Genomic DNA, 72,089 nt, shown 5'->3' with positions numbered 1-72,089 from the left:
AGTGTGCTTCTGCTCATGCCCCTGTTCCTGAACAGCATTGTCATCCACCATGACAGCTGCTGCTGGGAGACCACCCAGATTCTGGTCATCATCCAAGTTCCCAAGTTTATTTATATTTGATATACCGACCATCGACAATGTGACAAACCTAGGTCCGTTTCGGGTTTTGGCTAAAACAAACCTGAATCCGTACCGGGTTTTGCCCCAGTGATCAGGAGTATTCACAGTGCACCTAGATGCAGGAGGGCTGATCAGGTGACCTGCCAATGGATTGATGAAGCTGACTTCTGCTCTGATTCTGACATGGAGGTAGAAGAGACAGGGCAGGATAAGATTAAGAGAAAAAGCTCCACTCCATGCAGACCTGCCACTGTCAGAAAGCTTATTCAGTTTGAACAGCCTGTTAAAATTAGGACTAGGGAGAAACCTGCCTGTAATAGCAGGAAGCAAGCCGGTGTGTGGAAAACCCTTCCCCCACCTGCTCAGAGGGGGAGTGGTTATCCACAGGATATAACGAGGCTTCTGCGAACAGAACAGGAAGGGGGCACACAGGAGAAAAGCAGACTGGAGAATGGGAAGCTGAGAAGAGGCAGTCTCTCAAAGACATAAGAACATAAGAAACGCCTTCGCCGGATCAGACCTAGGTCCATCTAGTCCGGCGATCCGCACACGCGGAGGCCCAGTTAGGTGCTCCTTATTGGAGACCCGGATTTCCCGTATCCCCCGATGTGATTTGCAAGAAGGTATGAATCCAACTTGCGCTTGAAACCCAGAATAGTAGTCTCTGCCACAACCTCCTCTGGGAGAGCATACCAAGCACCCACCACTCGTTGTGTGAAACAGAACTTCCCGACATTTGTCCTGAACCTGCTGCCGCTCAGTTTCAGGCTATGACCTCTTGTTCGTGTCACATCTGAAAATGTCAGTAATGCTGTTTCCTGGTCAATTTTATCAAATCCTTTTAATATTTTAAAAGTCTCTAACAAATCTCCTCGCAGTCTTCTATTTTCGAGGGTGAACAGTCCCAGTTTTCTGACATCATTGGGGCCCCTCATATTAGGAGGCAATTGGTGTTATGTGAGCTCACTTATAGTTCCTTGGGCCCTAATGAGCACAAGGTGCCTGTGTCTAAGGCTTAGATAGTGGAGGCTATTGGCTGAAACTCACCTCTAGGGGTGCTCCGGATAATTCGCCAAGTCCTTAGGGAGACACTGCAAGCGGACTCAAATAAGTGCCTCTTATAACAGAGCCCAGGCCTCCAATGGGGAGTAACATAGAAACATGATGGCAGATAAAGGCCAAATGGCCCATCCAGTCTGCCGATCCACAGTAACCATGATCTCTTCCTCTTTCTAAGAGAGCCCAAGTGCCTATCCCAGGCTTTCTTAAAATCAAACAGTCTCTGTCTTCACCACCTCTTCCAGGAGACTGTTCCATGCATCTACCACCCTTGCTGTAAAAAAGTATTTCCTTAGATTACTCCTGAGCCTATCACCTCTTAACTTCATCCTATGCCCTCTCATTCCAGAACTTCCTTTCAAATGAAAAAGACTTAGCTCATGCACATTTACGTCATAGTAGATATTTAAAGATCTCCCACCTTTCCCCATCACACCCTCTTTCACTCACTTCTCTGGGGGTCACTCTCACACACCCTTTTCACTTTCTCTCTCATACTCTTACTAGCTGTCACTATCACACTCTCTCTGTCTCTCACTCTCACAAGTTTCAAGTTTTTTCAAGTTTTATTAGGATTTTATATACCGCCTATCAAGGTTATCTAAGCGGTTTTACAATCAGGTACTCAAGCATTTTCCCTATCTGTCCCGGTGGGCTCACAATCTATCTAACGTACCTGGCACTCTCTCTCTCATTCTCAGTCTCTGACTCTTTTTTCAATGACTCTCCTCTCTCCACCACTAAACTGCTCTCTTCTCTCCACCATACTGCTCACTACACCCACAAAGAATCATCATTCCACATTCAGGGCTATATATTGACGTGCAGGACATCGGGAACGTCCTGTCACTACCACGCTGATGTTTAGATGTCATCAGAGACATTTTCTAGAGCAGCTAGAACGCATTTTAGACAACGATTTTACAGACGATTAGCTACTTCATTTTTGAAATGTCTTGTTCTTCCTGGACATCTTTTTGATTATCGACTCTTTTTTGGGGGGATGTCCAACTCTGGACATCCCCAGTTGGACTTAGATGTTCAATCTAAAATGCCCCTCTATATGTCTGCCTGTGTATAACTCGCCATGTGAAAATGTTCCCATATTGAAGAAAAACAAGACAAAATTGTCTGGTAAACATTCTTCAAGTGATAATCTTGGGTTGGAAAACTTGGAGAATATTAGAACAACAGAAGATATGTAACTAACCATTTTGCTACCAAAATGTTTTCAATGATGCCAAGACAGAAGAAGAAAGTTGTATACTCTTGGCTTAAGCTCTAAGAAGAAGATATTGACTAAAGTACTATCAGTATTTATGTACTTGTGGAGTTAGTTGGCAACCCCTATCTATCTCTTAGTCAGCTGATACTGCAGCTGCACATTTATTCCAATGATCTAACATTTTCAAAAAACCATTCAGCTACTTGATCCATATCTGATGGAGAAAAAATTGCATCTAAAAGGTACACTATAAGAAAACAATGCCCTTTCATTACTGTTTATTATGCTTCACGGCAGTATGTACACAGCTAAACTTTTTCTAATGTGAATTTCAGAAAATCAAAGAGAGTGAAAAATATGCAACTTTATAATATGGGACAATTCAAAAACTAGCCACATAAAAGTGCCTTTTACCCTGGCTTTTCATCAACTTTCAAAGGCACATATTGTCACTTAAAAAACTTGCCATAAGTACTTTTCCACATAAAATATTGCAGATGGATTTCAGAATTTCAATCATATCTCCCCTCAGCCATCTCTTTTCCTACTGAAAAGCCCTAACTTTTCTAGTCAGTCCTCATACGAGAGGAATTCTATCCCCTTTATCATCTTGGTCGCTCTTCTTTGAACTCCAATCAATATCTGACGTTAAAAATCACCTATTAGTTTTACTTCCCTTTTTATAGCTATTATTCTGAATGGCTATTAATAAATCTCTGTCCACTTCTGTCTGTGAAGGAGGCCTGTATATCACACTATATCACACCAATGTAAATATATTTTCCAATTCCTCTTTCCAGATTGACTCATAGTGCCTCTTCCTTACCCTGCAGATCCTGCAATTGTGTGGCTTTAATATGATATTTAACATATAATGCCACTCCCCCCTCCTTTTCTTCCTACTCTGTCTTTCCTGAACAGATTATAGTTTAGTATGACTATATTCCAGGCATGTTCTTCATGAACCACATCTCTGTGATCACCTCTAAATCCAACTCAGCCTCTTCCTTCACAGCCCCTAAATCCAGAACTTTGTTTCCCATACTTTGAGCATTAGTATACTGTATACTGCTTTCCAGACATTGCCCCCTTTTCCTATTTGTGTAGAAGTATTTAGTGATTCACTTACCTGAGAGCTTATACTCACCTGGGGGCTTTGATGACCCTGCCCCAATGATTCTTGTTTAAAGCCCTTTTCAGTAGGTTAGCCAGTCTGCTGCTGAAGACACTTCTTCCCTTCTTTGATAGAGGCACACCATCCCTGCTTAACACTGGAAAGTTCCAAAACAACATCTGTGGTTCGTGATTAGTCAATGGAAAAGATGGAGAAGTGGCTAAATTTGTGGATAATGCAATTGGTAATTGAGAAAAAAAAGCACATTGGACAGCATTGTAGCCAGGATGAAAGTCAGAGACGCATCTTCCAGAGGCAGGAAAATGTGAAACCCTTTTCTGTGAGTTCAGGTTGGCTAGTGCATTTTAAAAAGCAATATGTGCTAAAAAAAAAAACCCCACAAAAAACACACAACCATAAGCCTTTGTTATAGGGCAGGGGTAGGCAATTCCGGTCCTCGAGAGCCCAAGCCAGGTCAGGTTTTCAAGATCTCCACAATAAATATTCATGAGATAGATTTGCATCTCAAGGAGGCAGTGCATGCAAATTCATCTCGTACATATTCATTGTGGAGATCCTGAAAACCTGACCTGGCTCCGACTCTTGAGGACCGGAATTGCCTCCAGGGATTCAAAGCAAGGTTAGACAAGTTCCTGCTGAACCAGAATGTACGCAGGCAAGGCTAGACTCAAATAGGGCACTGGTCTTTGACCTAAGGGCCGCCGCGTGAGCGGACTGCTGGGCGCGATGGACCCTGCAGTGGCAATTCTTATGTTCTTATATTCTTATGTTCTTACCTGCTAAGAGTAATTGAAGAAAAGGGGTATGTGCCAGAGCAAGTGTTCAATGTTGATGAAACTAGCTTGTTTTACAAGCAGACAGAGAAATAGACATACTATATATATAATGAAAATTGGAGCAAAAGCCCCAGGATTCAAGTCATTTAAAGATTGCACATCCCTGCCAATGCTAACGGTGTTTTCAAATGCAATCTTCTTATGGTCTACAGTCCAAAATCCTCACACACTTAAAGGAAAGTACCTGAACTTCATGCTAGTCCACTGGAGACAGCATTGCAAAGCTTTGATGACATCTGGGTTATTCTGGGATTGGTTCAATGACTTTTTATTCCAGAAGTTGAACATTATGTCCACCATAAAAACCTTTCATTTAAAATATTGCTGATTTTGGATAATGCACCAGTTGGCAAGACCTAGAAAACGTGCACCCTGACGATGAAGTTTTCTTCATGTCTCCTAACACAACATCCCTCATCAGCCCCTTGATCAGGGAATAATAAAGGCTTTCAAGAGCCACTATATGTGAGAGCTGTATAGCAAGAACTGTGTAGCTTTAGGTGCTGACCAGGAAATCACCATGTTTGATTAATGGAAGACAGTGACAATTGGCAATGTAATAGACTATGTTGGCATAGCCTGTGATGGCATCACCCAGGCTACTTTGAACAATTGTTGGAAAAATGTTTGGCTAGACTGTGTAACAACTTTTGAGGGATTTGAAGGTATTGCAGAAAACGCAAATAAAAATGTGGAAACCATGTGGTGTGCTCAAATAATCGATGGAGAAGGCTTTGAGGACATGACATGTGAAGAAGTGGAAGAAATTTTAGAAGAGAGTATCATAGAGCCTAGCAATGAAGACCTGAATGAGATGGTGTAACAAGTTGTCAAAGACAGTGATGAAGGAAAGCATTCCAAAAATTGTGCCTCTCAAATCAGCAAAAATAGCAGGGTGGGCATCAACGTTGGAAAAATTGTTCAGTGACATGGAGGAATGTGATTCCATGCTGAAGCGCAGTCTAAAATTCAAGCATCTGACAAGCTCTGTGTTTGCCCCTTGAACTAAGACACTTAAGAACTTGAGAAGAAAAGCCAAGTAGGCAAGGCTGACACAGTTTAAGTCAATAAGTTGTAAGACTCCCATGCCAGTGGTTGATCAGGCTGAAGTCTGCCAGCACTGACATCTCCATCTTGTATAGATACTGTCATTCTTGAGCTGTACGCCTGTCCATTTCCGGAGGTTGTTGTGTCAGAAGTCGACCTATCAGGCTCGACTCATGCACCAGAGGTTGATTGGGCTGAAGTTGACCTCCCAATGCCGACATCTCCATTTTCTATTGCCATTCTCCTTCTCAAGAGGTTGATTTGATAGAAATTCATCTTGAGTGATTCAGTACAGTATAGTATACACCTGTATTGTATTTATGTAAAGATGTTTTTTGTCAAGCAATGTTTTCATAATGGTAATGTACCATCTTTTTATACATGTTCATTTCCCAGTCTGTGCTATAGCATCCGACAGTACCTCTAACCATACTACGTAATTATTTTTCAGCACTAGTGTGTACAATTTCTTAAGAGCATTACTGTACTTCTAATGGTGAGAAAACCATGGTACATTGCTTGGGTTAATGAGCAGACTAATTGCTTACTTTGGTTGTGCAATACCATACATTTATTTATTTTCTAGCACTGTTCTATGCAATTATTTTATTTCTATAAGTAATACTGTAAATTAAAAATTGCCACATGTCTTCAACGTTATAAATGGGTTTTGTCAAATGCTGTCCCATGCAGAAACCTAACCCTATTTTTCCTATAGGATCCATTATTCACTTTAGCAGTTTTGAGGTGCAAAATGTACTGCTGGAATCTAACCTATATTTTCCCATAGGTGCAGCATTTCATCATTTGCAATTTCGTGGTTTGCAGATTTTTCTGGGAACCAATATTACCTTGAATAACAAGAACGGACTGTACTTATTTTGTACCTGGGGCAATGAAGCGTTAAGTGACTTACCCAGAGCAGGAGATGTGATCAGGGACCTAATTTCTGGAGCAGCAGGGCAGGGCAGCAGCAGGCCTGCTGACTGGAGATAATACCATGGTGAAACAACCTGCTGGAAATAATATATGATATAATGCCTGGGAGTGTGGAGTGTGAGGGAATAATTGCTGAAGAGCTAAGCCAGGAACCATTTTTAACAGTTGCAATGATCCTGCTTGCCCTTGCCAGAGTTAGGAACTGCCTCCGCTTCAGGCAACGCCCATTTTTGGCCTGAAGAGACATTTTACTCTTTCATTTTTCCTTTTTTTAACTATTAATGGCCATGCCCTAATTTCCTTATTAGTGCGTGGCCATTAGCACAAGAACCCTTACCACTACCTATTTTATAGACGGTAAGAGCTTGTGTGGCATAAGGGAAATATACTGTAAGGGGCTCATAATCGAAAGAGAAAAACATCCAAAAACCAGCCTAAGTTGGCACTTGGACGAACATTTCTCAAAAACGTCCAAGTGCCGATAATAAAAATGGGTTTTGGATGTATTTCTAAACGACCTAGGCCTTCATAGTGTCACTGAATGACCAATGCTAAACAGGGTATTTCAGGAGCCATGTCTAGGGCGGGAGTTGGGCGGGACATGGGCCAGCTTAGACTTAGTCGTACAGCATGTATAACCGAAAGTTTTACAACAGAGCCTAGACGGAACTTGGACGTTGTGACTTAGACCATGTAAAGCATGGTCTAAGTCACAAAAATCCACCTAAAGTCACCATATAAGCACTGCAAACACATAAAACAGACCCCCACACACTACCCCAGTGATCATCCCCCCCACCCCCATAAAAATTTTAATCATAACTTTAAAATTCTGCCTCCAGACCATCATCACCGGGCTGCCTGGCATAGGAAAGCCTAGTCGTGCTGCACAGAGGTGTCTTAAACCATCTTGGGGGTGGGTTAGGGACCCATAGAGAGATGGACCCATGCCCATAAGCCCCTGTAATCACTGCATTGATATTGAAACATGTGTACTCCCTTATACACCCCAAAACCCTTTTGTACTGGCATATAAGTAGCTCCTGCAGCCATAAGGGTTATTGGGGTGGTAGATAAGTGGGTTTTAGGGATTCTGGAGGTGGTTGGGGGGCTCATCATGACTTATAAGGGAGCTGTAGGGAGGAGAAGACATGGCACCCTTTTTGTGAAGTTCACAGTAGTGCCCTGTAAGGTACCCCACTGTTTAGGTGGCATGTCTGGGTGTGCAGTCCATCACTTTGCAGACCCTCCCACATCCAACAGGGCATGTTCTAGGCGTTTTGGACTTTGATGGAAAGTTGGATGAAAATGTGGTATAAAGATGGACAATTTAGTGGCTTGGACGATCAGGACGTATAATTAGCCGATTTTCAAAACAAAAAAAAAGTTGGACATATCTTTCAAAAATGTGTCTTAAGGCTCTTTTTAACTTTGGACGACTTGCGAGATGGACGTAAATGGATTTAGACGTCCCTTTCGATTATGCCCCTCTAAGTGTTTAGGAGTGCCCACAGAAGCTCCCCCTCCTATTGGAAAACAGTGCAAAAGGAACAAAAAGTATGCAATGGAATTTATAAGTAACACTGAATTATTATGTATTTTCATTTATTTGATTTTATATGTTTATTTATGTTACCCTATAATTGGATCTAAGTCCTTAGCTCCCAAACAATACTGACAATCAATAAAATAAGCCAAACATGATAAAAAAATAAATGCAATTTGTTTAAGTAGGTGGCAGCAATAAGTGGTCATAACTGTATAATGAAAATATGAGTCTTATGCCCTGAACAAACTAGGTGCTCCTAATCAATACAATAAACTCTTTTGTACTATTGCATAAATACTTTACCTCAGAGTATGTATACAATTCTCTAAAGGCCAAAAAATGTGCTTCTAAGATTCCCCACTAAGTTATATACAACCTTCCAGTGAAGAGACAGGCTTCATAGGGACTCTGAAGATGCAGTGCAGAGTAGAATCAGGTTGAGGGCGCCAGGCAGTGAGGTACAAGCTCCAGAGGGCAGGAACTGGAACACTGGAGTTCTTCACAGCTCAGATCAGATATCTAGGGATCAGACAGACCGACCCTTATGCTCTCTGGAGATGCTTTCTTTATACCTCTTGTCCTTGATAACTCCAGGAAAATCCTCATTGCATCACCTAAGCTTGCAGTCTCATGACCTTTTGTTCCTTTCCCATGGAACTTGAAGGTTACCTGCCTCATTAGTGGTTGAAGTTATCTTGCTTCTTAGTAGCTGGAGGAATTTAAAGATCCTCTGGCTCATTAGTGGCTGGAGATCATCCTGCCCTCATTACTTTCCCAGGCAAGGGGTTCATGATACAACACCAGTCTGGTGATGCATCTTACTAAGGCATAGGTAGGCTAAAGGTTACCTTGCTTTAAGGCACAACCTGTTGAATCATTGTAGGAGGTCGTTAGGCTCTATATGGAAGCTATATGCAGGGGTTTTGCCCCTACAAACTCCTGCGTTAACCACTCATTAGTTAGTTAGCGTGCATAGATGTACCTGTGCTAACCAATTAATGTAGAACATGCCTACTCTCCGCCCCCAGTACAGAAATAATAAATTCTATTTTTTAGCAGTTGGGTAGCACATACCTATCCCAAAATTACCGCAGGATGCTTGAGCACTCCCTGTGGTAGTGCTTTTTAACCTGCAGTAAGCACCCCCTTGTTTGTAATGCTTGTTTTTTTATTCTATAAGCCGCATTAGGATTTTTATCACATGCCACAGAATTCCTATGAGCGTCGGGGGCCTATATCTTATTTACACTTAAGGAACATTTAAAATTTTATATATTTTTCCTCTCCTATTGAGAATGGTGTGTGGGGGAGGGGGTAGATGCATTATTGGTGGGGGGGGGGGTAAGAGGGATTATTAGTATCAACTGGTGTGAAAGAGTCAGGGATTCTCCCTCACAAGTGATGTTGTTATGTTGGTGGGCAGTAGAGGGCGCTGGCCAATTAGTGGGTAAACTACAGGGACCAGAATGCATTGAGCTCTGTAGTTCAGAGTTCAATCTAATCTAATCTTCTATTTGTGTGTCGCTCATACCTATACAGGCTCAAGGCGACTGTAAAGAGAGGGGAGAGGAAGGGGAGGGAGAGAGGGGAGGTGGGTAGGTAGGAGAGAGGAAAGGATAAAGGAGATTAGATCCATGGTAAGACCGCACCTGGAGTACTGTGTGCAATTCTGGAGGCCGCATTACCGTAAGGATGTGCTGAGACTGGAATCAGTCCAGAGAATGGCCACCAGGATGGTCTCAGGACTCAAGGAGCTCCCATACGAGGAGCGGTTAGGGAAGTTGCAGCTCTACTCACTCGAGGAACGTAGAGAGAGGGGAGATATGATCGAGACATTCAAGTATCTCACGGGCCGCATTGAGGTGGAGGAAGATATCATCTTTTTCAAGGGTCCCGCGACAACAAGGGGGCATCCATGGAAATCAGGGGCGGGAAACTGCACGGTGACACTAGGAAGTTCTTCACTGAAAGGGTAGTTGATCGCTGGAATAGTCTTCCACTCCAGGTTATTGAGGCTAGCAGCGTGCCAGATTTTAAGGCCAGATGGGATAGACATGTGGGATCTATCTGCAAAGATAAATAGGGAGGGTCATTAGTGTGGGCAGACTTGATGGGCCGTGGCCCTTATCTGCCGTCTATTTCTATGTTTCTATGTTTCTATGAACAGATAGATTTTCAGTTTTCTTCGGAAGATGATGTTGCAAGGTTCAGTTCTGGTCCTTTCTGTAAGGCCATTCCAAGTTTTTATTCCTAGAAAGGTAAGCATGGAGTGGAAAACTAGTTTGTAGTGAAGATCTTTTGTGGATGGGAGATTTAGCAGCATTCGGTTTAGGGTTCTGCGAGAAGTAGACCACGCTATTGAGAAGAACTGGATGAGTGGGGCCACAGAGTTTCCATAAAGTATGCGGTGAATGATGCAAGATATTTTGAATGTTATTCGTAATGGGATGGATAGCCAGTGCAGTTGTTTGAAGGTTGTGACTGAGTTGTATTTTCTCAGGTTAAAGATGAGTCTTATGGCAGTATTTTGGATGAGTTGCATTTTGTGAATTAGAGTAGTGTTGATTCCCATATAAATGGAGTTGCAGTAGTCCAGTTGTGGTAGGATCATCTGCTGTACGATTAAGGCAAAGTGGTGTTGGTGAAAGTACGGTCTGATTAGCCTTAGTTGTCTCAGGGTGTAAAGGGACTTCTTTCGGAGACTAGATATTTGAGGTTCCATGGTAAGAGTGCAGTCCAATATGCAACCTAGGATTTTAGAGGATTCGTTGATGGAGAGGGTTTCATCTGATCGAAGGGTGATGCTTGTTGGTGCCATTTTCTGGGTCGTGTGGAAGTATAGAACTTTGGTTTTATTTGTGTTTAGTTTCAGTTTGTTGATTGTTGCTCAATTTTGGATTTTTTCTATATTGTATGAGATTTTGTTGGATAAGTCCGATTGATTTTTGGTTGTGGGAATAAGGAGAAAAATGTCATCTGCTTAGGACATTATGCTTTCTTCTTTGAATTTGATGTTACCTAGAGAGCTCATGAAGAGATTGACTAGAATGGGAGAGAGTGGGGAGTCTTGTGGCTCACCACAGAATGCTTTCCAGGGGTTGGAGATCTCTCTATTCTTATTGACGATATATTCTCTGATTTGTAGGAACTCTGAGAACCATTTTAGCACTGTGCCTGTTATGCCTATTTCTGATAGTTTTATTAGTAGTAGATGGTGGTCAACTGAATCAAAGGCTGCTGAAATATCAAATTGGAGGAGTATTGCTTGGCGTCCTGTGCTGAGCAGTTGTTTGTTTTTTGTGATTAAGGTGAGGAGGAAAAGCTCTGTGCCTTGTTGTTGGCAGAATCCGAATTGGGACGGGTGGAGGCATGAGTTTTGCTCCATGTAAGTTGTGAGTTGTTTACTCACATAGATCTCAATGATTTTTTGAAAATGGGTATTGTCAGTTTCGGTTAGTTCTTCCCCCCCAATGTATGGTAGTAGGGGTTAAGTGAAATGCGCACTGACCAACGTCAGGTCTCAGGTTCAGTTCCCTCACAGATGACTCACCAGGGAGTAGAATAAACGAGCACAGCCAGAGGTGATTATATAAAGAATATATTATAGAAATAGGCTTACAGAAAAGTAATATTTATAAGCATTACAATTAAGCAGAGAGTATTACACTTAAGCAGAGAGCAAAACAGTCTTGCTGCCTTACAGAGTCCAGAAGGAAGTGTAAAGTTTCAGGGAAAGGCAGAGAGAGAGAGAAAGGGGGATGGGGTGATGTTTTGTGTTCCATAGATAAAGAGAAGGATAGACAGAGAGATAGAGAGAGCTCAAGAGAGAACCAGAGTGCCAAGCCAAGAGATAGCTAGATAGAAAGAGAGATAGCTGTGTGTTGCAGAGAGGAGGCTTTTATACCTTGGAATCCCATTCTGAATAGAGAAAATATTGTATGTCCCAGTATCTTTCTGTTTAGAATTTGTAAACTGTTTGAAACAATGGTTAATTTAATTGCTAAGGAGGGTGTGATACCTGCAAGCATGGTGATGGGATTAGCCTCTGGCTTCTTTGTCCCATTCAAGCAGGCCATTGTCCTAAGCACCCTCTTAATCAGACATTAACACCTTTTAGCTAGTCATGATTCAATCAGGGCTACTTAAAACCATACTTAACACAGTCTCCCTGCCTTACAGAGTCTATCTGCATTCCCATGCCAGAGTCAGATTGATATAATTTCCCATAGACCTTTGCTGACATAAGTAATGCCAACTAAAAATGCTGAATGGTAGCGATAGCTAGGCTGACAGGTATGCCAGCGATAGGCCTATAATTTGAAGCCGAAAAGAGATCTGCCTTTGGTGATTTTGGTATCAGGGTGAGGGCAATATTTACCATTATCTTTGGCAAGTGGCCTTGGTTTAGGGAGCTATTGAGTAGGTTGGTGATCCAGGTGGTGATTTGTTCAGGAGCAGCAGTGAGAAGTTAAGAGAGTGGTGGAGAACTGGAATGCTCTTCAGGAGTCTGCTATAAGTGAAAACATGCTCCAGGGATTCAAGACAAGGTTGGACAAGTTTCTGCTGAACCAGAACGAACGCAGGTAGGGCTGGTCTCAGTTAGGGCACAGGTCTTTGACTTGAAGGCTGCCGCGTGAGCGGACTGCTGGGCGCGATGGACTACTGGTCTGACCCAGCAGCGACAATTCTTATGTTCTTATGACAGTTGTCTAGGGAGCTGCAATATGCAGATAGTTTGGATAGTAGTTTTTTTGTGTCAGGGATGGACAGGTTGGAGAATGAGGTCCAGATTTGGTCTGCTTTGGTGGGTTCAGGGGTGTGTTGAAATGCACTGAGAATGTGTGTCTCGGTGGGGATTGATTTGATTACCTCTGATTGTACAGTTTTGATTTTGTTGAGAAAGAAGTCTGCTAGATCCTGAGCGCTGATTTTGTTGGGGTTGTCCTTTGGGTTCTTAAGCCGTTGGGGTTGTGAGCTGTCACATCAGGTGAAATAGTTTTTTGTTATCCAGCATTTTGGTGCCTAATTTGCTGTCGTAGTAATTCTTTTTGGCCTCCAATATGTTGGATTTGTATACCTCTCGCCATAGTGTTCTGTGTTCTAGTGTTCTGCTTTTTCACCATTTTGTTTCCATATGCCTGCATAGTTGTTTATCCGATCTTAGAGATTCAGTGAACCAGGGGGAATTATGGTTTTGTTTTGTGAGGGTGGAGGGGGGTGAGTATGTCCAATGCGTTGGTAATGGCTTGGCCCCAGCTCATTAGCATAGTCGTAGTGCAGTCTGAAGGGGGGGTTAGGGTATTCTCAACTAAGTTCCAGAAAAGGTCTGGTCTGGTCTTTCTTCGCATGAGTTTCACTTCCTTTGTGGCCTTGTTGTTCTGGTTCCCAGTTATGAAGTTTAAACAGAAGTTTAGTAGGTAGTGGTCTGTCCATCCTGTTAATCCTCATCCAGCAGGTGACACTGAACTACAGGGTCCAAAATGCATTGAGCTTTGTAGCTCAGAGCTCAACCCTCATGCAGCAGGTGGTGTTGAACTGCATGAACAGGCTACCCTGCTGAGTCATGGGGTGGAACCGAGGCATGAAGAGCTTCATATGCCTAGGCTGGTTAGTCCCCATGAGAGGCCTTAGGAAAGGGTCACCTGTGGGAAAATGAGAGTCTCCACAAATAGACTTCCCTGAGCAGAGAAGGCTCAGAAGCGGGGGAAGCTGGGAAGACTGGAAAGGATTGCATGAAAGAGCAGGCATGGTGAATTGTGGTGTTCTTGGCTGGATGAGAAGCCTGCTGAATGTATTGGAAGCTTGGATAGTAAAGGTGCTGGCTAAGGTAAGCCAATTATTATTTGTTGAGGATGTGTGCTGAAGAGCCTATCACTGCTGGGAAAGGAACAGCTAATATCACGCAGGTTTTGAAATTGCTGAGAGCTGATTAACTGACTAAACACTGAATGGGAATTGATACTGTCTATAGAACAAATTGTTACACTGGACTAAGAGACTGAACTTAAAGTATAGAGTTTTGGTTTCTCTGAGCTTGTGAAGGAACAGACTCGGGTCCTGTATACCAATAAAAGTGTTCATTATATCTTCAAGAGTGTTTAGAAGTGTATATGTATGTGAATAGTTTCAAGTTTCTTTATTTTTGATATACCGTCTATCAAAATACATGTCTAGATGGTATACATTATAAAAGATTATAGGAAGCAATTAAAATATAAAAACAATATTTTATCAAATATTAAAAACTACTGGACAAATTCAGATTAACATACAAGAAATGGAAGGAAAGTAGGGGAGGGAGAGGTTGTTTAAAATACATCGAAGTAAAATTACTAAAAAAGGACAGTAAATGAGGAGTGGTAAAGACATTAGGAAGGGAATCACTTCAAAAGAAGTATTAGATGTTTCAAAGTTACACATGAATCAGGGAACTAAAAGGCGGATGCTAAAAAGTAAAAGCATCTTTAAAGAAAAAAGTTTTAAGTTTGCTTTTAAATTTTCCGAGTGAGTTATTTAATCGAACGTCTAGTGGAAGGGGATTCCACAGAGAGGGGGCGGTAACTGAAAAGATGGATTTGCTAGTAGTATCATGTAACAATTCCGGTATTGACAGTATAGAGAGGGTTGTTAGAAAACCTGGCCCAGAACACTGCAGGTCCTGGCAATGTGATGGGAAAATGACCACTCTGCCCGTCACAACTGGGAAGGACCTTCAAAAAGTTTCCACATTATTATTTTATTTTTAAACACTATTTATTAAATATCCCAAAAGCAAATTATATCACTTTTCCACATAATTATCCTGTTTTGTGATACATTTTACTCAGCATCCTATTAACTTCTTAATGCCATCAGAAATTCATGTTTTTGGTTGCGCGTGAAAATATGAAAGTGCAGAAACATTTTGAAGGGCCCTAGTATTACTGTGGAGAAACCTGGAATGTTATAGTGTGGCCTGGAAAGGAATGTTATAGTAGGAAGCAAACAACATATTTAAGCTTTAGAATGTGTAAATTTCCATCAAAACATTTCTTTTAAAATGTAAAAGTCCTTAGACAGGGTTTTAAATATGAAATGTTTTTAAATGGAATATGATCTTGTCTGTCTCAGGTGAGAGGCTTCTCTTCTGTACAGTTAAGAGCTCCTTTTACAAAGCCGCACTAGAGGTTTCTACTAGAGAATGACACGGTGGCGGTTACCCGCATTTAGCCGTGGGTAACCCGCCAAAATGGGGAAGAAAAAATAGAGGCCTCTGCGGGATGGGGACAAGGCCCCATGGAGCGGTGAATGGACTTGTCCCCGCAGTGAGGCAATCAAGATCGCGCGGTCCCCACCATCTCCCTCCCTCCACCTCACCTTTGAATTGGAAGAGCACCCCCGGTTGAATTTCTGCCGGTCCGCGCGAAGAAAAAAAAAAAAGCCTCTCCTTTTTTCCTGCTCTTATCGCCATGCTGCAGCTACTAAAGCTGGCTGGCTGGCTGGCCCAGAACGTCCTCTCCGACTTCAGAATTGAGTCGGAAAGAAGACTTCTGGCTTTAGCAGCTGCAGCATGGCGGTAAGAGAAGGGGAAAAGGACGGAGGCTTTTTTTTTTTTTTTGAGTGGCAGGGAGGCAGCAGGCTGGCTTTGGTTAGGTAGGGAGAAAGGTAGACAGGCACAGGCAGGCAGGCAGGCTTCAGGGGTGGGGGTGGGACAAAGTGTGGAAGGCAGTGAGAGGGACATGGGAAGGAGGCACTGGGGGCACTAAAGACAGGAAGGGGCACTAAGGACATGGGAAGGAGGCACTAGGGCACTAAAGACATGGGAAGGAGGCACTGGGGGCACTAAAGACAGGAAGGGGCACTAAGGACATGGGAAGGAAGCACTGGGGCACTAAGGACGTAGGAAGGAAAGAGGGAGGGAATAGAAAGGGACAATTTTTGGGCCTGAGTGCAGAAAGAAAGAAATGAAAGAAAGGATACACAGACAGAAGGAAACGCAACCAGAAACTCATGAAATCAATCACCAGACAGCAAAGGTAGGAAAATGATTTTATTTTCAATTTAGTGATCAAAATGTGTCAGTTTTGAGAATTTATATCTGCTGTCTATATTTTGCACTATATTTGTCTATTTTTCTATAGTTACTGAGGTGACTGAGCTTGCGGAGATGGGGCGGAAACAGGGTTTTTAAATTTTAGTCCTAATAGTTTGCCAGTCCACAAAATAATTCTTTTATTTCTGCCAGTCCACGGGTGTAAAAAGGTTGAAAACCACTGATGTAGAGTATGCCGGCTTTCTTTTTCGCCAAGCCGCGCTCGCGTTGATCAATCTTCTCCTCTCTTGCAACTTCCTGTTTCCGGTTGTGTCAGAGGAGAATATTGAACAAATGAGCACCCGCACATGCGGCTGGGCGAAAAAGAAAGCCGACATACTCTACATCTAAGGTGAGATGGGAGGGAGATGGCGGAACACTGCAGTCGGTCGGGTGTCTGCTGTTTTTGTATCACTGCCTGCCTGCGCTCATGTTCCAGATCCTCCTGCATTTTTAGTGACCTGATTTGAGCTATAGGTGAACATGGGGGACACGTCATTGAAAGGGCGGACAAGTTAATTGATTTATTTTATGTTCGGTTTTTACTACAGGGCAGAGGCACTGAAACAGATTCTCAGTGCAGTAGTAGTAGTGGCAGAACTCTCTTCTGTCTTCATGGTGTTTCGCAGTACTGAGGCTTATATGGATGCTGCGGGGACGGTGACGGGGCAGTGAATGGGATGGCAGTGGTGGTGACGGTGATGGGGCGGTGAAGGGAAAGGCGGTGATGGGGCGGTGCAGAGGATGGTGGGCTGGGGACGGTGCAGTGACGGGGACAGATTTTTTCCCCATGTCATTCTCTAGTTTCTACCACAGAGTGGCGAGGTAAATGCTCTGACACTCAAAGGAATTCTATGAACACTGGAGCAATTATCTCGCCGGCTCGCAATAGAAACCTCTACCACGGCTATGTAAAAGCCAATATTAGTCATTTATCTAAATTTGGATGAGAAAAGTGAGTATTGAATGGATGTACAAACCATTCTACCAGTCATGTTTACAATTGGGAACTATAAAAAAATAAGTATTTTTTTCCAAGAAGGCGACTTATGTAAAAAACCTCAAATCTGGATAAACCCTAGGATGTGTAAATGATCGTAAGTTTGGAAGTATTTGTCAGTTCTTTTTTTTTTTTTTTTCATACTGTAGGCTGCAAAATGAATCTTCTGGCTGGCTCTTGAGACTTAGGGCTCCTTTTACTAAGCCGTGTTAGGGCTTTAACGCGCAGAATAGCTGGCGTTAGTTCTAGAAGCGTAGCGCACGGTGTAGTGCGCGGTAATTTTCTGCATGCGCTAAAAACACTAGCGCACCTTAGTAAAAGGAGCCCTTAATGGTTCTTATACTAAAGTGTGATAAAATGTTGAAATCATGGGGTGGTTAAGTGCAAACTCTGTGCAGTAACTGTCAGGTGTGTCCACTATCTTCTCGTGCAGTTACTGCACACACAAAAAGAATGTACACAGTAAGTTGCCATATGCTAATCACAAGATACGGTCAGTGTCCATTTTCCACTCAAATTCTATCACATTTCTTGTTCTGTTCCAGAATATGGAGTTTGCCTAAAAATGTCTGTGCACTACACCAGTGGTTCCCAACCCTGTCCTGGAGGAACACCAGGCCAATTGGGTTTTCAGGCTAGCCCTAATGAATATGCATGAAGCAAATTTGCATGCCTATCACTTCCATCATATGCAAATCTCTCTCATGCATATTCATTAGGGCTAGCCTGAAAACCCGATTGGCCTGGTGGTCCTCCAGGACAGGGTTGGGAATCACTGCACTACACAACCACAATAGGGAAGTGAAGGGAATGGGACTTGATATAATATTACCACCTTAATATGGTTCCAATGAAAGCAGTTTGCATATTATATACAGGTAGTTATTTTTTACCTGGAACGATGGAGGTTAAATGACTTGTCCAGAGTCAGAAGGAGCTGTAGTGGGAATCAAATTCACTGCACTAACTACTAGGTTAATCCATGCATTAACTGTTCACTGTACTTTAGTGAAAGATCCCTTAGTGAAAGGTACATTAATCCCTGTGAATGATTTGAGCACATCTTCAAATTTCAAGCAATAAAAATCAATATACTCATTTTTATATATGTCTTTGACTCTTCTGCAGATTATGGAGACTGATGACTTTGTCTCCAAGAAAAATAACCTAAAGAAAAGTGATTTTGAAACTCCTTGTAAAGTATATAAAATCACAGAATGTGAGTAAAGGGATTCTAGTCTGTAAAAGTTGTGATTTATATCTTGTTTTTTAGTTGATTATTGGCATAATTCAAGATAAGAATAGGCAATATTTGGAGAAGACAGCAGTTTTCTAGTTTGGTGCTAACAATTATAATTGCATGTATCTTCAGCATACTGTATATTACTTTGGAAATAAGTATTAGTAAAGTGCTATCCTTTTTTGTTTTGTTTTTTTCTTAAAACTGATAGAAAAATTATGCTTTGCCTGATAATTTTTTTTCCTTTATTCACAGCTGAGGAATTCAGAGATAGAGTAATAAACTGTCACACAGGATGTCATGCTCCTTGGTTTTTTTCTCATAACAAACCAGAAGGAGAATTAGAGGGGCATAATCAACAGAGCGCCTAAGTCTGACTTTGGACATGGAGAACTAGATGACCAATGTCGGCAAGGGAAAAATAGCCATTTTCGAAAGATGATCTGCTAGACATCCAAAAATATCCAAAAAAATCAAGAAAAGGATGCTCAAAATAAATCACAAAAAATTGCACCCTCCAAAATACAGGACAAAAAAGACACCTTTCTTTACAAAAAGGGAGAAAAGACCTCAGTGTCTAATAGGGGCTCTTTAAGCTTCCCATATAGACAGGCTAGTTTTAAACAGAATTTAATCCTAGCAGACACATCCTTGGTCAGAAAAACTCCCAATTAGTAAGTGAACCTCTATTCTAATTTTCTAATAGTTTTATATATTTTCTTATAGTTTTATATATTTTTTTAAACTTTTCTTCAAACAACAATTGTCAAAAATAGAAGTCACTTATCTGAGCACTTCGATATTCAGGTGTAGTCCTGGAGTAAAGCAAGCAGGAAAAACTGCTCTATGGAAAAAAGCTATCAGTCAAAACATTCTTCCAAAATATCCAACCATCATTTTGTTTTTGAAAATCATATATCCGGATATTCTGGCTGCCGGCGTCCATGATGCCCAGGATGTCTAACTTTATACCCCATTTTCAACCAAAATATTGTCCAAGTCCAAAGTGCCTAGAACAAGGCCACTTGGACGTGGGAGGGGCCAGACGTGGCTACAGAGCAGTGGGGCACCTGAAAAGACACTGCTCTGAACTTCACATAAAGAGTGCCACATGTTCATCTCACCACAAACCCCTTATAAGTCATGGTGAGCCCCCAAAATCCACTATGTTCATCTCTCCATCATCCCTATAGACCTTATAACTACAGGTGGCACCAACATTACAGGAGAGAAGGGTTTGGGGGGGGGTTCTGGTGGACTCAGACATTCCACCATGAATGTTGTGGCTAGAATGGCTTATGGGAGTTGCTATTCCTCTCTATGGTTCACTAGCGTACTCACCTGGCTACTTAAGGCACCTGTGTGTAGGTCGTCTAGGTTTTCCAATACAGATTCTGATGTTCTGGAGACAGATATGAACTTTTAAACCTGATCTTTGTGGGGGGGTCAGGGGGCCAGTGAACACTGGGGGAGTGTGTGGGGGGGTCTTTACTTTGTCTCTACAGTGGTTATCTGGTCACTTTCGATAACATTTTGACACTTATACATGTTTTCACATCGTCTAACGCACAACATCTAAATTTCTTCCAGGATGTCTAGTAAAACATTTGATTATCCCTGCAGGATTTCTAAGTCAGCCCACAGCCTGCCCAAATACTGCCCTGACACAGGGCAGGATTAATTCATCGAGGGCCCCTAGGCACACAAATACACTGGGCCCCCTGCCCCGCCCCTCCACCATGCCCCGCCTCATGTATTTACTTCATTTCCACTTTATTTCTTTTATTTTAAAATTCAAAACAAAGATTACCATACCAGTGCCAGTGTACAGTTTTTCTTCTATGCAACCTCCAAACATCTCTGAACAAAACTACCCTTCTTTCCTAGAGGAAGAGATCTTCAGGTGGCAGGGCTTTGGGAAGCCCACCAATTTACATTTTGCATTTGGGTAGGAGGCATGGGGCATAGCGAGAAGAAAATTTAGTGCCCATCATTTTATTGGACTAATACATTTCTTTCTTAGCTTTCAGAGGTTAAAACCTCTTTCTTCAGATCAGTAAACTATACTGCTGTTACAGTATTCCTGTCCTGACCTGAGGAAAGGAGTTATGGTCTCTGAATTTGTAAAAAAAATGTATTAAAATTAGTTCAATAAACAGTATCATCTCATTTCCATTTTTTTTAAATAAACGATTATCAGCACAGCTACAATAATACCTTATCCTAAAGCAAAAATAAATAAATAAAACAAATAGAAATTTTTTTTCTACCTTTGTTGCCTGGTTTCTGCCTTCCTCATCTTCTCATCATTCTCTTCCTTCCATCCACTGTCTGCCCCTTCCAGAAAATGTCTGTCTCCCTCTGCCATCTCTGCTCCTGCCCCCTCCCCCCTTGGTCTGGCATCCATCACCTTCCCTCTGTTCCCCTCATAGCCTAGCATCTCTCTCCTTCCATCTCTCCTTCCCTCCCCCCTGTAGTTTTTAGCATCTCTCTTCTCATTTCCTTCACTCGGATGTGATATCTCTGTGTCCTTCCCCGTTCTTTGGCATCTCTCTCTCCTCTCTTCCTTTTCTTTTTCTTCTTTGGTCTTCTCTATTTTCTGCCTCTGTCTAAATTAAATTCTTTCTTACTATTCAGCCCTCAGTTTCCCTCTTTTTGTTGTGTCTACTCACAGCTTGCTACCCTTTTCCTTCACCCCTCCACTATCTCACTAACTCTATCTTCTTCCCCCCCTCCCCCCATCCAGCATGTAGGAAAGCAGTAGCAGTGGTGAGGAGGTGAGGGCTGGGAACAAGTTCTCCCCACTTCCATCATCTGCCCTGCTCCCTTCTCCCCACTTCCATCATCTGTCCTTCCCTGCCCCGCCCCTTTCTTCCCACATCCATCATCAGCCCTGCTCCCTTCGGTCTCCCTTCTCCCCATTTCCATCATCTGTCCTGCCCTGCTCCTTTCTCCCCACATCCATCATCTGCCCTGCTCTGCCTTGCCCCTTCTCTCTCTCCCTCCACCCCAGGCCCATCTCACCACTCACCTTTCACTCCTATTTTTTTTATCTTAGAACATCTACGCCCTCCCCCAAGCATCAATCAGCAATACGGGTCCCCCCCAATCGGCAACATGGCCCCCCAATCGGCAATGCGGGCCCCCCATTGATGGAAAGTAATACAAATGAACAACGCAGGTAAGAAAGGCAAGGGGAACTGTAATTTTGCAAGTTGTGCTGCTTGCCCAAAGCTTCCCTCTGACACGCCCAGGCGGAAACGGGAAGCTGCGTCAGAGGGAAGCTTTGGGCAAGCAGCACTGCTTGCAAAATTACAATTCCCCTTGCCTTTCTTACCCGCGTTGCTCATTTGTGTTACTTTCCATCGATAGGGGCCCGCGTTGCTGATCGGGGGGCCCATGTTGCTGATCTGGGGGCCTCCTTCATCGGGCCCCCATGACCATTTTGGGCCCTAGGCACATGCCTACTGAGCCTATTGGTTAATCCGACCCTGCCCTGACCACTCCTCTGTGCGCACAGCAGCATTCAGAAGGATAAGAAATCCTGCTAGACATCCAGAAAGTCGGTTTCGATTATCAGCACTTGGACATTCTGTCTATTAGGACGTCCAAGTTCTGACTTAGGCAGGTTTATAATCATTTTAAAGTTTTGATTATGAGCCCCCTTAGTGTCCCAGCCACTAGATATGAATCTGACAGAAATTGATGATGCCAGAAGACTAAACACCTAAGCAAGAAAAGGAAATAAGAAACGGAGGGAGTCTGGATTTGTCTGCTGTGACTAAAGGAAAGAAGATAATCAGGTAAAACATCATTTTTCCTTCCTTATCATCAATAGCATATGAATCCATAGATTTGTGGGATGTAACAAAGCAGTCCTCATTAGGATGGGAAAGCGAAAGTTTTGCGGAGAAGCCAATGTCACAAAGGAGACTAGTGAGCTAGCTGTCACTCAGAGGTTGAGAACCAGTGAAACTAAATGACTGCATGTCCTGAAGGAAGATATCCTTAACCCACAGACATGGGAACCAAAGGTTGGAATATAAAGAAGCCGTTTTCCATCGCTGACCAGAAGAGGATAAGGGCCCACAGTCACCACATAGTTGTGGGTAACTAGTCTAAGAAGAGCAAAGACAAGACTAGCCATTCAGCAGCATGGCAGCTATAGAGAGGGATCAGATAACTGCAACTGAGCAATGAAGCAAACCCCTTGCTCAAGTGAGGAGACATGAACCACCAAATGCTATGAAACCAAATGTCAAATCCAATCTTATTTATTTATTTTAAAATTTTATATTCCGCTCTATCAACAAACATACATAATTTTTAACAAACAAATACATTAAAGCAACAATTACTTAATAAACTTCAAAACACTTTAAAAAAATATTGGTCGTCTTTGAAGTTTAAATCTAAGCTCCATGCTCCGCTTTTCCTTAAGGAAAAGAATCTTAAGATTTGAAGTCAGATGAAGCTCTAGACATTTCCCCTCGTTAACCTGATTGTATTTTCCCATATTTGCTTCTGTTCTATTATTGTAGTTCTTCTCCAGTCCCTTTGTATCAGGTTAGTCCTTGTCTGATTCTGTCCAGATTATTAACCTGTAATTTAATAACCTTTTTTTTTTTTTTACCATGTACATCGTGTAGAAGTTTTATAAGCGATATTATCAAATTTTAAATAAACTTGAAACCTAACTGGTTAACACTGACGTACCACAGGAGCACTTAAGTGTCCCTGCATTAATTTTTTCCAGGTCTCGCATGCTAATGTCAACATTAGTGTACGATCTACAAATAAAAAAATCCCTAAACAGTTTGTGTTAAATCTGGGCTTAGTGTATGAGAAAATCTTGCATTAAGGGGGAATTGATCAAAGTATGTTAATCGTTAGCACGCACTAACACGCTTAGCGCCCTTTGAGTTTCTCCCCCCCCCCCCCCCCCCTAAATGCACTAGGTCCAAATTTTATTGCACTGTGATAAAAGATGCCCTTAATTTCTTAATATGCCAAGGGTTGATAGCAGAGCACTTTGATACATTTTCTAAGGACTACAGGGGCTACAGAATCAAGAGCAGAGGCAAGGGTGAAATTCCATTCATAAGGATCTTCCTTCCTCTATAAGCTCTCTGTAGAGCTTTGGCACTGTTTGAAAAAGTCATTTGTCTCAATCTTCTCACAATGCACATAAGGGCAAAGGCCTCTAAAGGAATTTATTAACAGAAAAAAAAGACATAATTTAAAGGTAATCACAAAATAATCCGACCATGAGACAGGTTTGGTCAGAAGGCCTAATTGGTTTTCATTATATATAAAAGACCTACACAGGAACTTTAGATGTTAGACTTTAGATGGATAAGATAACATTAAATCTGTTGAACATATATCTTTTTATTTAAGTATTCAGGTATAACCGGAATCTTAGGTTGGCCCATGTGCCTAAGGCCCCTCCTATGGGTGGGGCCTTAGGCACATGGGCCAATCTAAGATTCTTCTTTGTTTTGCCATCCTATTATTTTTGGGTTCTTTATGGGGTAATTCGATAGTGGGTTGTCCTAGGGGAATAATTTTTAGTAAAGCATCAGCTTGTGGGGTTTTTGGCCAACTAAAATGTCTTATTACCACATACCTTGATAAATTCAATATCCTAAATGACAATCAATCAGGCTTTCGCTCCAACCACAGCACCGAAACCATTATAGCCTCTCTCCTAGACCACCTTCACAAACTCTTCAGCCAAGGCTCCAGCGCCTTGATTGTACAACTCGACCTGAGCAGCGCATTCGATCTGGTCGACCACAACATTCTCCTTGACTGCCTCTCCTACATAGGCATCTCGGGCCAGGTCCTTAACTGGTTCCACGGGTTCTTACGGAACAGATCATACAGGGTATTCAAAAACGACGCCTTCTCATATAGCTGGGAGAACTCCTGTGGCGTGCCACAGGGCTCCCCCCTATCTCCCACCCTGTTCAACGTCTACCTCGCCTCCCTAGGAAACCTTCTGCAAAACCTCAAGCTCAAATTTTTTATCTACGCAGATGACATCACTATAATCATCCCGCTAACCAGTTTTACATCAGAGCTCCTTACCTTCCTTTCAAGCATACTCAATCAGATAGAACACTGGATGTTATCATACAGACTAAAACTAAACCCGGATAAAACAAAATTCTTCCTAGCAACCCCCAAAGATAAAATCAAAGACACCACAATTCAAATAAAAGGATCCGTTTTCCCCCTTGAACACAACCTAAAAATACTCGGCGTCACACTAGACAAACATCTATCCCTCGACAAACACACGGACAATACCGTCAGAAAAAGTATCTCGGTGCTTTGGAAACTCCGCACCATAAAAAAATACTTTGACGAAACTTCATTCCGCCTGCTAGTACAATCCTCCATCCTCAGCATATTGGACTACTGCAATATCATTTACTTAAGCTCCACAAAAAAAACCATCAGGAGACTCAAAATGATCCAGAACACTGCTGTCCGCCTCATATTCGGCCTGAAAAAATGGGAACACATCACCCCTTTCTACCACAAACTCCATTGGCTGCCATTAGAATCCAGAGTCCTATTCAAATTCGCCTGCTTCTGCTATAAAACAGTATTTGGTTTATCCCCAAGCTACATCATCCCTCACTTCGCCCTAAATCACAGCATCAAGGACTCCCGCAGAATCCAACTATTCGCCTACCCCTCCCTTAAACTCTGCCACTCTAAAAGATTCCTCGACAAAACCCTCGCCTTCCAAGCCACTAAGCTAAACCCATGGTTATCCCAAATGGCCCTCAAGGCCCCCAACTACCTCGGCTTTAGAAAACTACTCAAAACCCGCCTCTTCCAAGACCAGGATCCCAACGCCCCTTCTATCTAACACCCACTCTCCCCTCTACATCCTTCCCTCACCCCCCCCCCCCTGGCAACTTTGATCAATTTGTTATTGAACCGCTCATAACCCCGCTCAACTGCTGTAAACCACTTGTAACCTTGTTTAATTGATGTGAACCGCCTAGAACTCTTCCGGGTATGGCGGGATACAAAAATAAAAAAATAAAAAAAAAATAAAATAAAAAAATAAATTATTTCAGAAAGCCTGTATGATTGGGCATAAATGTATTATGCAATTTTGGTTGCAGAAAGAATCTCCAAGTTTTTGGTATTGGAGGAATCAATTACATCGCTTATTTTTATTTGAGAGTTGGGAGGTTCGAGGTTTGCCTAAAAAAACTCGTCTTTTTATGGAGGTTGGGATCCTTATATTCAGAATCTTTCACCAAAAATACGAAGTTTGGTTATCAATGATTTATTATGAAAATTAGGTTTACTAATTACATTCCAGTTATTTATTTTAATTCTTTATTTTTGTCAACTTTCATCCAGGGTGAGGAATTTCATTTAAGGGAAGATAATGGGTAGGGGATGGAATTAAGGGGGGTGTAGATAAGATTGAATTAATTCATATGGAAATTAAATTTGAAAGAATGATTTAAATTTGTATGAAATTTATTGTAATTCTTATTGTATCGAATGTATTTTTGTATTATCCTATTGTACTGATTATTTGATTCTTTCAATTAAAATTGTTATACATTAAAAAAACACTGACTGCTGCTGGCTAAATATTGACCCATTAGAGCAGGGGTAGGGAACTCCGGTCATCGAGAGCCATATTCCAGTCAGGTTTTCAGGATTTCCCCAATGAATACACATTGAAAGCAGTGCATGTAAATAGATCTCATGCATATTCATTGGGGAAATCCTGAAAACCCGACTGGAATACAGCTCTCGAGTTCCCTACCCCAGCATTAGAGTTTAAATACAACTAGTACTACTACTTAACACTTATATAGCACTGAAAGGCGTACGCAGCGCTGTACATTTTGGCATTTATAGACGGTCCCTGCTCAGAGGAGCTTACAATCTAACTTGGACAGATGGACATGACATATAGAGTTGGGAATGCAGAACCCAAGGTGAGAGGAGTTAGAAGTTGAAAGCACTCTCAAAGAGATGGGCTTGTATTAGACTGCAGTGCTAGCTGAGGTGAGAGATAATGTGAGCAATGATCATGTAATAGTTTAAATTAGGATAAGTAAAGAAGTTAGAATTCAGTACGTGATAAAACTGGCAACCAGTGCAGAGATCTAAGCAAAGGTGACACTCATATTTAAGATTACTCAGGAGAACCTTAGCAGTAGAATTCTGAATCAGCTGAGGTTTTGATCAAATCTGCCTTGGAAAGCCCAAATATAAGACATTGCAGCAATCAATACATGGCAACACAAATGCATGTCAATTTTTGAAAATCTTAAAATTAAGACTGAGCCTGATGAAGCGTCCATAACTCTAACCAACTGGTTTACATGGTTTTCAAAAGAGGATTGCATTTCGGGAGTCAGGAGAACAATTTTGACTCTTCCATATCTCTTGGCTTTTAAATGATGTATCTTAGAACCTAGTTCTTTTCCTGTATTTTGAGCATGTGAAATATTTGAAAATAATGAGAATCAATTTTGCTGTTGGAGCTGATTACATTATGGTTAAAGCTTTAGCCTTAGCACCCTGAGATTGTGAGTTCAAACGCCATGTTGCACCTTGTGACCCTGGGCAAGTCACTTAATCCTCCACTGCCCCAAGTACATTAGATAAATTGAACATATGAATAGCCTTACTGGGTCAGACCAATGGTCCATCAACCTAGTAGCCCATTCTCACGGTGGCCAATCCAGGTCACTAGTACCTGGCCAAAACCCAAGGAGTAGCAAAGTTCCATGCTACTGATCCAGGGCAAGCAGTGGCTTCCCCCATGTCTTTCTCAATAACAGACTATGGACTTTTCCTCCAGGAAATTGTCTAAACCTTTCTTAAAACCAGCTACACTAGCCGCTCTTACCACAACCTCTGGTAACGCGTTCCAGAGCTTAACTATTCTCTGAGATAGGGAAAAATGCTTGAAGTACCTGCTTGTAAACCGCTTTGAGTGCAGTTGTAAAACTACAAAAAGGTGGTATACAAGTCCTTTTCCCTTTACTTTATGGCATGCATAGTGTAAACAAATTCACTGTTACTGAATTCATGCAGAGATGTCTTTTCTATGTCTCCACTGGCTAGCTTTTTCATACTCTTTCCTCTCCTCTGTGTATTTATATGAAGTAGAAATGAAAATATACTAATTGCCCTAGTGTTTTTTCAGCCGACTCTGTCTGACCTATTTTCTTTCTCTGATTTTTTTTTTTTTATATATACTACTTCTCACTTCATTTCAGACACCAATCTCTGTCTTTACACTTCTTCTTTTTTCTTGACTATTCTTGTCCCGTGAACCTTTTTCTCTTCTTTCTTTTAGCTACTTCCTCTCCACTACTTTCTTCTTTTTCATATACCCTTTCCCAATGTCACCTTTCTTATAGCCCTTTCTCCATTCATTTTCCTGGCCTTTTCCCCAAAATCATCTCTGAGTCTTTCAAAACTTCCTCTTTCTGTCCCTTCCTTGTTCCTTCTTTTTTATGTTCCCAACCAATGTTTATATTTAAGCCCGCTTCCCCCCCCCTCCCCCATGATTTTACCTCATATAGAAGACAGGATTGTCAAGTCTTAATCTCTCATTCCTGGTTGACCAAAATTCACTAATGATGATTTTCAGATAATTATACCCGACACTACTTTTAACTGAGGTTGTTTTCAGCATTAGAAGTATATAAACAAGTCTTACAGTCATACCAGTAATAACTAACGAAACCATCTATAGATAGACAGGCATGCCAATGGCACCTTTGCACCAATCATTTGGATTTAAACGTAAGCTCAAAAGGTGGATTTAAGGATTAAGAAGTTAGAAGTGTTGACAATTAAATCTCTTTATATCATCTCCTCCTAATACATTGCACTTGACCAAAAGTACCAGGCTGTGTTAGAATGAAGGATGATAAAGCAGGACAGGTTATCAACACCTGATAACATGGATATAAGCTGGTCAAATTGAAAAAAAGAATCTTGTGTAATAGCACAGTGTTTATCAGATGAAAGCTCCTGTCTGCCCCTTTCATGATTTTAACTTATCTATGTCAATTATACTGTAGTACTAGCATGATCAGTATCACCAGTGCTTTCTCTCCTTGTTTCTGACATTAATTTATACATTTTACCACTCTGACCATAGCTATATCATCAACTTTAGTGCCTTATAGGCTCTTGAAGCTTTGTGAATCTGAAAGAGGCACTTCCCTGTCAACATTTCACATTGCTTTATATGTTGTTGGTTTTTTTGTTGGAAAAAGCAGCAGAATAATTATTTAAATATGCATTATTTAAATAATGATTTGCATTTAAGGATTTATATTTCTGAGTTGCTTCTTATTTTGACTGTATTCTTTTGATGATGTAGTTTCCAGCTTCCAGGATGTAATTTCCTGCCAATTACTTTAATTTCCAGAGCTGCTACTTAACATCTTTTTGTTTATTACACCTCTTCTTTGCCACACCTTAGCACCCTTGAGATTACAGACATTGGGCTAGATTCACAAAGCAAACCGATCGTGTACCGATCGGTTTGCGACCCCTTTGCGACCAGATTTCCCTCGGGCCCTATTCACTGACCTCTCCAACGATCCACTTTGAATCCGTGCATGCAAATGAGGAGAAACACATGCAAATAGGTAGGGATGCTGAAACAACCAGGTCCCAAATTGTATTAGCCTCGTTCTGCTGTCCTGACTACAGATGCATCCGGGGACACCTCTTTAGAAAGAAATAACGCCCATGCAAATAGGCAAAAAGATGTCTCTCTCCCTGTTTTAACACGTCAACTACAGAACAAAATGGGGACACAGAGCTCAGAACACAAAAAGAAAAGACCTTGTGGGTTCTTGGCAAAATGATGTTTCAGCAGTTCCTTTTACACAAGCAGGAATAGAAAAACTTCAAAGAATATATATGCCCCTTCAGACGCGTTTCACAACACAAATTTGGGACACCGATTGGTTTGGCCGATCAAGAATAGAAGCGACTGCTTGGGACCAGTTGCATAGGTCTCTGCCGACTCTCCTGCTCCATTGCCTTGCTCTCTGCCCCGATCTTGCTTCAGGCACTAGGGGAATCATGTGGCTTCTGTCCCTGCTCTGCTCTCTGCCCTGAGCTCTGCTTTGGAGCTGATTCTAACCAATAGGAAAAGAAACAGAAGGCAGGAAATGTGACTCTCTCTGCCGCCTTCCCTGCATTGTGAGCCCGCGGGGCTGCACGCTGCAGTGCAGCCCTGCTTTAAACCCGTGGGCTCGTACTGCAGGGAAGGGGCAGAGAGCAGGAGAGTTTGGGCAGCAAGAGCAGGGCTTGGGGAGAGCAGGAGAGTCGGCGCGCATGAAGACTAGTCTCTTAAAAGTTCCCAGCTCCTGAAAAAAAAAATTATGCCAGGCCTGGAGGTCCAGTACTTGCGCAGACCATCTACAGATGTTATGCACATGCGCTGGGATCGCTATCGAGTGATCCTGGAAGGCAGATGGGGGCGTTCCTCCGATCACCCCCATCTGAATATTAGGGTTTCGAGAATTCATCGGACCTGCCCGGATCGGGCAGGTTCGTGAATCTATCCCATTATAAACTAATGATTGATTGATTGATTGTTGAGAGCTTCTATACCACTACTAATGACTGGGTAGTCAATTCAGAGCGGTCTACATTCGCTTCTGTAAAGGTGTTATGATACATTAGCTTCTGTAGAGATGTTAACATAAGGAGGTGTTACAATACATGGGCTCTATGCTGAAATACACAGAGCTCTGTGGTGGTGTTAGTTATTAATACCGGAATGGTTTTGTCATAATCCATCAGCCTACTTATCTGCACATGTTTATACCACATCAGTTGTCCTATGTATATACACATGTAATACTAGGTTTACTATTGCAGCTAAATACACTATACACTTTTTTATTTTTTTTTTTATATACCTCTTAAGGATGTTGGCCATTTCAACTAAATATAATCTATTTACCTGCATCCCTGAAAGTTCTACTTTCCTTTCTCTGTCAACTTCATAATTTCAGTTGAAGTAGTTTCAGAAAAGGATAGTATTGAACAGAGAGGGAGCAAGATGGGAAAAAAAGCTACTAGTTTTTAGATGAGTCATTTCACAAAGATTTGTACAAGCTAGCTCAGTAGTGGATATGGCTCAGATGTTTTTTCATTATATAACATGGAACCTAAATTTGTATGTCTATTGTGCATGTCATTAACCTTTTCCTATCATAATAAATTTTAAATTACGCTGGTTCCAATCGTAATTATTTTAGCAAAGTTTTGTATCATTTACGGCTTTTGTAAACATAATGTAAATAAGTCATAAGTCAAATATTTTGTGTTCCTGGCTCTTTATTAGTCCATACAGACTGTTTATCCATGATGGCAATGACATTTTTGGAATGTCCCGTCATCCGGGACACACAATAGGAAAAGGTTAATGGAATACAAGTAAATATAAGAGATGCATTCACAAGGAAGAAGCAGAGCCGGCACCTGGGTGGGACCAATATTTACGCACTTAGGGCTAGATTTACTAAGCAAACCGATTGTGTACCGATCAGTTTGCGAGCCCTTTGCAATCCGGTTTCCCTCTGATCCGATTCACTAACCTGTGTCCCGATCATCCTCCAAACCGCGCATGCAAATGAGGGAGAACGGCATTCAAATGATGGCAGGCCATGATTCACAAACCAAAACCCTGCATCACCAACTGGGCTGGCCAATCACAAACAAGCGACTGCTGAGGACCAGTCGCTCAGGCCTTTTCAGACTGCCCTGCCTTCTGCCGCCCTGCTCTCTGTCGTGTTTTCCTACCCTCTGCCCTGAACTCCTGCTTTCAGTCCCAACTCTCATGCCTGCCCCGAACTCCTGCAGCCCCAACTCTCCCGCCTGCCCCGACTCTCCCACCTGCCCCAATCTCCTGCCGTCCCCGAACTCCTGCAGCCTCGACTCTCTCACCCTTCCCCGCAGTGCAAGCCCGTGGTTATAACCTGCAGGCATAAAGTGGGTTAAAACCACGGGCTTGCAAAAAAAAAAAAAAAAAGTTTCCTACTGAGAACATGCGCAGACCATCTACAGGCAAGGAAGATGGTCTGCACATGCTCAGGGATCACTCTCTAGCGATCCGTGCAGTGGGGGTGGGGGGGGCAAGGAAGATGGTCTACACATGCTCAGGGATCACTCTCTAGTGATCCGTGCAGTGGAGGGAGAGGGGGGGCGTGTCAATGATTGTCTCCATTTGCATGCAGGCCTTTAGTGAATTCATCGGCCTACATGCAGTCAGGCACAGATTGAACATGGAATCGAGAGTTAGTGAATCTAGCCAATAGTGTATGGAATGCTGCAAGTTACACATTAATTTGAAACATTTAGGTGTACTCACTTAGCCTGCTATTGATATAATAATAATAATAACTTTTTTTTTTTTTTTATATATATACCGCCAGCTATCTTGCGACTTCTAGGCGGTTTACAGTAAAAGAGATTGTGAATACAATAATAGAAAATGTAAATACAATAAAGAGAAGCTTTACGTACAATGAATTAAGGAGTTTAGCAGTGTACATCTCAATACAATAAAGAGAAACTTTACATACAATGAATTAAAGAGTATAGCAGTATACTTCTCGTACAATGAATTAAAGAGTAAAGCAGTCTACATCTGATAATATTAATAATGTTAACAACAGTTTGTGTGTTGCAAGGCCCGGAAGTGCCAAGCTGTTTGCTCAGAAGTAGAAATATTCCGTGACTTGAATAGAGTGATATGGTATAAGTGGTGTTTAAATTAAGCAAGGTGATTACAATTTATGTTAGTATTCTCTAACAAAATCTTGGTGTCCAGATTCTGTCAGCATGCAGCATCCAGACACCTAATCTGAGGCACCCAGTTATAGAATTGCCCCTCTTCCCCTCCCATCCCTACCCAATGTGCATAGTTTATTTGCACATTGGGTGGGGAGGAGTGGGGGAAGAGGAACAATTTGAAATATTTTCTTTCTTTAGAATTTGGCATATGCAATTCTGGAAGAAATGTAGCAACATTGCATATTCTTCTGAAATCTTGTCTGTTGTTGATGCATTTTCACACTGAAATATTCTGATTTTTTTTTTTTTTTAAACCAATGTAAAAATCAGGGCTATTGCTTAAAACCGAAAGGTATTACCTGGAGTCAGGATGACCAATACTTTAACCAAGAGGTCCAATAACTAATATCTACATTAAGGCTGGATGGATTGCTCTGAATAAAGGATAAAGAGAAGAAATTTAAAAGTGAGCTGAGTGAATTTATGTAGAGAAAGTACTCTACTGCTTTGATTGCTGTTTCTCGGGACTAACTGTTACTGAACTCTATGCATGAAACTGATTAAGGCATGAACTAATATTACTTGCATGAAGTGGTGCTATTGCATAATAGGATTTAAAAAATAGTACGGTAAATAACGAATATTTGAAAAAGAAGAAAATAACAAAAACAGTTTTTAGTCTAAAGTTGAGTGAGAAAGGTGGTTTTTTATGCCAATGATTTGATTAGGAGTGAGGTAATTACACCACACTTTCACAACAGCTGATGCTGTGCACTATTCCTGAGGTATTTTCCACCTCTTTGAGAGATAATTAAATACAGGAGTTGAGTAACATTAGTCTAATTTCACCAGAGGATGGACATTTTGCTTTTCTTCTTTACAAGAACTCCCTTGCCCTTTGAGGCCATTTCTAATGAAGCTAGAGATATTCTGAAAACCAATTATAGTGGCAGGGGAGCAGCAGGAATTGTAGAGTGTGCTCTTAAGGTAGGCCGAGGGCTGGATCACCATTTGCTCATCTCCCAGTTCAAAAGGTCCAGGAGCAGAGTGTGAGCTGGCTCAGTCCCCAGTCCATGTGTCTTCAGCCCATAATTCTAGTTCCCCTCATTCAAGAGAAGAGACCTGCCAAGTGGGGAATCAGAGCTGTGGAAGAAGAGTGCTAGGGTATTTGTCTTCAGTGGGAGAGCGTGGGCCTGAAAGAGAAAATGCCGAGTCTGTGAAAGGAGTGGCCCACCTATGGGAAGTGTTGAGTTTTGGTAAAAGTGTACAGGAACTGTAGAGTTTCTAATATGGCTGTGTTGGATGCAAATGGGAAGAGCGCTGAGGCTGTATGTGGCTGTGAAGGGAGGTCAAAGGGTGCTAGGATTCCTTGACAAAACTTTTGCTTACCAGGCAGCTAAGCTGAACCCTTGGCTAGCCCAAATGATACTCGAAGCCCCTACCTACCTTAGCTTCAGAAAACTACTCAAAACGCACCTTTTCCGCGAACAGGTCCTTTAACCCCTTTCCACTTGCAACTACCCCTTCCCACTCTCACCCCGCTCCTATTGCTCTCCCCCTTCCTCCCCTCCCCCTACTTGGTCTCTCTCTCGATTTCTCTTACCTTCCATCCCTACCTTCGATGCTGCTTGTACTTTTGATAAAACTCTGTTAAAGCTCCCTTCTTCGTTGCTTGTAACTTTGTCAAAATTTTGTAAATCCGTGTGTCATCGCGGATCTTAATTAACGGATGTGAACTGCCTAGAACTTCTTGGGTATGGCGGTATACAAGAATAAATTATTATTATTATTAAAAGAGAAAACAATGTCATTAGTATTTCTGATAATGCTTACAATAAAATTATTAATAAAACAATATTAGTGATATTGTGGACAAAGAGGGAGGCAGATGAAAAAAAAGCTATTATACAAGTAGATAATAAACTAAAAAATAAGCACTAAGGGGTCCTTTTTACTAAAAAAATTAGTTCATGTTATGGACCATATGAATAAAATGGGTCCTGTGGCAGATAGCATGTGATAACTATTTTTTGTAAAAGACCCCCTAAAAATTTGCATTTATCAACACCTAAATTCAGAGGTCCTAATTATATACCAGTGAAGGCATAAGAGCATAAGATATGCTATTCTGGGTCAGACCAAAGGCCACTGAGTCCGGCATTCTTTTTCCTACAGTGGGCAGATCTGGTCACTAGGAAGTGCACAGTCAATCCCAAAGAGCAGATCATTCCTTGCTGGTCATCCTAGGGTTAAACAGTGTCTTTCAAAAGTCTACCCAGCTAAGAACTTGTTCAAACCGCCTTTAAACCTAGCTATGCCATATTCCTTAACCACATAAATTGGCCAACAAATTCCAAAGCCTGATTATTCGTTGAATATACCGGTACTTTCTCCGATTTTTTTCCTATGTATATTTGATAAACCTTGCTATTATTCAAAGATGTCAGCCACCTATCTGAAGCCCATATGTGAGCCTAATTTCCCATTCAGACACAAACTAGTTCCATTAATATCCAAGCTATAAGTCTTCTAACAGTCTTTAAAAAAAAAACATCTGTTAATCCCACTTTGCTTTCAACTCAAATGCCATTAATGCCACCTCAAGACACAGAAGAACCTCGAACCCTCTCGCCTTCCCCCCACTCAAAGGCACACAACGCAAGAAAATGTTTGACAACCTTCTGGCAACACAAGCAGCAAAACTCAACCATTCCATCTCCAATTTGATGACAATATCAGACAACTTAAAAACATTCCGAAAAGAAATCAAAACCCTGCTTTTCAAAAAATTCATCCAAATATCTTAACCCCTCCTCTCTTACCTCCAGAAGATTCACCTACCTCCAGATAATTCTCCCCCAAATTACCCATCTAAACACCTTCTAAGTAAACAAACCCCTAAAATAGATTGTAATCTTACCCACTCTAACTGTATTCCATTTGTCTTTTTCACACAGTTCTGCACTGTCAGTTTAATATACATCCCGTAAGATCCCATAGGATTCTATCCAGCTATCTCCCCTATGTTTAAAAAAAAAAAAAAAATTGTATCTTCACTGGAAAATGTCCAGACAAATCTTTTGTAATCCGCCTTGAACTGCAAGGTATAGGCGGAATAGAAATCCGTAATGTAATGTAATAATCATTTTACAATAGATCTTTGAGAATCCCTTAACACATCTGTGTAAGGGATTCTCAAAGATCTGTTATAAGTAAAATGCTTTGAGTGTGGTTGTAAAACTATAAAAAGTTATTGTGAAAATCCCAATTCCTTTCCTTTTCCCTAAACTTAAAGGTACAGTGGTGCCTCACATAACGAACGCCTCGCACAACGAACGCTGCACACAACGAACTTCATGTCTTGATTCACACAACGAACTTCGTTTCACACAACGAACTTCACACAACGAACTTCGTTTCACACAACGAACTTCGTTTCACACAACGAACTTCGTTTCACACAACGAAGTCGCCCGAGCTGCCGATGTATTGCATCCTTCCGCGCAGGCACTGCAGGCAGTCGTTAGTCACTGCGCTTAACTGCCCTCTCTCACTGTATACAGTCGTCCTTTTAAGATAAACTCAATATTTTTTATATATCATGGCTTCTAAAAAAAGCAGGAAGGTGATTTCTGTTGAAATGAAACGGGAAATAATTAGAAGGAGTGAATGTGGGGTAAAACAGTGTGACCTCGTCAAAGAGTTTGGCCTCAGCAAGACCACCATTTTCACCATTTTGACAAATTTATCTTTTTTTATGTCATCTTAGCATATTTTATGCTGCAGAACAAATTATTTTTTTTAACATGTATTGTTATGGGAAAATGCGTTTCACATAACGAACTTTTCGCATAACAAACTTGCTCCTGGAACGAATTAAGTTCGTTGTGTGAGGCACCACTGTAAGTATCTTTCATTGATATAGTCTTTATCTATGGCTTCCTTGAATCAAAAGTCTTCACAAATCCAACTTTGATCAATGTTTTAAATAGGAAACTTCATCAATCTATTCTTTTCAGGGAATGATAACAAAAGGAGAAATATTTGAGAGTTATCATGTGTCCAAAGATATTAAAAGTGGAGAGCAGGCGTACCTTCATATTCCCACTTTCCTGGACCACAGAAAATATTTGAGATTCTATGTCCTTCAAAGGCATTTCCAGTTTGCAGCTCTACCTTTCGGGTTGGCAACGACCCCCTGCACCTTGGTGGTGGTTACAGCTCACCTCCTCAGGATAGGTATACTAGTACACCCATACCTGGACAATTGGCTGATCAGTGCACCATCAAGGTCAGAGTTCAAGCAGGCAGTGTAACAAGTTGTGGATCTCTTAGGATCCGGGCTGGATAGTCAACTTCAAGAGCAATCATCTAGAGGTGACCCAATGTTTGGAGTATTTCCTTAGTATATTTCAAAGTTTTTAAATGCCTATGTTTCAACCAGCCTTTTACAGGAAAGATTTTTTTAAAAGATTGTGGCTTCTGTATTTATGTAGCACCCTCTGAACATATAAGTTTGCAAAATGGCCAAAGTATGTGTGTAATGTACCAACATATACATGTGTTTCATTGAGACAGGCCAATTTCCACATGTACCTGTTATCATTTACACATATAAGTTGCCGCGTTCCCTTCACTTATTTTTCCCATGGATAGAATTGTGAAATGGCTGCTTCTGCAGATATTTTAAAATACATTAGCAGATCCTTTTCTAAAATATTACCAGAACTGAGCATGTGATGATCTAGATGTCTCAATTTACATCTGAGATATAGAACACATAAACCCTACCACATCTATTTATATTTAAGTATTTTTTTATTGATTTCAATATAATATCAAGTATAACTTGTACAGAAAGCTAATTTAACCAAAGCATATTACAATAATAACAATCCATACTTAACAGATGTTAAGCAATTTACAAGAAAAATGATGGTGAAATTGGCTCAAGTTCTCTTTGGATCCAAGAGTTTTAGTAGCGAGAAAAACAAGAAAAAACAACCAATATTAAGAAGTAATGGTATTCCTATAGATCGGGAACGGAGTTACTATTTTCTTTTAGAGCTCAAGATTGAATTTTCTCCTTGTCCAGACGAGACATAACCACAAAATTGGTCAAATGTTGAGGCTCAAAGAATACATATTTAGTTGAGTGATAACGGACGATGCACTTGCAGGGATGTCTTAAATAAAATGTAGCCCCTAATGAGATGACCCCCGGTTTTAAAAGAAGAAAGTCATGGCTACGTTTTTGCGTTTCCCTTGAAACATCAGGGAACATTTGAATTTTACAACCAAGAAATTCCTTCTGTTTGTTCTTTAGAAATAGGCTCAATAACCAAGATTTATCAATAGAAAGAGCCAATGTAGCAACTAATGTTGCAGGTGTAACCACCTCCGTGTCTGACTTCTCCAGAATCTCGGTAATATTCAATGCTTGTCCTTCAGTAGGCTCAGGTTGCTGTTGATGCAGAGTTTTGCTAGGGGGATAATACACTTGAGAGAATGGTGGAAGGTTACCTTCCGGGACTTCTAAGATTTCTAATAAGTATCTCCTGAGCATATCTCTAGGTGTAACCATAGTTATTCTTGGAAAATTTATCAGTCTCAAGTTATTGATACGCGCCTGATTCTCTAATGACTCTACTTTTCTTCTGAGATTCAAATTACAGTCAAACCTTGGTTTACGAGTGCACCGGTTTGCAAGTGTTTTGCAAGATGAGCAAAACATTCACAAAATCGGCGCCATCCCCCACAATCTGGCATCTCCCCCAGCAATCCGGCATCCCTCCCCTGCTCGCATCTTCCCCCCACCCCTGCGATCCTACATTCCTCCCGAGCACCGAAACGAAATCCCTTACCCCAATTGGGCACCGGCACCAGCACCAACGCATAGGACATGCCGGTGCCGGAAGATCCTCCCTCTTCTGTGCTGGGCTGGGCGGTGCGTCGGAGATCCTCCCTCTTGCCTGTGCTGGGCTGGGCGGTGCGTCGGAGATCCTCCCTCTTGCCTGTGCTGGGCTGGACTGGGCCTTGAGCATTTGCGCATGCTCAAGGCCTTCTGGTCTCGCTCTCTCCAAGATTCTGAATCTGAGAATCTCAGAGAGAGCGAGACCAGAAGGCTTTGAGCATGCGCAAATGCTCAAGGCCCAGTCCAGCCCAGCACAGGCAAGAGGGAGGATCTCTGATGCACCGCCCAGCCCAACACAGAAGAGGGAGGATCTTCGGGCACCAGCATGTCCTATGCGGTGGTGCTGGTGCCGGTGCCCAATCAGGGTAAGGGATTTCGTTTTGGTGCTTGGAGGGGATGTTGAATCGTGGGGGAGGGGGGGCGACGTGAGCGGGGGGAGGATGCCGGTTCGCAGGGGGGATGCCGGATCACAAGGGAGGATGCCAAATCGCGGTAGGGGATTATGGAGCAGCATTGGTGGCCTCAAGGGGGGAGGGGGTAATGGAGCAGCGCCAGTAGCCTTGGGGGGGAAGAGGTGGAACGGATCAAAGCGAGTTTCTCTTACTTCCTATGGGGAAACTCGCTTTGATATACAAGCAATTTGGTTTACGAGCATACTTCTGGAATGAATTATGCTCATAAACCAAGGTTCCACTGTATCTTTAATTATAGTTTCCTGGAGTTGTTTTACTGAAACCATATCCTGCTGGGTCTTTTGAAGTAAATTATTAGAAGAAGTTGTGTCCAATTTTAATTTTTCTAATTCTTCTGAGTGATGAATAAGTTTATTTTCAATCTGTTGGAAATTGGGACTAATTACCTTCCCAAAATTTGCTACCAGGTCCCAAAGGGCTTCTAAGGTCACCTCAGCAGGCCTATCCCAAAAGGAAGCTTGTATTGAAGTGCATAGTCTCTCACCTTCCTTAGGATATCCTGGGTTTTGTTCCTCCTGGTTCAATCCACCTCCTGCTGTTATAATTCCCACAGAATCTTTTCTGGAGATTACCCGAACCGGGATCTCCATTTCCAGGCTCCCTGATGTTGAGTTGTCCACTTCTGGGGATAGTACCGCCCCTTCTTTCGGGGTTTCCTGGCCCCTGGGAGAACTGGCTGACTGTGGTGGAGGAGGTGGTGCTCTAATCTCCGGGCTGAGGGTGGTGTCTGGCCCAAGAGAGATCCCGCCGGTCTCGCTCACACTCGGGTTCCTCAGCGGGCTGGCAACCGGAGTCACAATGCAGCTCCCTGCATCCTCCGAGAGACGGTCCCTCAGAGCGCCGCAAGGCACTAGCAATGCTCCTGCCTCTCCTCTTCGGCATCACATCCCACAACAAGTGCAAACAAGCTAGAAACAGCAGTTTCCAGCCAGAAAACAGATAACTGGAGCGCTTTGGTCGGCGGCAAGTACCCGATCACTCAGGCAGCAGCCATCTTGGATCCCTACCACATCTATTAAATTTAGAAGCCTGACATATAGCTTTTATGCATCCGCTATCCTCAAAGATTGACTTCAAATAAACTTTCAATTTTTTTTTACCTATCAGAGATGGCAGCTATATAATTATCCTCTTATCTATCAGAGTTAAGAGCTCACCATATTTCTTCATCAGTCCATTATTTCAAATTTACTAAAGATCTCAACCTTATCTTCATCATTCTTTATTTATATCTTTATTTAATCACTTAGGGATAGAAAAGAATTCACTTAACTTAGCAACTAACATAAATCATGTTTCATTTGCCTGCATCAGGGATGATTAGCCTCTCAAAGAAACATCAGCAATGCTCTGAGTTTTTTTGACATTTCCTCCACAAATAAGGGTACCGTTAGCAGTTTTATAAAGGGCAGATAAAATCGGTCAAACCCACAGCAAGCGAAGGGAACAAATAGGGATGGTGTTGCAGGAAGCGGAACATGGTGCATAAGAGGTTGGTTCTAATTGGAGGAGAGTCTGGTATTGGATTCTATCGCTGTGAGGATTCAGGGAATTGAAGGCCATGGATTGGTTGGCAAAGATAGGAGGTCGAGTTTAGATTGTGTGTGAGGAAGGCATGAAAAGGCGTAAAGTATTTTGTGGGTGGGTGATCCAAGAGAGGAAGTGTATGTGAGAGTGTGTGTTTTGTGAGGAATTTGCCCAATCTTTCTCTCTCTACCTCTTGGTTTGGTTGGTGGGGTTAATGGGTATATAATGGGAGTCCTGAGTTGGGGAGCTGGGGGTTATAGGTGGGTTTGATTGCAGCTTTTAGTTTGTGTTTTCAAATTGGTCTGAGGTAGAGAACTTGGTTGACTAAGCTGCATTATGGCAAAGTGATAAAATCTGGGGTGAGGAATGGTGATGAGAATGAAACTTAGGGGCATCATCATCATAAGCTGTAACGTGGCTTGGCAGCACTGCAGGCCACGCTAATTCTCTCAGTGGTGATTGTTATGCTGTAGAAGTATTAGGCCCAGTGGCCCCACAGACCATGCTCTGCCTTCGTTTGTTCTAAGTTCTGTTTATGTACTAGGAAGCTAAGTCAATACTGACTAGCTGCATGGGTAGGGATTGCAAAGAAGTGAGGGACAGGTTATGTTCTAGAAAGTTGCTTTTGCTTGTTTGTTATTGGTACTTTGCATATGTAATAAAGCTGTGGCCAATGTTTTGTTGAGTACATGCAATGTTTGATACTTGAAGGAAAGAGTGCAAGTGCCAATGTTAGATCATTGGTCTGAGTAAAGAAATTCACTTCCCGTTTAAAATGTGTTCTGTCTGTCATTGTTAGTGAATACCATTTTCGAAAGGGTTTCTTTCATGGATTTAAAAAAAAAAAAAAAATATTCTATCTTCAATGACAAAATGTTTTGGTGATTTGCCTGCTATGATCCCCAGGTGGAAACCTTTTTCCTACAGACTCAAGATGATAACTAGGCCTCTATGTACTGTATGTTGCCTACGTATTTACATCTGCCACAATTTTCTTTTAGGTTCTGACTTCTGCGACAGTTTAAGCTCTATTAGTTGTGTAATAAATAAATGAGGATGATGATCTGTAAACTGTAATTTCAGTGTTTTCCACTTTAGGCATACATACGCCACAGGCAATAATGGTAATGGTTTAAGTTTTATCATGCTAGAGCAGGTTGTAACAATGCCTCTATTCAGAAGCCTAAATAAGTCAAGTGACAGCTACAAGTGCCTAAAAGGACTATGTGCATTATCATAGACCTTAACTTCTCGAATGAACTAAATTCATACAAAATTTTACACAACTGTTACTTTAATGGTAGGTAATTGTAGCAAACCTTCACATAACTATGTAAAATGAACATCATTAAGGTAATCTCTCACAATCATGCTTGGAACAAAAATGAAAACTTCTACTCTTTACATTTTTTTTTTCAATCCATAATGATATAGTTAGATAAAGCAACAGTGAAAACTATTTTGGTTGATCTTTCAAGGTCATTTGTTTTCATGAGCTATAACGATTTGCTAACTTACCTGGTTTGACAATTCTAGTTGGGGAATTGGGAACCCAATACTATTTATGACCCCTTTAAGAAACTGGGAGAAGGGCTGCTTTGGTAGTTTATCTTATTTTAAAGAATTTGGGGGCTCTTTTACAAAAGTGTGGTAAAATCTGCAGTTACTGCAGTGTGAAGGAGTCTATAGGATACTACCCCTTAAGGATACTCCCTCAAAGTATCAGAGCTATATTAAAACTCAGTCCTACCCAAGGGGGAAGTGACATGAGAGGGGTGGAACCAGAAGGACATGGTCCAGGAAGAATAAATGCCTGGGGCACAGCTAGGTTAAGGGGGCCCTAAGGGAAGCAGTGATACCCAACTATATTTGCCTCTGTGAACTGTAACTGCTACAGTCAAGGAGGCCAAGTTCAGCTTGGAACCTTGCAACTTTGGATTTTGACCTAAATAACTGCTAGACATTACATTGATAACAATGGGAAACCAGACCACAGACAAGTAAAGCATGCAGCTGGACTGGGAGACAGTAAGGTATGCTGTGGCCCTACAGGAGCAGGCCATCTAAGAACATTGCTATGGTTGCAGATAGACTAGTTTTGTGTTTGACTTTTCCTCCATTGATGAATGGAACCAGACTCTTACCCGATAAATATAACAAATTATGTTTTCTTGTACCTGCACCTGTTCTCTGGCTCCAGTTTGTCCTGGCCCAGGCCCACCATCAATTATTTTACCACATGCAACTTAATGGAGGACTTTGCCCCATGGTTGCTGCAAATTTACTAATAGATGGAGAACCAGCATTTTCATTTACAGGACCCACATTAAAGTGCCAGTTAGCACAATTACTTGGCCAACGTTAACACGTGTCTCCTATTTAGAAGGTAATAAGTGGTCCCACATTAACTGGCACCTAAGTAAATTAAGAAATACCATTTAAAATGGCAAAAAACATGAAAGTAAAAGTGCCTACCAGTGCTTAAATCTACTATTACTACTACTACTATGAATTATTTTAATAGCGCTACCAGATGTACGCAGCGCTGTACAGAGTCACAAAGGAGACAGTCCCTTCTCAAGTGAGCTTACATCTAAACAATCTAAATCTGTGCCCGAATCACGCCTCCATAGGCGCTTTAGGTTGCCTAACACCATGGTGTTAGGCAGCCTAAAGCACCTGAGACGTGACAAAGATAGATGCCGGAAATGTAGGCCTGGAAAATCCTAACACATGGTAATTGCTAACTATAACAAAATCCTTAAGACCGTTGTGTGCTAGCAGTTACCACATATTAGATGCTTACACCAAGATTCTATATATGGTGCTCAGATCTTGGTACCTAAATTTGGGTATGGTTCTGAGATGTACGCACAGATTATTTGGCTAACAACTGGCTGCCAACAATAGCAACTCTATTAGATGTCCACATCAATCTGTCCATTGTAACTTCCTGGGTAACTGACCCAACCTCTTGTAATGTAATACGACCTTGAACTGAATAAGTAAAGGCGGAATAGAAAACCTGATTACATAACATAAAATTTGTACATTGTAGCCCAGGACAGGGCTCAATAGCACTCCCAGTGGATACCACAAAATAGCACACTGACGTGTGACCCAAAATGGAGTCACCCTGCAGGACTGGACTTTAAACAGGAACCATAAATCACAGCTACAACAATTGTAGTTCATAGGAGAATCATTCCATTTTATTCCTTCCTTCACAAAGGTAAGTAGATCATTAATGTAGCAGAAAAATTGTCAGAACTTCAAACAGCCTCAAAACAAAAATACCAAAAGAAGCAAGCAACTAAAACAGCACAAAATAAAGTTCAAGGCTTGCTCTCAGCATTAACTTAGTCTCAGCTGTGCCTGAGGATTCAGTGCTCCACAGAGCTAGTACTGACTGCTCCCAAGCAGGCAGTTTCAAAAAGCACAAATACAGTTCATGGCACTTGTTCCATAGCTCTAGTGCCCAAAGTTCTAATAAAGCCTCTGGCCAGTTCAGAGCACTGCCAGGAAAGGAGAGTGTCAGGTTTTGCAAACGAAAGGCCTCAATACAGGCTTTCAAAATTCCCACCCAGGATGATAGCAAAACCTCTCCCAAACAATACACACTCCCAGCTTACCAAAACAAAAATAGTCCCAAACAGTCCAGAGCAAAAAATCGCAACTCACTATTTGCAGGTAGAGACCCAGTCTACCTGCATGGCTTCAGAAACATCAGGAGCATACTCTGACAGACTTTCCTCACACTCCATGGGCTGTTCTTCTGGAAATAGCAGCTCCTCAGCTTGTCCAGCCTCTAACAGCTCCATGGGAATAGGCTGGTTGCTCCTGCTTGGCCCCGGGGACTCCCTAGGGAGAAAAGGCTTAAACCTCTTCCCTAGCTGGCTTCCTTGTCTGTTCTCAACTGCAGGTTTAAATACCTTGGGGCAACGCCCTACTCTAGTTGAGTCAGCAGAGTAGCTGGGACCTCTTGGGCTCCCCGGTGGTAGCTCGGGGATGAATCACCCAATTCTTCATCACATAAATCAGGCTCCCTCTGGTGGTCACAGGCTAAACTATCAGTCTCAGGATTTACATGCACCTTCCTGATTCCACCTCGGGTTTTCATTTTTACTTTTTTTTCTGAACTAACAGGGACCCTGGCAGGCATCGTGTCTGCCTGGTCACAACATGCATCTGGCTACACCTTATAATGCTGAATGCCTACATCCCATAGTACGTAACCCAAAAGGGTAGGTCAGGGGCATTCTAAGTTGGATCTTTGCCTCCAACTTGGGTGTCATGATTTACACCAGGTTTCAGCAGGCATACATCTGGGGCCCAGATTTGGGTGCAGAATCCAGCACTAAACGCTATTCAATAAAGGCCATGTACCCCTTATTATAAGGTCCTATTTATTTTTTGTAGTACAATTTGTTTCATTGCTTCCAGAAGCAGTCTGACAGTGAGCTGGGCTTGTGGGCAATAAGTGTCATTGGCCTCCAACCACCTATCAAAAGTGATTAAATGGAAGCTAGGGGAGAGTGGACCTCAAACTGCTGTGGGCCCTTGAGCAATGCCCTATTGTGCCAATTCTCAGTCACCCATTATTAACATAAGAACATAAGAAATGCCTCTGCTGGGTCAAACCCGAGGTCCATCGTGCCCAGCAGTCCGCTAACGCGGCGGCCCAACAGGTCCAGGACCTGTGCAGTAATCTTCTATCTATACCCCTCTATCCCCATTTCCAGTAGGAATTTGTCCAATCCTTTCTTGAACCCCAGTACCGTACTCTGCCTTATAACGTCCTCTGGAAGCGCATTCCAGGTGTCCACCACACGTTGGGTAAAGAAGAACTTCCTAGCATTTGTTTTGAATCTGTCCCCTTTCAACTTTTCCGAATGCCCTCTTGTTCTCTTATTTTTCGAAAGTTCGAAGAATCTGTCCCTCTCTACTCTCTCTATGCCCTTCATGATCTTGTAAGTCTCTATCATATCCCCTCTAAGTCTCCTCTTCTCCAGGGAAAAGAGACCCAGCTTCTCCAATCTCTCAGAATATGACAGGTTTTCCATACCTATTATCAGACGTGTTGCTCTCCTTTGAACCCTCTCGACTAACGCCATATCCTTCTTAAGATACGGCGACCAATATTGGACGCAGTACTCCAAATGCGGGCGCACCATCGCCCGATACAACGGCAGGATAACTTCTTTCGTTCTGGCTGTAATACCCTTTTTGATTATACCAAGCATTCTATTCGCTCTCTTAGCGGCCGCTGCACACTGTGCCGACGGCTTCATTGTCATGTCCACCATTACCCCCAAGTCCCTTTCCTGGGTACTCTTATTCAATAACATCCCTCCCATTGTATAGTTGTACCTCGAGTTTCTGCTCCCCACATGTAATACTTTACATTTTTCAATGTTGAACTTCAACTTACTTCTATGAATTGTATTCATGATTTACTTTATAATCTATTGCGAGCTAAATATTGACAAGCATACTGTAAGGAGGTAAAAGGCATGTAGGCACCTATTTTTTGGCTACATTATAATCACGTGGAGGGGGCATTTTCAATATTAAGTCACAATCTTCTGCAAGAATCTATGCGATTTACAATAAGATTTAGATCAAGTTTGGAAGTTATATTGTTAGAATGAGAGGTGGTTGTTAGGAAGAAGAGGTAGAGGATAAGATAGTGGCTATAGGGAGAAAAGACATGTCTTAAGTTTCTTTCTGAAGTCAAGGTAGGTGGTGGGTTGTCATAGGTATATTGGCAAATTGTTCCAGATGAGGGGACCTTGATATTCAAATGTAGCTTCAAACATCTTTCACTGTACATGTTGAGATGATGGGAAGAGCATAGCGAAAATGGCCATTTTCAAATGTGAAAAATGACTTTTGACCATTTTCTAGAGGTTTTTGAACTTAGTGCATCCATCTTTTAGAACTTTTTTTCTTTGAGCGGGGGAGAATTCCAAAAGAAAACCATACAAAAACAAACCCCTAAGACATAGAAACAACTGGCCACAAGGACATCTCAGCAGAGAAAAGGGGCACCCTAGGGAGTACTGCAGGGAACATCACATAAAAAGTTCCAGGTATACATCTCACCATAACCCGCTTATATTATAGAACAATAGAAACATGATGGCAGATAAAAACCAAATGGCCCATCCAGTTTTTGAACTGTATATTCGCTGGATGTTCAGCCTTATCTGCTGTGAACCACCTAGAACCATTCGTGGTCTGACGGTATAAAAGAATAAATTATTATTAGTATTATTATCTCTACCTCTCTCTAAGAGATCCCACTTGCCTATCCCATGTGTTCTTGAATTTAGACACGGTCTCTGTCTCCACCACCTCTTCTGGGAGACTGTTCCATGCATCTATCACCCTTTCTGTAAAAAAGTACTTTCTTAGATTACTCCTGAATCTATCATCTCTTAACTTTATCCTATGCCCTCTCATTCTAGAGCTTCCTTTTAAATGAAAGATACTTGACTCATGCGCATTTACGCCACATAGGTATTTAAATGTCGCTATCATATCTTCCTTCCCCGCCTTTCCTACAAAGTATACATGTTGAGATCTTTAAGTCTGTCCCCATACACCTTATGATGAAGACCATGGACCATTTTAGTAGCCTTCCTCTAGACCGACTCCATCCTGTTTATATCTTTATTAAGGTGCGGACTCCAACATTGTATACAATATTCTAAATGAGGTCTCACCAAAGTTTTATACAAGGGCATCAATACCTCCTTTTTCCTACTGGCCATACCTCTTCCTATGCACCCTAGCATACTTCTAGCTTTTGCCATCAACTTTTCAACATTTTTAGCCACCTTAATATCATCACATACAATCATACCCAAGTCCCGTTCTTCTGTCATGCACATAAATAAGTTCTTCACCCGCTACACGTTTGGATTTTTGATGCCCAAATGTATTACCTTGCATTTTTTAGCATTACATTTTAGCTGCCAAATTTCAGACCATTCTTCAAGCTTTGTTAGGTCTTTCTTCATGATATTCATATCATCTGGGGTGTCTACTCTATTGCAGATTTTGATATCATCCACAAAGAGGCAAATTTTACCTGATATCCGGGGAGGGGCCTAAGGCTCTGATTGGCCCAGATGCCTATGGCCCCTCCATAGAAGGGTGCACCGGGGAGGGGAAGGCCCACCATTTTGAATAGGTGGGCCTGCTGGCCAGAGGGAATAGGCATCCCTCTGGCCATCCATCATAAGTAAGGTAAGGGGAGGGGGCGTGGACCATCAGAGGAATGGGGGGTTGTGGAGTTGTGTGGTGGCAGGAGGGAGTGGCCATCTCTTCCACTGTCGAGGGAGTGTTGGGGATGCATTGCTTGGAAGTGGAAGGGAGTGGACATCTTTCCTGCTATGGGGGGAAATGGGGATTAGTAGTGTCAGGTGATTGTGCAATGAGGCAGGAGAGAGTGGGCATCTCTTCTGCTAATCTTCAATATGGTATTTTTTTTAAATATTATTTTAATATGGGGGAGTGAGCCTTACTTTCCTGTCAATTACTGAGAAAATCAGCACTCGGACACTGATCAGAAAGTAAGGCAATGACAGCTCAGGACCTGTCAGCAAATTTTGGCCGCAAATGTGGCACAATGAGATTAGAGAATTACTCAGTGATTATAGAGAATTTCTCAGAGTGATAATTTTTAATATTTATGACCTCATACTACATTTGCATGGAATATCTGAGCTAGAAAACTCAGAAAAGACCTCAGTAAGACGTTTTGATAATCCGCCGCTAAAATACATGCACGCTAAACTGGCTGGAACCATTTTAGCGAGCACATTAAAGGCAGATTTTAGTTTTGAGAATCTGCCCCTAAGAGCAAGAACAGTGAATGCAGTTGGTGCACAGCAAGTTGCCATGTGCTATTACCACTATAGATAGCACAGGTGCACTTACTGTCTCCTGAAGAGAAGATGGTAAGTGAACCCATACTATAGGTATAAAGTTGCATGTCCACTGTGGGAAAATAAGGTCTACTATTGAGCATTAGCATAAGCTCCTACCCAAGCATCCAGCAATGAGTTTCAACATAACTCCTCAACCCCCCAAAACACCTGAGCAGCATCAACATATTTTTCCATCCCACAGATCTCCACAATAAGCAACAGTATACATCACCATTCTTGATTCCCCTGCACCAAGGATACCTCGTGGAGTAGTGGTGGAGTAGTAGTGATCTGCAAGCACTTCTGCTCTGTTTCTGCTCAGGTTCAAAATGGTGACTCTGACCTCTAGCAGCAGGCTTGTAGTACTACTACTAGGAATAAAGCTGCCAAATAAGAAATGCCAGACACATCAAGGGATGCTCATAGGAGAATATCTGATGATCATCAGAAGATACTAGAGAAACAGGGGTGTGGCAAAATGAACAAGGGTGGGCCCTGGAGCTAGGATACAATGGAGCCACAGAGTGGGTTACAGTAAATAAATACAAAATGTCAAGGCTCTCCAGTGGCATGATCCTACAGGATCATGAAATGCATTATGAGACGCAGCCTAGTGGTTAATGCAGTTACCTGTGAATCAAGGAACTGTTTCCCAGCACAACTGTGTTGTTTACTTATTTCTGGTCTGGTTCCCCACAGTTACCAATATAGTCTCTAGCAGTTACTTGGGTCAAAAATCCAAAGTTGCATGATTTCATATTGGACTTGGCCTACTTGGGTGTAGCAGCTGCAGTTTAGTATGAGGTGGAGGCAATTGAAGTTGGGTATTGCTGCTTCTCCCCCCCTAGCTGTGCTCTGAGCTTTTATATTTCTGGGCTATGCCCTCCTGACTCTGCACCCTCTGCCTTCCTGACACTTCTTCACTGAGCAGGACTGTAAGTTTTCAGGTTGTTTTCACTGTAAGGAAGTCTATCAAAGGAGTGTGGCAGTGTTCTATAGACTCTCTCACAAATGCGGTATCATATTTTAGAAGGCTTTTATTTTTGCCACAGTGAGCCATAGTAAATGCATTGGCAGATAGTGAGGAGGTATCTACTACGTTTAACACACTTTAGTAAACACCCCTTGAATTATAGTAATAAAAGCATTTACGATATTTTCCTTCTCTTTCTTCTTTCAATACAATTACACAGTGAGACTCCAAAACTGCTAATGATACTTTTCTCATTGAGGTGCTTCTATGAATGGCTCTGGAGTTTTACAGTTATAACAAATTCGGAACACTAATATGAAGGACACTACAGTCAGTTTCATGTGCATATAATTCAAATTAATTTATTGAGACCACAGCTTATGATCTTGTAAGCTCAGTGTGTGACCGAGCAAAGACGGCCTAAAGTATAAATCTCAAAAACATGAGAACTGCAAATAGACCATACAAAAGAGGGATTCTTCTAGGAGCTTAGGTGGCAGTAACCAAAATCATGGCAAAAGCATTTCAGGAGGCAGATACAAAATGAAATGGTAAGGGAGGAAGATGACAGATAATGGAGCAGCATTAGCAGGGGAACTGGACAAACCAGGTGAGTGATCTGCTGACAACCACTATTGTTACTGTGTAATAATTAATTGATGAATGTGCTCAGAATCAGCATCTGAACGTATTTGTCGTGCCCTTGCCAACGCCACTGGAGATGCCTGTGCTCTTGAAAATGTCAAAACATTATGAAAGTTTAATGCGGTACACCCATGTAAATCTTTTCTGGCTACTAATGAGTAGATCTCACAGTTTCAGGGACAAAAGAAAGGAAACAAGAAAAACAACTGGACAAATTCAGCAGGGAGCCTAGGTTGAGACCATTTAAATTTGCTTTATTCTGAAAGCACTGTAAAACTTCACAGGAGTGACAAAAGATAAGAAGCTCAATGTCAGGATCACCATGCACGAGAGAAGATTTTTCAGGCACAGACTGGCAAGCAGTTCATTCCAACTCATGCTTCTATGTTTTCTTGCAGAGAGACCCCAATGAGCTTTAATTTTTAATCCCTTCTTGAAGAGGGTCAGAGTAGGATATCATTTTTATATATGCTTGTTAAAATTACAGGTTTACCATGATTAGATTACAACTTTTGACATGGCCTGAATCAAAAGTTAATTTATTCACTCCTAATCTACTCTCCTCTTCACTGCATAATAGATTGAACTCACTAACTCTAAATAAAATAGGTCAAGACAGCATCTTAAATTTCTCTTTAATCATAGTCACATCAAAGAAGCGATTTTAAACAGAATTTTTTTTAACCTTCCAGAACAGCAACCAGTCTGCATGTAGAGCTATAATTTAATGATATGTTTGACAGGATGGGGGAGACTGTTAAATGAGGTCAAGAGAAAGGATGTGAGAAAGTATAGGAAGGAAAAAAAGAATATGACAAAGGAAAAGACACAGAGAGAGGCTAAATGAGTATAGAATAGTAATATCTGTTATGGAATAGAAATGGTTAACGGCGAAAAGGTCCATAGATTGTGAGCCTACTGGGACAGATAGGGAAAATATTTAGGGGTTGATTCAGTATAGGATGTCGGCCGAGAATCGCACACCGGTGTCCTAAACAGAATCGCATCTTAAAAAAACAGATGCCTTATCCCCTTGTCACCGGCACCGGTTATAGAATTGTGCCTGCCTGAACAAGGGATCCCTTGCCATCGCCTTAGGGAAGGTCTGCCGGCTCAGCTAATTGGGGTTTCCCTTGTTGCGATCAGCTAAGCCAGCCACGTCTACTTTTAGGTTTTGAAATGTAGGTTAGCATTTTGCTGGCCTACATTTCAGGCATCTGTCGCAGCTCTAGAAAGACACACACGGACATGTAAACTCGCCCAAGGCCACTTCTGGGTGAAACCACACCCACAACGAGCCTTAGGCGAGCTTAGGTGTCCCTAAGCATTTCCCTAGACCCACAACAAACACCTACAGTGTAGGCGGCTTGCCTCAGGGAGCTTTTTTGAAAAAAATTTGCATCCTGATTGGCTGCCTGATGGTGGTAGGACACCTACCACCGCCTACAATTGGGACATCCATTTATAGACTCAGCCCCTTAGAGTACTTGATTAGATGACTGTGTCGATGGACAGCATATCAAATAAGAAATAACCCCCTCCCCCCTTTTACAAAACCGCAATAGCGGTTTTTAGCACAGGTCGGCACAGCTCTGCACTGTTCCTGACCTGTGCTAAAAACCACTATCGCAGTTTTGTAAAAGGGGGGGGGGGTATATTTTGGAAATTTGTGTTGTATCCTTTCTTGACAAAAATGAGGTCCAGGTCATGATTTTATAGTTTTGTTTTTAACATTAGCCAATGAGGCGGCAAGATTTTTTTACTGTTCCATTAGCTATTGCTTCACTCCTGGTGATTGTGGCTTCCAAACAATCTCTAGAGTTATGTGATTTGCTAAATAGTCATTTTTATAAAAGGAGAAATGCAAGTGATATCCATTGTGATTTAAAAGATAGCAAAAAAAAGTCTCAAAAGATTTTTAAAGAATGCTGGAAGGAGATAGTCTATACAAGCTCTACTCATGTCCTCCAACTGAGTACACTAAGGACTATTTGCCCATACATTTACACTATTTTTATTCTGCTCCAGGAGTGTTCCAATATGAATATATTTCCTCCTGCTTCAAGTTGGAATATCTGTGTCAGGTCCCTTGGTGCAGCTAGACATCTTCCCCTCTGGTGTATGAAAATGATTCTGTCACTTTAATTTTCATTCTTCTCATGGAAAAATTGACAAGCCTAGCTAATAACTATGCCCTGTTAATCTATCATATATCATGAGGGAAAGGTGGCAAACCCATCAGCAGTCTACAAATCAGTGGCTGCTCTTTCTTATCACAAAAAAACCACATTTAAAGAGACAGTACTGTTGTCTCTATAGCAGATCACTCAACTCATGTTTTTGTAAATGCCTTTAGCACTGTTGCATTTTTATTTTTAATAGAGGCCAATCCAATAAAGTTTCATTTGCACGGTGGTTAAAAATTTAGAAAGCTTTTTATTTAAGAAGGGGTTGTCCTGGTGTTCCAGAGGGTGGAGAGGCTGACCCGGTTCATTGGGAACTTTTAATTTTATTAGTAGTCAGTGGTGAACTCAGAAGGCTCTGGGAGTTTCCAAGGATCTTCAGGCCCAGAAATACAGCAGGCATAATCTGCTATAACACATTCTGGGCCCTGGATCACGCAGGCAAGGAAGCTGCATGGAAATGGCTGGCTGGCTGGCTTTGAACCTGGTTGCATGCTTAGAACAAGGTTTGAGCTCCAACTAGGCCCAAAGTGAAGCTGGGTCCTAGATTTTGAAGCAAATGTGATGGAGCTCTATAATAAATTGCAGATTTTTCCTGCTACCACTATGGATTCACCGGAACTCTGAAGAGGGTTGATAGTGGCTAGAGGACCATTTAGGGAGCCAGGTAAGAAGGCCTTTAATTTCTAAATGCGGTTTTAATTCAATTTTGCTGGGGTTCCATAGAGTGCTTTTAAAAAATAATTTTTCATTGGTCAGGTTATTTTTGTGTCCCTGAGAATTGGGCTAAGGTGGCTTGCATCCTTAAAACTTAACCCCCACCCCACCTTTTACAGAGCTGTGTTAGGCTTTTTTTTTAGCCATGGCGATTAAAAAAAAGTATTAGCTCTGACACTCATAGCAATTCTATGAGCATCGGAGCTTTTACCGCCTTGGCCAGTGATAAAAAAGTCTAATGTGATTTCATAAAAGGGTAATAATTTTTTAGATTTTATTTCTAGTTGCAGTTTTTGATGATGCTGGGCTGCCAATTTGGGGGGGCATGGCCCCTTTGCCCCCACCCAGGTCCAATGCCTATGTATAGACCTACAACACAATTAGAGCAACTTGATAAAGATCTGGTTGTAGATATCCAAAAGCTGGGAAAGAAAGGGGAGGTGCTGTTGCTGGGAGATTTCAACCTGCTGGAAGCATAGAAACATAGAAACATGATGGCAGATAAAGGCCAAATGGCCCATCTAGTCTGCCCATCCGCAGTAACCATTATCTCTTTCTATCTCTGAGAGATCCCATGTGCCTATCCCAGGCCCTCTTGAATTCAGACACAGTCTCTGTCTCCACCACCTCTTCCGGGAAGCTGCTCCATGCATATACAAGTATTTCCTTAGATTACTCCAAAACCTATCACCTCTTAACTTCATCCTATGCCCTCTCATTGCAGAGTTTCCTTTCAAATTAAAGAGACTTGACTCATGCACATTTACGTTACGTAGGTATTTAAACATCTCTATCATATCTCCCCTCTCCCGTCTTTCCTCCAAAGTATACAGATTGAGATCTTTAAGTGTTCCCATATGCCTCATGACGAAGACCACGCACCATTTTAGTAGCCTTCCTTTGGACCAACTCCATCCTTTTTATATCTTTTTGAAGGTGCGGCCTCCAGAATTATACACAATATTCTAAATGAGGTCTCACCAGAGTCGTATACAGGGGCATCAATACCTCCTTTTTCCTACTGGCCATACTTCTCCCTATGCAACCTAGCATCCTTCTAGTTTTCGCCATCACCTTTTCAACCTGTTTGGCCACCTTAAGATCATCACATACAATCACACCCAAGTCCCGCTCCTCTGTCATGCATATAAGCTCTTCACTCCCTAATCTGTACCGTTCCCTCGGGTTTTTGCAGCCCAAATGCATTTCTTAACATTAAATTTTAGTTGCCAAATTGCAGACCATTCTTCAAGCTTCACCAGGACTTTCATCATGTTATTCACACCTTCTGGTGTGTCTACTCTATTACAGATTTTGGTATCATCCACAAAGAGGCAAATCTTACCCGACAACCTTTCAGCAGTATCGTTTATAAAAATGTTATAAAGAACAGAACCTTGAGACATATCACTTGTAACAATTCAAACAAGATCAAACAAACTACAGTGGAGATACGCAAAAGTGTTGGTGTGCAGTTTATTCAACAGTCATAAAAAGGTCTGTGCAGAGACCGTTACGGTGTCTTCATTTGAACCCATAACACCTCTGTGAGGTATATCGTTCATTATAGGCTACATCATTCAAGTTATTGAATATTTTGAATAAGGCTCCTGAGGCAGGCCACATTGGCCGAAACACGTGCATGTCGAGCCACCGCACATACCTTTTTATGACTGTTGAATAAACTGCACACCAACACTTTTGCGTATCTCCACTGTCACCGCAGACTCAATGCTTGCAACGAGTTCATTTGCATGTACATATTTGCAACCTTGGGGCAGGTATAAATTTATGCACAGGGTTTTGAGTGCTATAGGGACTGTTTTGGAACCCTGATTTATAAAGGCACATAGGTGCTTAGGTTGTTTTTATAAATTAGACCTGAAATAGGCATCTTTTTCAAACATTTGTACAAGCACCTCATTGAGGTATTTTCATTAATTAAAATGAAGATACAGTGGTGCCTCCACAACGAACTTAATTGGTTCCAGGAGCAAGTTTGTTATGCGAAAAGTTCGTTATGTGAAACGCGTTTTCCCATAACAATACATGTTAAAAAAAATAATTCGTTCTGTAGCATAAAATATGCTAAGATGACATAAAAAAAGATAAATTTTTTGTTATTATTTTTATTTAGATACATCTAAAAACATAATTGTTTTTTAAAACAACACACATTTTTTAAATTTAAAGACAGACTAAGTAGAGTCTAATTTTACAGTGAGAGAGGGCAGAGTCTCAGCGGCAAAAACTGGGACTTAACTGTTCATTTTTTTTTTTTTTTTCTAGCATCGGGGAAGCGGCGAGAGTAGCTCTGCCCCCCCCAACGCATCAGCAGTAGGCGCCGGGCCCCTGCGAGCCGACGGTCCGCCACTGCACAGGGAGCCAGGCGGAGAGAGGGCAGTTAAGCGCAGTGCCTGCGCGGAAGGATGCAGCTCGGGCGACTTCGTTGTGTGAAACGAAGTTCGTTGTAGGAAGCAAGACATGAAGTTCGTTGTGCGCAGCGTTCGCTGTGCGAGGCGTTCGTTATGCGAGGCACCACTGTACTTCTTTACTAACCCAACATTTGTTAGATTTCTTTCATGATCCAGTGTTTTGTAATAAGATTCCATAGGAAACCTTACTTTATTTTCTAATTGTTTGCAGAATTCTCATTTACTTTTTACTTGTAAAAAGGTAGACTTGGTGGCATGCATTGTTTGTTTCTGTAGGCAATTCATTACCTATATGCTTCTAATTAGAACGATCGCACTGCTGAGCAGTTGCAAAAAGCGAAAATGGCTCTGCTATTGTGACTAGCCATAATTTTTCCCTGTTAAACAATTCCACGCATTCTGGTCTAATGTATGACACAAAGGTGAACTATTGACTTTTACTACATTTCTCACTTGCTTTCTCTTCAACAAAATGATCACAGCATGCATTGTATAGCAGACAGAGTTGCTATTTGTTTTGTTGTATCAGATTCGATATTTCAGCTCCGTCACTGACAGTATTCAAATCCAGACTCAAACCCACTTCTTTGAAGATGCTTTCAGTTCTAAACTCCAACCGCCCTTCTAAGCACTAATATATGTCTTATCATTCCCTCTGTAATTCCCCCAGCTGAGCATATTGTATTGAAGCACTTGTCCAGTTTGTCTGTCGTGACTAGATTCTAAGCTCTTTTGAGCAGGGACTGTCTCTTCTGGGTTTTGATGTCTAGTAGTGCTATAGAAATGATTAGTAGAAGTAGTAGTAAGTATTTACAGGAAAAGCATGAGACATCAGTAAATTGTGTTTACAAAAGAGCTGTCTACCTTACAGTTCCTAGTTCAGAGAACCACGCTTTTTTTCAATGATTTTCTCTCTAAATTATATATATATATTTAAATTTACAAAGAACATACAAAATAAGCAAATACATTTACACGTCAAACATGAATTTCAAACAAAATACATGTTATAAAAACCACTCTGGGTGAGCAATCTCACAAACAACATTCGAGGCAAAAAAATCTCTCTACTAGAACGCCGATATCTATGTTTTCAGAAGTTTTCAAAATCGCTCACTCAAGATGAAATCTAAACATGGAACCTCTCTCATGGATTCATATAAATACTTACACAGATAAGTATGTTTTCTAAAGTTTTTGGAAAACATCTTTAGGCTTACACAGGTACAATTGTCCTGTCAAAGCATTCCAGGACTGTGCAGCTGTTCCTGAGAACATTGATATCCCAATCCTTGTATGCAAATTGTATAGATTCATATAACTTCCAGAAAACACAAAATTTAGATCAATTTACACATGACGCAGGGAAGATACTTTTCTAAGGTATTTAAGCGGTCAAAACAGGACCTTACCTGCAAAAGAGAAGAGGCCCTGAGCCAGCATCCAAAGTTTACCCAGATAGTCATAGGCTATGGGAATGGTTGGGTTTTGTTTGGGTTCAGGTAGGCCACAGGGGGAGGAGAAAGGAGTATCAGTTTGGGAGTTAAGAACAGCATGTTGATATAAGTGTGGGGGGTGTTTGAGTTTGGTGGTTGGGAGTAGTGACTCACAGAAGGGAGATGAAGGAAAGGAGGGTAAGCTGCTGAACAAGAATTTTGTGCAGTGCTTTTCCTGTGAAACCAGTAACTTTTGTCTGGCCACCACTAGGCCCGAGGCTTACTGTGTGATGCCAAAGTGCAGGAGAGCAGCTGACAGGATCCCAGCAACAGGATTAAGAAATAGAAGCCAGATATCTGATTTGGTGAGTTTGATTGAAGAAGGATAGGGCATGAATCCTCATGCACAACAAATCAGTCCATCTGCCTTGGAGGCAGGCCAGTGGAACGGTCTGTGCTGATCAGTAGGCCTTGTGCTCTACAGTCCAGTATGGATGCTGTGGTTCATGTTGGTTGGATCTCATGGATTGTTGAATTCTGTCAGGAAGAGAGGAGAATAGGTTAAGAACTTGGGGGTTCCATGCTCAAATCTGCCTCAAGAACTTTGTGTTAGAAGTCAGGGAGTTAAGGAGGTCTTGCCATGAGCTGGGAGTTTCAAGTTTATTTAAAAATTTATTATACCGCCTAATCAGACTTCTAGGCAGTGTACATCAATAAAAAGTAATTTTAAATGACATTTAAATAGTAAATTAAAACAGCTAGATTAGAAAATATAAGCATCGCTGGGGAAAATTAATGTAACAAACTAATGGACAGACGAACTGAAACGAAAGGAAAGAGGGATTGAACTACAAAATTGAGAGGCACTGTTAGCTGAGCAGGTGGATGTGATTTGCAGAAAAGAAAGGTGCCTGCTAAAGGCCCATGCAGAGCCATGTAGAAGCAAATAGTTAGCAGAATTGATGGCCTGGTCTCTTAAATACAACAAACCCAACGGAGTACACTGATAGAGAAAGACAAAAAAGTATCCCCTCGTCCCAAGGGGTGGGGGGTGGGGAGCAGAAACAGCTAGCACTGATACAAAATAATAAATTTAACTGAGTAGGGAAGTCCTCAGTCTCACAGCCCACAATGGCAATGGGGGGAATCACACCCCTAATGCACAGCTGCCACAAACATACACCCAAAATGGGATTACATGTGAAACATCCTCAGACAAACCCTTTTAAAAAAATTTTCAAGTGCACTAAACAAAAGTGCTAAATGTGCAAAACAATGAATCAATAAATTCTGCTCCACATTTAGACGGGAGAGATAAGTACTACGCTCTTTTCAGTAGCACGCTTTGTTCAGCTTTTTTGATCTTGATTTTGGCTTGGATGGACTTTGGTCACTGTGCACCCTCTGGGTGGGGGAGGGGGGCAGAGATGGCCTGAACTCAATTTAATTGTCAGTGATGATTTATTGATTCATTGCTTTGCACATTTAGCACTTTTGTTTAGTGCACTTGAAATTTTTTTTTTTAAGGGTTTGGCCAAGAATGTTACACATTTTGGGTGTATGTTTGTGGCAGCTGTGTGATCCCCATTGCGGGCTGTGAGACTGAGGACGTCCCTACTCACATAAATTTATTATTTTGTTTCAATGCTAGCCCTCCTGCTGGCAAGAACCTCCTCTCCCCCCGAATCCCACTGATGCCCGACAGGAGGGATCCAAGGCCCTCCTGCTGGAAGGCAAGCACTCCCCAAACCCCCAACTGGGCACACACACCCCAGACCCCTCCCCCCCCCACACACACACAGCTGTTATTAGGTTAACATCTGCACAAGTAGAGCAAAGTGTTATTGATGAAAGTATGGTCTGATGATGAGTCTCAGTTGTCTCATAGTAAAGAAGGTTTTCTTCCAGAGGTTGAAGATTTGCGGTTCAAGGGATAGTGTGGAGTCTAAAATGACACCTAGCACTTTGGAGGATTTTTCTACCACAAGAGTGTTTCCTGATGAGAGGATGGTGTTTGTTGGAGCTGTCTATAGTGGGGTCTGAAACCAGAGAATTTAGGGTTTTGATGCACTTACTTTGAATTTGTTGATTGCTGCCCATGTTTGAATGTCTTTTTTTTTTTATACTTTTCAATCATTTACATTGTCATAATAAGAAAAAGAAAAAAAAGGCATTCATAAACTTAAAAACTTCACCATAATCAATTCCATACATAATTCATTTTCAAGCCGACATAAATGGAGAGACGTACTAAAATTTCAGATCAAAATTTTTAAGTAAAGAAAAGGAATAAATTCAGGATCCACCCTTGTGGATTTCGATGTATTCCTAGCTTAATAGGAATTATTCATATTCTCCTCTTATTCTCAGCGGTGAAACAAAGATCATCATCCTATATAATAAAATGCTAGCCGCGCATGCGCACTCCTATCTGCGTGCTTCCATGATCTGTAGGTCTGTGGCTGCAGGAGTACGCATATGTGAGTCCCCAGCCTTCTTCCCAGCACCTACCTTGGCCGCCAGCGGCGGTGGCTCCTCTCAAGGCCGTGGCCTCCGTGAACGGTAGGACTGGACGGACTCCCTGCTCTCCACCTCTCAAGCTGCAGTGTCGGCTCCTCTCACGAGCCTGCACCAGCTTCTGAGAAGGCTTCCGACGCTGGCGGGGATTGTGAGAGGAGCCACCGCAGGCACTTTTAAACTTTAAAAAAACCTTCGGCCACAGCAGGCCAGCCCGCGGGAAGGGAAGGGGGAGCCGAACAAGAACGGGACATTAATTTTTGGGCTTCGGCCGGTTCTTCAGGCTGGGCCGAGTCAGCGTGGGGAATCGCCATCCTCCAGTTACCCCCCGGGTGAGTGCGACCTGGCCCGATTCGTTGTGCTTCAGTTGCTGGGTGGCAGTGGGGAAGGAGATGCTACAAGTGGTGCTAAGAGCTGACGAGACGTTTTTTGTATTTGAAAGAAGGAGAAGAACTGGGGCTGCATTGTTATAATCCTTATGCCAGGCAGCTCTTTTTTGGGAGGCAGGCAGGCAGGCTGGCATAGGGGGGTTTCAATGGAAGGGGATGGGAGGCAGGCAGGGAGGCTGGCATCAGAGGGGGTGGGGGGGTTTCATGGAAACATGCTGCGGCAGGCAGGCAGACTGGCATCGGTGGGGGGGTTCAATGGAAGGGTGATGCAGGCAACAGAGGGGGGGTTTCAATGGAAGGCAGGCAGGCAGGCTGGCATCGGGGGGGTCGGATGGTTTCCATGGAAACATGCTGCTCAGGGGGATGGGAGGCAGGCTGGCATCGGGGGGGTTCAATGGAAGGGGAATGGAAGGCAGGCAGGCAGGCTGGCATCAGAGGGTTGTGGGGGGGGTTTCAATGGCAGGCAGGCAGGCTGGCATCGGGGGGTTTTCAATGGAAGGGGGATGGGAGGCAGGCAGGCTGGCATTGGAGGGGGGGGTGAGGGGAGGAAGGAGGCACTGGGGGCACTAAGGACACAGGGAGATTCACAGAGAGAAAAAATGACAGACAGGCAGCATGCAAGGAGAGAGACAAAGAAAAAAAATACCCAGAAAGACAGACATCTACTCTAGCACCCATTAATGTAACGGGCTTAAAGACTAGTTCATAGATAATAAGTCATTTCTTTTCTCTAGCACAGGGGTCTCCAAAGTCCCTCTTTGAGAGCCAAATCCAGTCGGGTTTTCAGGATTACCCCAATGAATATGCAGAAGATCTATGTTCATGCACTGCTTTCAATGCATATTCATTGGGGAAATCCTGTAAACCCGATTGGATTCAGCCCTCAAGGAGGGACTTTCGAGACCCCTGCTCTAGCAATTAAAAATTGTTGCAATTGTATGGGATCCCAAAATACAAATTCAATGTCTTGCAACTTAACAAGGCACTTAAACAGAAATTTTAAATAAAACGATGCCTCAAGAGCTAAAACTCTAACTTTTAATTTCAAAAATTTTTTTCTCCTTAATTGAATAGCTCTAGAGACATCTTGAAAAATCCTAACTAAGTCACCACAAAATTTCATTAACCTGTTTTTAAAATATAATTTCATTAATAACATCTTATCCATCTTACTCATGCATGTTATCACCACGGTGGACAGTGTCTGGATCACATCCTGACTATCTTCCAGAAACTCAGTCACATTAATTTCAGTTGATATCAAATGGTCCACATCCTGGGAGATTCTAACTTTTTCTGAGGAACATAATAGTAATTATTAATAGGAAAATTCTCTGCATTGGGTAATCCCAGTATTTCATTAAAAAATTTTCTTATCAAAATTTCCGGTGACAATAAATGAGTTACTGGGAAATTAACCAAGCAGAGATTCCTCGCTCTTTATAAATTTTCCATTACTTCCATTTTAGAATGTATCACTGTAGTATCCTTAACTGCATATACTCAGACAGCATGGAGTATAGTAAATTGAGCTTCCACCACATTTAACCTTTTATCCAAATAGCTCAGGTTAGAATCCACATTTTCAAGCTTATGAGAAACAGACTGTGAAAATTCTACTGTTTGTTTCACTGTTGACTTGAGAAACCCTTCTACTCTAGAAATACCTAACCACAAATCTTTTAAAGTAATATTTTGTGTTTCCTCCGATAGTGGTTGGTCTTCCACTGCACCTGAAAAATCAAGTGCCTTAGGAATTTCAGTAAAAGCTAACTTATTTGTCTGAGTGGAGGGTACCACATACTCGGTGGAAATAGTATGATTAGTCATGATCCCACTATCACTCGAAAGAGGAGGAGTTCGATCAAGGGGACTCATTGAGGCACCTGATATAGAAGAATTCATGTTAAGAGCCACAGCTGGGAGATTATCCATTAATAATGTCAAATGCGTGTCCATGGGGCCAGTTACAGCTGGTGTTGAACTTTTAGGCTTAATTTTCCCTTTCCCCATATTCAAGCTAGCCAAATAATATAATAATATAATACGACCTTAATTCCAGCTCCCCTGCTCCAAGTGACTCCAAGGGGCTCCCAAGGGGCATAACATGCCCCTTAGGGCACGCCCCTTCGGACACACCCTGCGGCCGCACACCACATCAGCAGCGGCATAGATTTAAATTGGTGGAAACAGACCCAATGACGTCAAGGGTCTGTCTCTTCCAGTGCCTGTGAGGCAAGCACCAGCCAAGAAAAGTCGCTAAGTCAGCTTCTGCGGTAAGCTCCGGGGGGCAGCGACAGAGTCTCCTGAAGTATCTCTCCGATAACAGTAAGCTCCCGTCTGAGCCGCAGCAGCAGCGTAGATTTAAACTGATGAAGACGGACCCAATGATGTCAGGGGTCCATCTCTTCCAGTGCCTGCGAGGCAAGCACCAGCCAAGGAAAGTTGCTAATTCAGCTGCTGTGGGAAGCTCCGGGGCAGCGACAGAATCTCCTGAAGTATCCCTCCGATAATAGTAAGCTCCCCCCATGTTTGTATTTTGTCTGTTTTCTGAGATTTTTTTGGGGTTGTATCAGATTGGTTATTAGTTATTGGGATGAGAAGACGGATGTCATCTGTGTATGATAGCTTGCATTTGTTGTCATTGAATTTAATATTGCCAAGTGAGCTCATAAATAAATTTAATAAAATTGGGGAAAGTGGAGAGTCTTGAGGTATTCCGCAGAAGGACTTCCAGTTGTTGTAGAAGATTTTGTCTTTCCTGACTAGATATTTCCTTTTTGTGATGAAATCTTTAAGCCAATTTAGTGTGGTACCTGTCACTCCTATTTCTGAGAGCTTCATAAAGAGGAGGTGGTGATCTACTGAGTCGAAGGCAGAGGAGATGTCAAATTGGAGAAGAGCAGCTTGCTGGCCTGTGCTAAGTAACTGTTTGATTTTTGTGGTCAAAGTCAGGAGGAGTAGTTCTGTGCCGAGCTGTGGTTGGAATCTGAACTGAGAGGGATGCAAGCAGGAGAGTTGTTCAATATATGTTGCGAGTTGCTTGTTTGCATGGGTTTCCAGGAGTTTGGTGAGCATGGGTATGCCAGCGATGGGTCTGTAATTTGAGGGAACAGAAAGATCTGCATTCTGTGATTTAGGTACTGGAGTGAGAGTTATTTTTCCCATTTCTTCTGGAAGTTGATTCTGGTCTAGAATGTTATTTAGTGAGTCCTATGGTAAGACATTCTAATCTGCTGTAAACGCACAGATTAGTAAAAGGACCCTTAAGTGATTTGCCCATGATCACAAAGAGCAGTATAGTATAGGCATTTGAACCTGGGCTTTTTGTTTGTTTGTTTGTTTTAAAGATTCAGCCATTTTGCATGGGATGGGGACAAGGTTGGGGAGAGTTTTGCACTTTTCAAATTTGGTTGGGAGGGGGAGGGGAATTTTTCACTGATATTAGCAAGTATTTATATGTGTGAGCACTTTTCCTAGGAAAAAACTCAAAGTGAAAGTAAACGTACTTTTAAGATCTGACAAAATCTGCAGAGTATAAAGTATATGCATATGTTTCACTTACATAGACTTTTAAGAAATCATGCCTTAAGCATTTAACTAGTATCATATTTCTCATGGTTGAATTATCACGTTTGCATGTGTGCTATTACTTTATTCAAGCACCAATTTCCTTTGTCTCTCCTATATAATTAAACCTCCAATTTTGTCCTAGATTTTACAAAATTGTTTCATTTTTACTGTCATTGTATTGTCTTCTCAAGAGATGATTGATAAGACTTCAGACTACCATTTTGTCAAAGATGATTTTCTAAAATCCTGCTAGGCCAGGGAAATGCCTTGCTCAGCTAGGCAGCGTACAATTTCCATGATTATAACTGGTCTGTTGTAATGTTTCTGCAGTCACAAATGCAGCAGTTACTGCAATAGTGGAGCTCCAGCTCTGTGGTGTCGGACAACTCTATGATTTCAGTTTTTCAGTATTCACTAAATATTCAGCAATTCCATATTACATGTGGAATGGTTCTTGTATCTCCTTATCTCTCATTGCCTTAGTTTTTCATTATGCTCGGTGCAAAAATATTTTAATGATCAATTGTAGCTAATGATTTTGTCTGTTCATTAATTTCATTCCACGTAACCAAATCAATTGTGCTCGCAACATCTTAAGACCATTTCATTTCGGTTTTATCCAGGCCTTTCATGTAATTGAGCACCATTAGCTTACAAAAAATTGGCACCTTTCTTTTATGATCTGGGTATTTTCAGATTCCAGTTTTATAAGGTTATATATACCGTATTTCCCCACATATAGGCCGCCCCTCTGCATAGGCCGCACCCATGTATAGGCTGCAGAAAAGGGCGGCCTATGTTTAAAAAATGGAAGATAAGCCGTCCCATGGTATTAGCTGTGGTTTATCTTCCGGCACCTTCCCTGCCTTTTACATTCATCCCCCCCCCCTGGTATCTTTTTAGGAAGCCCCCTCACTGACACGCAGCTTGGGTCTCCAGCGGTGCAGGGCAGCTGCGATCTCTTTGGCATCCAGCCTGCCCCCGCACCGCCTGCTGAATGGCCGATATCAGCTCTCGCGAGACTCGCAAGAACTGACCTCAGCCACTCAGCAAGCGGTGCAGGGGCAGGCCGGATGCCAAAGAGATCGTGGCTGTCTTGCACCGCTGGAGACCTGAGCTGCACGCCAGCGAGGGAGCTTCCTAAAAAGGTACCAGAGGTGGAAGGGATAATTTAAAAGTTTTATATAGGCCACCCCATACATTGGTTTGTAAAATCCATGTATAGGCCATGGCCTATATATGGGGAAATATGGTAGTCTTTCTATATTGCAAGTATTAGAATATTTCTCGGGGATATTTCCCCCATTTCAAACCCGTTGAAAATTATTGTAGAGCATTATTCTGATATAAATTCAAAACACATCTTAGATTTTTTTTAAAAAAATATTCCTCCATATCTAGTTTGAATTATTTATAGAAGAAATTAACACTAGCTTTTACGAAACTGCAGTAGAGGTTTCTACTGTGAGACGGTGAGGTAAATGTTCCAATGTTCATAGAATTCCTATGAGCATCAGAACATATACCTCGCCGGCGTGAGGTAGAAACCTCTACCACAGCTTTGCAAAACAAGCCCTAAACTGGGGGGGGGGGGTCAATTTTCAAAAATAGTTATACATTTACTATTAGGCTAAGGGGTTCTTGAAGGCATTCTAATGTGACATGGTGAGAGTCCATTTCATAATGCCCTCTGGGGGCCCAGATTCTATTATACAGTATAACACAAGTGTAACCCAGTATCTTTGTGCCTCACACTTTCATCCTTCACAGAGCAGGTGTTATGGGTGTAACTGGGAGCTTTGCTCATCCCCCTCCCATGCTCCATCCATATTTCATTGCTGATGTGGCATGCTGATGCCAGAAGTGACATAAGAAGGGCCAGTGGTGCCTGGTGCAAAGGCATCTGTCATCACTTCTGGTGATTGGGGGGGGGATCTCTTAGATGCATGCTTCCACCCCCACATACACACACAAACACACCTTCTCCCCATACCTCTTCTACTTGTCACCAGCAGCAAGCAAGGTCTCCTACCCGCTGCTCACACCAGCTCTGACATCACTTCCTGGTTCCATGAAGAGAAAGTGATGTCAGAGGGAGGGCTGAGGCTCAGCCACTGAAAACTGTGTAAATATTACAACATTTTCATCCTTTATCTAAACTTCTTGAGAAATTATTTGTATATTGTCACAGCAATGGCAAAATATGATTTTTTTTTTTTAAGACCTCCTTGTAAGGTTATGAGGCTGCAGCTATTGTTTAAAGGGGCTTCTAGCTCTATATCTAACATAGGAAACATAAAAACATGATGGCATATAAAGGTCAAATGCCCAACCACCGAATCCACTATCTCCTGCCCTTCCTAAGAGATCCCACGTGCCTAGGGTAACCAGATGTCCAGGTTTCCCCTGACATGTCCTTTTATTGAGGGATGGGGGGGGGGAAAGGGAAGGAAAGATGCCAGACCAATGGAGAGAGAAAGGGAAGGAGAGAGATGTCAGACCAGGAAAAGGAAGGAAGAGGGAGGGATTCCAGACTAAGGCAGGGGGAGGGGAAGGGAAAGACAGAGAGATGCCAGACCACAAAGGGGAAAGGAAGGAGAAGAGAGAGATGCCAAACTGTGGGAAGGAGAGGATAAAGATCCCAGACCATAGGAGGGGAAAGGGGGAAGACAGATGTCATACCATAAGAGAGAGAAAGAGAAGGAGGAGATGATATATAGGGATAGAAGGGAATGGGAGATAGAAGAAGCATTCTCTGTCTCCTCTTATCTTTATTTATTTTCTTAATGTAACACCTCAGAAACATTGAAGACTCCTGATTCATTGTTCCAACGATCTCTAGGGCCAGATGTTTCAGGATGTCCCTTTCACCTAGAGCAGTGGTTCCCAAACTCTGCAGCAGGGTTAGAACCACGGAAGACTGCGAGGACCTCCAAAGGGACCTAACGAAACTGGAAGAATGGGCAAAAAAATGGCAAATGAGCTTTAACATAGAGAAATGCAAGGTCATGCATGTAAGGAAAAAGAACCCGATGTTCAGCTACAAAATGGGGGGATCATTGCTAGGGGTAAGTAACCTTGAAAGAGACCTGGGTATGTTGGTGGATACGACATTGAAGGCATCGGCACAATGTGCGACAGCCTCAAAGAAAGCAAACAGAATGTTGGGTATCATCAAAAAGGGTATCACAACCAATATGAAGGAAGTCATCATGCCGCTGTATCGTGCAATGGTGCGCCCCCATCTGGAGTACTGTGTCCAGTACTGGTCACCGTACCTCAAGAAAGACATGACAATACTTGAGGGAGTCCAGAGAAGAGCAACTAAATTGATAAGAGGTATGGAAAACCTTTCATACACTGATAGGTTAGAAAAGCTGGGGCTTTTCTCCCTGGAAAAACAGAGACTTAGAGGAGACATGATAGAAACCTTCAAAATCCTGAAAGGCATAGAAAAAGTAGACAGGGACAGATTCTTCAGACTGAGGGGAGCCACAAATACAAGGGGGCACTCGGAGAAATTGAAAGGGGACAGATTTAGAACAAATGCTAGGAAGTTCTTCTTTACTCAGAGGGTGGTCGACAAATGGAACACGCTCCCGGAGGCTGTGGTAGGGCAGGGCACGCTACAGGGGTTCAAAGAAGGTTTGGATAATTACCTACAGGATAAGGGGATTGAGAGGTACAGATAGACATAGAGATAGGTATAGGAAAGGCAGGGACAGATAGACATAGAGATAGGTACAGGAAAGACAGGGACACTTAACAGGTCATGGACCTGATGGGCCGCCGCGGGTGCGGGCTGCTGGGCGCGATGGACCTCTGGTCTGACCCGGCGGAGGCAACTCTTATGTTCTTATGTTCCCAACCCTGTCCTGGAGGACCACCAGCCAGTCAGGTTTTCAGGATAGCCCTAATGAATATGCATGGAGGAGATTTGCATGCCTTTCACCTCCATTATATGCAAATCTCTATCATGCATATTCGTTATGATTATCCCAAAAACCCGATTGGCTGGTGATCCTCCAGGACAGGGTTAGGAAACACTGACCTAGAGTGTACATGAATTAAGGGATGTTATTGCTTATCCCTACAATCCTGCTCCTCTATGGGGACAGGGTTACCATATAGCTCTAGAAAAAAAGATGACAGATTGAGATATCTGGGTGTTACTTCCATTGAAAGCGAGAACTCATGGCAGCCGATCAGCTAGTGGCTCTGCACGGGCAGGAGCAAAGGAAGGTTGTTCCTGCCACAGTTCACCGCTGGATCACCAGGGATTCAAAAGGTATGTGGGGAGGTGAGAGGGAGGTAAAAGTTCTTAGAGTTGACCTATCCCAGCCCACTGCTGGACCACCAGGATTTAAGGGAGGCCTGATGGAAGCCTGCAAGGCATCAAGAGGGAAGGGGAACAGAGTATAGAACCTATCAGGGCAGGGAGGGAGGTGGGCTGGGTGCAGAGCCTAGCATGGGAGGAAGGGAGGGGGCTGGAGCAGATACTAGAAGGGCAGGGGAGGGAGGGGGATTGATGCAGAACAGGGAGGGAGGGGGAACAGAGTGAGGAACCTGGCATGGCAGGATTGTACATTTGAATATTACAAAAAACCCCCCCCCCCCCCCCCCCGGTGTGTATTTCAGTCAACCATTTTTCCTCCTTTATGGAGAGAAAACAGTTTACCACAGTTTATATTTGGGTTGGTCTATTTTCAAGTATATTATCAAAAAAGGTATCGCTACCAGAACCAAGGAAGTTATCCACCCGTTGTATAGGGCAATGGTGCGACCGCATCTGGAGTACTGCGTTCAATACTGGTCGCCATACCTTAAGAAGGATATGGCGATACTTGAGGGGGTCCAGCGAAGAGCAACAAAAATGATACAGGGAATGGAAAAGCTGGGGCTCTTTTCCCTGGAAAAGCGGAGACTTAGAGGGGATATGATAGAAATTTACAAGATCATGAAGGGTATAGAGAAGGTAGAGAGGGACAAATTCTTCAGACTGGCGGGGGCAACAAAGACTAGAGGGCACTCAGAAAAATTGAAGGGAGACAGATTCAGAACAAATGCTAGGAAGTTCTTCTTCACTCAGAGGGTGGAATGCGCTTCCAGAGGAGGTGGTAGAGCAGAGTATGATTTTGGGCTTCAAAATGGGCTTGGACAAGTTCCTGAAAGAAAAGGGGATTGAAGGGTACAATTAGAGGGTTACTATATAATACAAAATGCTTTAGAGCAGGGGTGACCAACCTGTGGCCCGAGGGCCGCATGCGGCCCAGTGAAATATTTTCTGTGGCCCTGGTTGAGGGCGATGCAGTGTTTTACTCTGCTGCCCCTGGGTGTTTACCGTCTTGCTGCAGCATTTGCACATTTGTGCAGCCCCAGAAACATTTTTTTCGGCCCAGGGAAGCCAAAAGGTTGGACACCCCTGCTTTAGAGTAATAGATCACTTACAGGTCATTGATCTGGGGGGCCCCGCGGGAGTGGACTGCTAGGCATGATGGACCTATGGTCTGACTCCGCAGAGGCGATGCTTATGTTCTTATGTTCTTATATACAGTACTGTAATGCTTTATATAAAAATGAAAATAAAATCAATTTCTGGCAGAAATTTAAGTGTAAGCTTGGCACACCACACCTGAGTACGCTCACACTTTGCCTACCACATGTCCGGTAGTTTGTCTGGAACAGTATATGATATGGCATGGTATAGAAACATTGAAACATGATGACAGATAAAGGCCAAATGGCCCATCTAGTCTGCCCATCCACAGTAACTATTATCTCTTTCTCTCTCCGAGAGATCCCACATGCCTATCCCAGGCCCTTTTGAATTCCAGACACAGTCTCTGTCTCCACCACCTCTTCTGGGAGACTATTCCATGCATCTACCACCCTTTCTGTAAAAAAGTATTTCCTTAGATTACTCCGGAGCCTATCACCTCTTAACTTCAACCTATGCTCTCTCATTGCAGAGTTTCCTTTCAAATGTATTAGTTAGGTCTAATTTTAATAGTAACTCGCAAGCAACCAGAGATTACACTTCTCCCTCCCTATTCGCGGGGGTTAGGGGCGGAGCCGGCCCGCGAATAGGGAAAATTTGCTAATAACTTTGGGCCGGCTCTGACCCATCCCCGGACTTACCTAGTGGTCTAGCGGTGACGCGGGACAGGAGCATTCCTACACTTCTGCCCCGTGCACAGCCATGCTGTGAGTTCCCTTGGTCTCACGAGACTACAACAGGAACTCCCTGTTGTAGTCTCCAATAGCCCCCCCCCCTCTGCCTACGATGGTCCCCTCCACCTCTGATGGCCCCCCTCCTTGCCCCGATCTAAGTCCTGGGGCCGTTTTTTTTAATGCATGCTGTCAACGAGCGTCTGTCTGGGAGGGGGGCCAGGGGAAAAAACCCATCAATAATAAAAATTGTGAACAACAAAACCGCGAATAGGGAGGGGGAAGTGTACATTTATCCGGCATCTACCAATTCCTATGGGTGCCGGTTAACTGAGAGTCTACTGTGTATATTTCCAGGTAGGTTGAAGGTTTAGATGCTTTTTCTATGCCATTCTCAAGAATAATACCCAAAGGAAGAATTTAAACATTTATTTCATTCCTTCCAAAAGGGCTAGATGATAGTATTTGGATTCAAGTCAAGTTTCAAGATAACAGGACAGTTAACAGTATTTTAATTAAGGTCATTTAAGACATTCCTCTTTTTGTACATTAACAGGTGTACTGAATTCACTTGCAATATATATGCAACCAAAGTGGCATTTAATAACCCATTCTCTACTTTATCATCATTGTCTATCTTGTGTTTCAATTTTTTTCTTAACAGGTTTTTCAGCAACAAGTCTTAATATCAGATAACTAGCTATACCTATATATTGCAATTATTCAGTGTTTCTCAACAAGTTTTCAAAAGATCAAGGTCATGTTCTCAAATCTCCTTCTTGCCAAGATTTAGAAATGCGATGAGCACTGTGATAACCAGTTAAAACTAACTGCCTATATTTAGGCCTTCATTTCAAGAGCCAGAACTTAACCAGTTATAAGGAAAAGTGTGCCTTTTTGCAGATGATACCAAGATTTGTAACAGTGTAGACACCAAAGAGGGAGTGGAAAATATGAAAAAGGATCTGCAAAAGTTAGAGGAATGGTCTAATGCCTGGCAACTAAAATTCAATGCAGAGTAATGCATTTGGGGATTAATAATCAGAAGGAACCGTATATGCTGGGAGGTGAGAAGCTGATATGCACGGACGGGGAGAGGGATCTTGGGGTGATAGTGTCCGAAGATCTAAAGCCGAAAAAAACAGTGTGACAAGATGGTGGCTGCTGCCAGAAGGATGCTGGGCTGTATAAAGAGAGGCGTAGCCAGTAGAAGGAAGAAGATGTTGATGCCCCTGTACAAGTCATTGGTGAGGCCCCACTTGGAGTATTGTGTTCAGTTTTGGAGACCGTATCTGGTGAAGGACGTAAGAAGACTTGAAGCAGTCCAGAGGAGGGTGACAAAAATGATAGGAGGCTTGCGCCACAAGACATATGAGGAGAGACTTGAAGCCCTGAATATGTATATCCTAGAGAAAAGGAGGGATAGGGGAGATATGATTCAGACGTTCAAATACTTGAAGGGTATTAATGTAGAACAAAATCTCTTCCAGAGAAAGGAAAATGGTAAAACCAGAGGACATAATTTGAGATTGGGGGTGGTAGATTCAAGAGCAATGTTAGGAAATTCTACTTTATGGAAAGGGTGGTGGATGCCTGGAATGTGCTCCCGAGAGAGGTGGTGGAGAGGAAAATGGTGACTGAGTTCAAAGAACACAGAGGATCTAGAATCAGAAAATAATATTAAATATTGAACTAAGGCCAGTACTGGCAGACTTGCACGGTCTGTGTCTGTGTATGGCCGTTTTGTGGGGGATGGGCTTGGGAGGGCTTCAGTGGCTTGGAGGGGGTAGATGGGCTGGATTGCTTTCAATGGAAGTAAAACCCAGGTGTCTCAATCCGTCCTCCTTTTCTGGAGCCATATGGTAACCCTAGTGTTTGTGCTATGTGAGTTCTACACTCTTAAAAAGAATAGGGGGAGGGGTGGTTCCATGGATAATGCGGAAATTGACAGAGGATGGCATGCACAGGAAGATCTGAGGCCTGACTGCAACTGTGCCTGCATACACATCCTTGGTAGACACTGTCTTCAACTACACCCCTTCTTATCCCAAGAATGCCTGCAAGTATCTATAACTCACTGTGATATATACCCTGTTTCTCCAAAAAAAGACCTATCCTGAAAATAAGCCCTAGCATGATTTTTAAAGATGCTCCTAATATAAGCCCTACCCCCAAAATAAGCCCTAGTTAAGATTGACCCCCCCAATCCCCCCCAAATGTCCCCGACATTCCCTGACTCTATCCCTGACACTAGTGCTGCGTGATTTGCTGAAAAAAATGGGACTCGTCAATTCAGCATCCCTCACCCCTGCTGCTTTAGGAGGCCTCGGAGCAGAGGTTTGTTAGTCTCTTGGTGGGAGGGTCGTGGAGTTCTGCTGCACAAGGGGATGGATGAGAGGGGAGGAATGATGCTGCACATGTGGGGGGTGGGGGAGGAAAGAGGAAGAATTGAGGTAGAGGAGAGGAAGGGAGAGGTGATTGTTGTACATGGAAAAAAATAAGACATTCCCAAAAATAAGCCCTAGTGTGTTTTTTGGACCCAAAGTTAATATGACACTGTCTTATTTTCAGAGAAATAAAAAACCCTAAATGGATAATAGCCAATAATATCCAAAAAGTAATAAGAATAATGTAAAATTGGCTAGCACACCTGATCCTTCGGGAGAAAAGTCTAAGGAGATGGGGCAAATCTGCAGATTAATAAATAATGGACATCAGTATGAGCCCTTCATAAGTGAATGAACGTGAACCTCTGGCTCAGGCAATATCTCAAGAGGTGACCAGCACCAGACCACAGTCTAAATGAGAATAGCCTCATACATCATATAGTCCATGTATATCTAAGAATGCATGCTGCATTCCTCGGCCTCCCAAAACTAAATAGACTTTTTTACACCAAGGAGAAGGGGTTAAATGGGCAACACATACATACTTTCCCTAAAAACACACCTTGTGAAAATAATTTTTTCTATATATTTTTTTATATGCATATTTATAGTATTTATTATATTTATCATATTCATTGCTGCGTGTATTAGAAAAAATTCTTTTCACAAGGTGTGTTTTTAGGGAAAGTATGTATGTGTTGCCCATTTAACCCCTTCTCCTTGGTGTAAAAAAGTCTATTTAGTTTTGGGAGGCCGAGGAA

Source organism: Geotrypetes seraphini, chromosome 1 (genome assembly GCF_902459505.1).
Source record: "Geotrypetes seraphini chromosome 1, aGeoSer1.1, whole genome shotgun sequence".
NCBI lineage: Eukaryota > Metazoa > Chordata > Amphibia > Gymnophiona > Dermophiidae > Geotrypetes > Geotrypetes seraphini.
The sequence above is the reverse complement of the archived record's forward strand: the minus strand, read 5'-3'. Positions refer to the sequence as shown.